Here is a 72,089-nt window from a genome sequence, read left to right on the forward strand (position 1 = left end):
AATTTTCTCTAGGTAATAAAGCTCGTCAAGAAAAAACTCCATTCATATCTAGCTTCTTACAAAAAAAAAAAAAAAAAAAAAAAAAAAAAAAAAAAAAAAAAAAAAAAGCACAGCCATACTAAATCACTCTACGAACGAGCAACCAAAATGAATGTTCGATGTGGTCACGGTAGATTTTGAATAGAAGAAGGATGTTGCTGCAATTCAAGGTATTAAATTGTCGGCAAGAAGCAAACCAAGAAGAACCGAAATTTCGGCTGCTGACAATAAAAGTAGTTTGCTGGAACTTCTGCAGTAGGTGTCTTGTTACGATATAGTACTTGATGCACCATGGGACATTGTTGAGGAAAAACAAATATTTACTTTCGTACGAGTTTTGGATATTGAAAATAAAGTATTTAGAAAAAAATGCTAACATCCAAAGTGAGAAAACACCTGATAAAATTTAAGAAAATATTATCTGGCAGCTCCTAATGGAACCTATGAGAATTACGTCTTATTTTATAGAATGCTAGTGAAATTTGATATTTATGATCGACAGTTTTGTCGGTGCGTGTGCAGAGCCTCCTAAGAGCTGTTACGCCAGGAGTTTAAATTTCTTTTACAGATTCTTACATAGCCTACAAGAATCAGAACATTATTTAACTGTTAACATTCATTCCTTAGTTTTTAGCGATAAAAGTTGAGATGGCCCAAATTATCCGGATTCTGGAAAATTTATTTCCGGAATAGGAAATTTCACTTTCCGACTTTCGGAAAAAATCCGAAAAATTTCCGAAATCGGAATTTTTAAAACTCCGGCTTTTTCAGACTTGGGATTTTTTCGAAATCTGGAATTTTTCCGAAATTCGGATTTTTTTAGAAATTGAATTTTTCCGAAATCCGGATTTTTTCCGAAATCTGAATTTTTCCCAATTTCTGAAAGTTTACGATTTTACTTTCCGGGTTCCAGAAAGTAAAAGTTCCGGACTTGGCAATCCCTAGATAAAAGTTTAACTTTTACTGACGTGCCTTTCCTAAGGAGCCGCCACTACATGCTTTCTATTTGACTTATACTCTATTTTCACCGTCAGTATAGGCCTATTAACTCATAGCTGTTCTAGTAGATGTCAGGGATCTTTATGACTTTATTGGGCAGCGCTTCTTATAATGTACGCATAAGCTTCTTGGAACATATTTAACATAATAGCTCATCGTTTCGGAATGGGTATATCAAATTGATGCTTCATCTTGAGGTGGGAGGTCAAAGGGACAAGGTCAGATGTGCAAAGTCAGGTTGACAGGGTTTGATTCTTCCCATCATTACCAAAAGCAGCCTGACATTTAAATCTTGACAACTCATTCGAAGTTGTTATTTGAAGACAAAACACGTATGCAAACTAAAGAAAGAGATATATATGTGCAGTTTGCTTGCAGAGACATTAATCTCAGGATGCCCTTGCACTCCCTCCCAAAATACAAGGTTAACCGCAATTTTTTTTGCAACTCATTTGCATTTCTTCTATTTATTTTACTTTCTTTGTATCACTTTTTAATTTGTTAGACGTCAAACTATGGAACGCAAAAGTGTTGGAAGTCTTGTAAAAACCAGGGTATATGTGAATAACATGATAGTTTTTACTTCACATACAATTGACCGACTCGGAGTTCAAATTCTATAACATTAGTTAATTTTGAAGCTTTCATTAAACTTCCTTATTTCAGTTTTGGTTGAGTCGGCACAGTAATATATCGTATTTAAAATAGAAGAGTAAATACAATTGACAATATACAGTAACTATACCATGCACAAAATATATTTACCTGCCTCTCTGGGGCTGGTAATATCTCATAATACCTACGTATTTTTACTGTATCTGGATATATTATTTAATTAGAAGATGTAGCTGAGATTGAAGCCGTGCTAGCTACGCTTTTGAAAATGTTCTTCTGTTGACCTTCAGCAATTTTAATAAGTTCAGTAAATGTCCTGCCTTTAACTTTCTAGCAAATTCCGAGCATGACAGGTCGATATCAAAACAAATTTAAGCATTGCTTTAATCATATTCATCGACAAACGATAGCTTTCGTTTGTAAAATAAAAGCGTTCCTCCATCAGTCCATCTGTTCATTCGGGTGTCTGTTAACAGACAGAATTTAGCATCCGAAGAGTAAATTCAATTTCCTCCACCCTCTATCCCAATCGCAAGTGTCTCTGGGATCCTATTCAATGAAAGCTTATGTGAAAATTATATTGAGGGTAGTGATGAGCGCAAGAGTTGGTTTTGCAGATTTTGCAAGAGTCTTGCATGCAAGACCAAGACCAAAACCAAGACCAGGAATCCCGATGCAAGACCAAGACCAAGACAAAGACTCTTGCGCAAGAGTCTTGCACACTACCGGTACTATTTAATTTCTTTTATAGAATGTAAAATAGCAGAGAAAAAAACATATATTTCCCTTAAATTTCTTGGCTTCAGTAAAAATGCCGCTGGAAAGAATGTGTTCTCAGTAGTTTATACAATCTGTGTGAGTCGAACTTTCCCTGTATTATATAGCTACAGTATGTCGTTTTCTGAATCGGTTGTTCGCGAGACGACCGAGAGTATAATTCTAAGAATTATTACAAGATATAAGAACTCCAATGTTTGGTTTACTTTGGTCATCATTTGATTCATTTACAACGGCCCATGGTTAGATTTTGGGAAATCATACGAAGAATATTGCCCATATGAAGCGGATAAGCGAAAAGAAAACTAAAACATACTATGATCGCAGTGGCTCAGTGGTAGAGGTTTCACCTCTGCTGCACGGGGACCCTGGTTCGATCACACCTTGCGCTATGCGAGTTTTTTTTTGTTTACAAACACCGTGTGCGTGGGTTTTCTCGGGATTTCCTCGTTTCCTCCTACTTTTTTTTCATTCTACCATTTCATTCATTTCTCATCGTCAAAGTCTACCTCAGCCCTGGTACATAACCGTGGGACGTTAAACTAGATGTTTCATTTCAAAATATATTAGTGGTGTTCTTCCAAAACTGAAGAGAAATGTAGTATTGAATATCGGTAATTCCATACAGCATAGGCCGACTACATGGGTTTGGCCTTGGCTTCGAGGCTCAAGCATCCGTTGGAAATTTTTAATGTGTGCTCATAAAATTAATATCGAAATAACGTTTTTATGGGATTGACAAAAACTTTGTGCATGTGACCGCAAGTTTGATTTCATGGCCGGATGCTTACACGTTCAATAATTGTTTATGAATATAACTTTTAGCCTCCTTAGGTATACGGCACATCGAGGATTGAGGGATATAATATTATACAACAATAAATAATACATATTCACAAGTGAGTTATTTTGTACAGTTATTTCTAATAACTTTGATTCTGTTTTTTGTATTTCTAATACAGATCAAAAGTATTTATATAAATTGAGTTTACACAAAAGATATAGACAATTGAGTCGTTTTCAGTTTGCACTCAAATTATTCCAAAATATTAAGAAATTTGCTTATAATCATTATAATTTTAATTTCTCTCTCTCTTTTTTGGCCAATATTGATAAACGTATTATCATTATAGCTATTCGTTTTCCGTTCAACTCAGCTAATTCTCTCCCCTTTTTTCTCCATGCCCACGTTTCGAAAGCCTCCAATTTTTTCACCACTTTTGCGTAATGTTTATGTTTCTGCACCATAGAGTACATATTAGAATCAGTAAAACAAAATCTCAATATTTAATTGGAATTTTGTTCAATACAAAGATTAGCTAATCGTGGTTGAAAGGAAAAATTCTGACGCTTTTAGGATATAAAAATAATTTTGCAATTCACGATATTTCAGTAATCTTTGCCGTCTTAATTTTCTTTCATGTGTCTTGGGTGTAGCCTCCTCAGTTTGTGAACCAGTGGAGTGTTGGATCTGTTTAAAAAAAAATGCGAAAAGATTACGAAACGTTGTGATTTATCTTATAAGTAGTAAAGCGTGAGCACTCGTTGAAAAAAAAATCGCTTATGTTGTATATGCATTATCATCATACTTACACGAAAGTAAACTATATCACATTTAGAAGGATACATTGTATTTACGTTACTACTGGCAAGTTGTAGAATTTATCCCTTCCAGAATAAAATTTACCTATGCAAAACATACGATTTCTTAACAGGAAGACCTGCAAGACTCTTGCAAGCAAGACCAAGACCTAGGGTTCCAGTGCAAGATCAAGACCAAGACAAAGACCAAATGTTCCAGTGCAAGACCAAGATCAAGATTGGATGTGCAAGACCAATACCAAGACTAAGACCACCAAGCATACTTTGTGTATGTATTGATTACATTTCTGATTATATTTGTTTTTCTGTTTTAAATACGATGTATTATTGACAGTAGACTACAAAATTACATGTGCCGACTCAGAAGAAACTGGAATAAGTAAGTTCAATAAATGCTTCAAAAGTAACTAAAGTTATTAAAATGCTTCAAAAGTAACTAAAGTTATTAAAATGCTTCAAAAGTAACTAAAGTTATTAAAATGCTTCAAAAGTAACTAAAGTTTTAAAAATGTTTCAAAAGTAACTAAGGTTATTAAAATGCTTTAAAAGTAACTAAAGTTATTAAAATGCTTCAAAAGTAACTAAAATTATTAAAATGCTTCAAAAGTAACTAAAGTTATTAAAATTCTTCAAAAGTAACTAAAGTTATTAAAATGCTTTAAAAGTAACTAAAGTTATTAAAATGCTTTAAAAGTAACTAAAGTTATTAAAATGCTTTAAAAGTAACTAAAGTTATTAAAATGCTTCAAAAGTAACTAAAGTTATTAAAATGCTTCAAAAGTAACTCAGAATCGCTCAATGTTTATGTGAAGTAACCACTTTCAGGTTGTTCACATTTTTGACGAGAGGTGATGTCACAATCTTAAGAGTATATGTACTCTAGACTGGTGTCTGCAGGGCCGAATTAAGGGGAGGACTTAGGGGATTATAGCCCCGGGCCTCGAGATGGACAGGGGCCTCCACTCTGAACAAAATCTTTACTAACTATCTGAAAAGAATCATGAAGATACAATGATTACAATAAAATAAAATATGACAAAATATTATAATATATTCCCTTAACTTTCCTACTGTACTTTCACAGAAATGCATTAGGTGAAGTCAGCAGGGGCCACATATCTTTTTGTGGCCTCGGGCCTACAGATGGGTTAATCCAGCCCTGAACGTCTGGTATTTCTATTTTCAAAAGTCGGCAACCCTACGAGGAACCCAAGAACATTAAACCTTTTTTTTTTTTTTTTAATTTCAAAGGAAAAATTGGTATTGAAAGTTGAACAATTTGGAACTCCCACAGTGAGCTGGAACGGATTAAGTTCGTGTTCCAAAGTACTACTATTTTTCACTATTATTTAATTAAGGTTATTATAACTCTAGTTAAACAAACCAGACATAACGAAGAGAGGTGTTACAGTAAAAAAAAAGTCAATGTATATCGCTAAAAATAATTATAGGAATGATACCAAAAAATGGATCAAAAGCTAAGAAATTGCCAAGAGAGCTTGCAATTTTAGCCAAGAAATTTAGGAATGATAAAAAAAGAACGCATCAAAAATTGCGATCTTGGCCAATAATTAGTTTTTGGATCAGGGGTCTAAAATTTTTGAACGGTCTCTAAATCGAGTTTTATCGTATTTTCTACGGAATAAGCACATTGTACTGAGTTAAGGGATAGTTTGAGTTTGGCTATACTATATGTAGTTCTCCAGATATAAGGCGTACAAGAAAATGTTTTGATTGAAATAAATTGTATCTTGGATCAGGGGCCATAAAATTTTTGAAGGGCCCCTAAATCGAGTTTCTACGGAATAAGCACATCGTACTGAGTTAAGTGATAGTTTGAGTTTGGCTATACTATATGTAATTCTCCAGATATAAGGCGTACAAGAAAAGTTTTGATTGAAATAAATTGTATCTTGGATCAGGGGCCATAAAATTTTTGAAGGGCCCCTAAATCGAGTTTCTACGGAATAAGCACATCATACTGAGCTAAGTGATAGTTTGAGTTTGGCTATACTATATGTAATTCTCCAGATATAAGGCGTACAAGAAAATGTTTTGATTGAAATAAATTGTATCTTGGATCAGGGGCCATAAAATTTTTGAAGGGCCCCTAAATCGAGTTTCTACGGAATAAGCACATCATACTGAGCTAAGTGATAGTTTGAGTTTGGCTATACTATATGTAATTCTCCAGATATAAGGCGTACAAGAAAATGTTTTGATTGAAATAAATTGTATCTTGGATCAGGGGCCATAAAATTTTTGAAGGGCCCCTAAATCGAGTTTCTACGGAATAAGCACATCGTACTGATTTAAGTGATAGTTTGAGTTTGGCTATACTATATATAATTCTCCAGATATAAGGCCTACAAGAAAGTTTTTGATTGAAGTATAGTGGATCTTTTGATTAAAAAATGGTTGACAGCTATTGCTAAAATATACACAGTATAAGGAAGAGTTAAATCCATACAAGGCAATCATGAAGCATTAACTGAATTATATTTTAACTAATCCGGAACCGAAATTGAAATCGGTATTTGACTCAAGCAAGCTTGTTTACTCAAATGTTAGAATATTGTATGAAACCATGCCCGCATGCATTGAAAGCGAACGTTGCTTCTTGTTCAATTTTTTACACACGCGCTCCCAGGTTGATAGATGAGTGGGAGGAGAGAGAATCGCTAACTGGACTTCATTCTCTCTCTCTCTCTCTATCCTTTCCTGTCTTTTTCTCATCTCATTTCTTGCGGTAATTTCTTTGCAATATTTCGTGAAACTCAGCTGGAGATTTACCCGCCACCGCACCCACTGTTACAGTTCTACTGCACGATGCACGCACGAGCTTTTTCTGTGTCAAGGATGTTTTGGCTATACATTTCTTTCTTCATTCTGGTATATCACATAAGAACGCACATTCAGGAAAGAAAAAAAGAAACGGCTCATCCTCATTACTCGAGGCAGAAAAATATGAACTTTCTCACATAACACTACACTAATGTGCGATGGGTTTGGTGAGAGGCGGTCACTCCGAAGAGGAGAACACCAATATGCGAACATGAATCGACGACTTTTTTTTATCTCAGTCTGAGAAGAAATAAAAAATGTCTACCCTCCCAGCTATAGGTAATAGTGTATATAACTGAAGTTTCCGAAGCTGAGGAAATCATAAAACATCAAATCCTCCATCAATATTCGACATTGGAGGTGCTTCGTTTACAATTGCATTTCATATAAAGTGTTGTAGACAGATTTTTTGACGTGTTTGGTGCGTTTAGAGGACATTGTGTGGTATATTGAATGTATTTGCAGGTAAGATTACCTAAAAAAGAAAGTGATATAGTACAATCGGCTCAAAAAGTGAATATCCTATATATATATATATATATTGATCCAGTGAAAGCATTACACTGGATTTAAAATTAACTGAATCTATAACTTATTGAAGCTTTAGGTATATGTACTCTTGGATCCAGTTGCTCAACAAGTTTCTTATCTGCATTATTCAAAAGTTACTTTTTCCCATATATGTTTTACGTGTCTTGTACTATAATCTCTGTTCATTTACCGCTTTGTTATATATTATTCTTACACTGTAATTTATCATTATCATTGTAACTTTTAACGTCTTATATCATTACTTTTCTAAAAATAAGCCTTTGAGTTACTATCACACTTATAGATGTTTGATCTTGATATCCATTTCTCCAGTAAGTTTCTTATCTGCATTAATCAAAAGCTACCTTTTCCAATATCTTCGTTTCTTGTATTGTACTAAAATTTCTGTTCATGAACCGCTTTATTGCTTATATTACACTTACGCTGTAATTTATCATTATCATTGTAACTTTTAACGTCTTATATCCTTACTTTTTTAAATAAGCCTTTGCGTGACTATCACACTTAAAAAGATGTGTGATTTTGATGTCCAGTTCTCCAGCAAGTTTCTTATCTGCATTATTCGAAAGGTATCTGTTTTTAATATCTTTGTTACTTGTACTGTACTAAGATGTCTGTTCATGAACCGTTTTGTTACTTACATTATTGTGTAATTTATTATTATCATTATATCTTTCTACGTCCGAAACTTACTATGCATTCAGTTAGGTGTGTGATTTTGATATCCATTTCTCCAGCATGAATCTTATCTGCATCATTCGAATGCTACCTTTTTCAATACCTCTCTTACTTGTATTGTACTAAACTTTCTGTTCATGAACGGCTGTGTTGCTTACATTATTCATATGCTGTAATTTATCATCATTATAACTTTTAACGTCCAAAAACTGCTATACCTTTACTTATATTACCGTATATTTAATTAGCCTTTGAGTTACTATCAGAAGATGTATAATTTTGGCATCCAGTAAATTTTTTATCTGCATTGTTCGAAAGCTACCTTTATCATTATCTTTATTTATCTGTTGTACCAAAATCTGGAAACAGCTCTGTTATTTGTATTGTTCATTAGCCTGTTAGTTATCGTTATCATTATTACTTCTAACGTCAGAAAACTGTTATTATCTTCACCATTCTTAACCCATAGTTAATAACTATTGGTTAACATCCAATTCTTTACTTATATGTTACAGAAGATAATATTAACATTGTCATTCTTACCAGTGTTATTAATAAATGCTTTTCCATGATCAGCTTTTCTACTTTAACTGTTGATGATAACTTTCTGTTTTATCATTATCAATTGTATTGTTCGGAAAGAGTTACACTTTTGTCTTACTCATATTTTCATAAACTATTATTAGTCACATAGTTTCTTATATATTGCTAGCATAATTGTTTCTATCACTCTGTCTTACTAGAAAAATACATAGGTATAATTCCTTTGGATAAAACTTCTCGTCGTATGAGTAGTACAGAGCACAAGAGAACCAAATCCAATAACCAATGCTGTTAGAAAAATTAAAAATGAAATCTTTAAGTTTTACGTCCCACGGTTATGCCTGCTAAGCTAAAGGAGACGGTGATGATGAGGAATGACTGAAATGCTGTTTTCCTTATGCATTGTCACCGTAAACTGTCTTTAATGCTATTAAAGTACGTATCTGAAGTAGATTTACCCAATTTGTATAAGAACTTGATTTTTGTGTGTTGCTCGAACTGCGATAATGCACCAGCTGATCAACACATACTTTTCCGTTTAGGTATCCTACTCGTAAGCTGACTGTTCTTACCTATACACACTGGTCATATTCATAATTAGGAAATGTAAGGACTGTATTGCACAAGATTCATTGTGATAGTATCACAAATGCCAAAACTAGAACCACACTCCAGGATCATTTTGACTGTTTCTCGTATATTGTTCATACGGGATTAGTTTTGGACACTGCTGTCTTATTTGTGAATACAGTAAAGCGTCGATTATCCGAAGTAATTGGGGGACATGGGTGTTCGGAAAACTGGTTTGTTCGGATAATCGAACTGTACATGTTTATTTGCCATGCGGCACACCTCAACTCTAAGCTGGCGCAGCTGTTGCTGTGAACAGCTTTGATACTGCCGCTACTTCTACAGCCAGTGCCAAACCGACAGAAGTGTGCTGATTGTTGAAACACAGCGACTGGCGACTTTGCCGGTCAGCAGCGCCTTATGAAGGCACCATTAGAAGCAATGTTCCGCCAGCGGTGGCTCAGTGCGGCGACTACTGTGGGAAACTTGGTTTGGGAGTGAGGGGGATGATGGACGGTAGGGTGGGAGAGTAACAGGTGCGAGCGAGTACACAGTTCGGTTAAGCGGTCGTTCGGTTGACCGACGTTCGGATAATCGACGCTCTACTGTATATTGTTGGTTACAAGTACCTTGCTTACCTGCATATCCTATATTATCCTTTGCTTATCAGTAGTTTCAATATTAGCCTTTATTGTCTAAACGGATAAAAAAAATGTCTTTCCCGTTTGCTTAGTGACTAGTTCCCGCGCTTTTGGTATAAGTAGTTACAGGTTCAATTCGTAGTGGGAACACACTCTTTGAATAGGTTATAGTCTTTTGGACTGCGCATTAAGTAGTAAGTCCACTTCTCATGTAACCTCGGCTCTGAATAGCGAAAATAAACTAATCTAACTAAACGGAAGACAAACATGAAATGGAAACTTCAGTAATTTGTTAAATATGTAAATATGATTATCTACTTTGCTGTCATTCTAGGAGGGGGGGGGGTGCTCTGTGACTCAGTGGTAGAGCGCTTACCTCTGGTGCATGGGGTCTCTGGTTCGATCCCCGGATTCTGGTAGACAACATCGTGGTCGTGGGTTTTTCTCTGGGTACTCCCGCTTCCTCCCAGTTTCTCATTCCACTAATTCCTTCATCATCATCAACTTGCTTTAGTCATTGTCTCCCTTAGCCTAACTGGCATAATCATAGGACGTTCTCAAAGATGGCATTTACATTTTGTTTTGCATGGGATTTTTTTTTAGGAAGAAAGGCAAATCTTTCCCTTATAGATTATCGATCTATGTGTTCTTCATGAGCGGGATGCTAAAGCGCGTAATTTCTATGTAAGTGGCTCGATTCCTGGTGAGACCAGTTTCTTCTGATGCAATATCGAGCAGTGGTTCAGATATTACTGTAAACGACAGACCCGGTATCGTATAGCCTCGGCAGTCGGGACGTTAAGCACGAATCAATCATATATTTTTAATACTATTTATTATAAAGATTATTGGTAGTTATTGCATGATTGATGAAGGCTTTGGAAAAGAACTTGAAGGAAAGGAGATAATCACAATAAAACTTGACGACCTAATGTTTTACATCTTTATCTGATTTAGCCTGGAGTCAAATCAGGTATGTGTTCTACTTATAACAAAATATGTATCAAACACAAAGAAATTGACATCTGCAATATGAACTATATGTTTAAGAAAACTATTGTAAATGTATCATGTAATACACCAACACTATAATTGGGCTTATGCCTGTTGTGTTGATGGCAAATAAATAAATATTTTGAATCAGAGGTGAGTATCCTTACGAGAGAGTCATACGTTCTATCTCATTCTCTTTGAAGCTCAAAATAATGAATCATGTACCTTACTATTAAAATAGTCATGGAAAGTACTATTAGTACATTATTATTCTCGATGAAAATGAAATGAAATCTTTAAGTTTTACGTCCCACAGTTATTCCGGCTATGCTAAGGGAGACGGTGATGATGAGAAATGAATGAAATGGTGGAATAAAGAAAGTGGAAGGAAACGGGTAAACCCCGAGATAAACCACGCACACACTGTTTGTCCAACACAAAGCTCACTTGGACCGAGCAGGGATCGAACCAAGAACCCCATGCACCAGAGGTGAACGCTCTACAACTAACCCTCCGTGGTATCAATTTTTTAACCATGAAGAAGCGCATGTCTCTAAATGTGTTCCAGAAATATTCACAGTTTGCAATATTTCTTTAAAGATTCTAACGAATTCCACTTTTCTGAACTTCTGTCGGTAATAGCAGCGAAGTTCTACCTCAGAGAAATTTAAGCAGCTCCCCAAGCCTCCAACACCGAAGGGGGTTGCGAGTAAGGGCATTTGTTTTCAACACTCGTGGAAGTAAAGAATTACTTACGATCTATCACAGGACAGCCTTAATTTACTGTCTGTGCTGTCGGAAATAATAAAGTATGTGGACAATAGTAAGGTCACCCGTTTTTTTGTAAGGAAGAAAGTGCGTCGCATAGCAGTATAATGTTGTAATTGTAAATGTAAAAGTTAACCTGTGCAAACAGGACCGGATTAACCCATCTGGAGGCACTGGCCCCTTCGTGGCAGTGTGTGAACCAACGAAATTCTACTGTTGAACGAGGGTCATAACTAAGTTCGGTGAAAATGTTTGTTTCACCAACGACGTTCAAGATTAAGCATCGGTCAAATGGTGGATAAACTTGGTTTTAGTTTGAACGGCCGAATTTGGGGGTTTAAACTTCGTTGATCCACGCACGTGTCAGTCTGTTTACATTTAATAATGTCTTTGTATTTTTCCACTAATAAATTTACAATATATTTCTCGTGTTCGAAAAAAAATTTTTTGCTCGTGGTTTCATTATTTTTCCCCATCACAATTACGATCACTGAAATTAGACTACTCACAACTCTATGCACACAATCTCGAAAGTCCAAAAAACCGATACGCGGTATGCTTTCTTCATTTGTTACTTTGTTGAACGAAGATTAGAGACAAAAGACGACAACCAATCAGAGTCGATTTTACAAATTGACCGAAGTTTACTTAAACGAGAGGTAACGAGCGTTCGAGTTTCATTGGTGCAACAAAAGTCCGGGAACCACGTTTAAGCTTGGAAGTTTAATGTTGAACGCGTTTGAGTGAACGCTCGTTTAAACTTCGTTGGTGTACACGGCTCTTAGCGTTCTAAGAATAAGTATTATCTTCTAATCCCTGTATTAAAACCGAAAGTGGTAACAAAATGAGCCACTTCCGGTTTAATGTTAATCGCTATAGATCAAAAACGGCACTAGATAGTGAAAAGCAATTTTCTTCGATCAACTCGGTTCCACAAGAATAATTTTCAGCTCTAATCTCTGTGTTAAAACTGAAAACAATAGAAATCTACTATAACTTCCAGTTTGAACGTCAATTGAGAAAATATCACACCATATAAACCAAACTCTTTTCCGTGGTGTACACATGACACTGATATTTGTTTTATTCTTTAGGTGCTTCCGGAGTATCAGGACTGGCTTCGACTTCTGTCCTTTTCTATTGTTGGCAGCTGAAGTGCAGTGATACACTATACTTACAATTTAAATAATGAATGCCGATAATTTGAAAAAAAAAATCTATCGTAGCTTCAGAATGTCATAGAAAACTCAATAGTTTTGATAAATTTTAATGCAGTAGCATTCAATAATATCTTGAAGGAAGCAATTGTTTATTTTCGTATACACAGAGAAAAAAGAGTATTTGGCATACGTAAAAACGTAGGTTACATGCTTAAATATTGTAGCTTTTGGACTTAACGTTCGACTATATGTAAGATGCAACAGAAAACGTATAATTAAAAACGTATGTTTTATAGCTTTCCGTATAAGTGTTCCATCTATTGTATTTTCCGTACAAATTCTTATAATTCTTATTAATTTTTATTAATTCTCATAATTCTTATTTAATACAGCTCGAATGAAAGAACTGTATATAGGCGGTAAGAATCTCACATCCAAATGGACGTATATAACATACATCTGACGTAGGTAACATATGTATATGCATGTAATATAAGGATGAATGTTAGATGTTAGACATCCTGGAACGGCATGATGTGTCATCTAAGTGGGAAAAAGGACAGTACGTATGTAGCATATGGATAACCTATGTTCCGTACAGATTTCCGTAATAAAAATAAGATTTCCGTATATGTACAATATACTGCTGTCCGGATAACGGTTTTTTCTCAGTGTATCTTGACCTTTTTTTTTTTTTCGAAGTTGCAAAGTTGTCCATACATATTGTTCACTTGCAGTACAGAATGTTTTTATTGTTTACGGTGCGAAAGCAAGACTTTATTTAGTATCTTTTCCAGATGCATTGATGGCTCTTACAAGTAATTACATCGCTTAAAATTTACATGCTCGAGAGTAAATTATTTTGTCAAGCTTTCGGGAAAAGATAGAGAAATACGATTTTTTAAAATGCCGGTAAAACGTATGTGGCCAGGATTAATAATTTGCAGTCTTGTATGCTGTTGGAACAGAAAGTTTATTTACTGTACATTTATAAGTTAAAAAAATACACAATTAGCCTTGATTGTGTCAAGGGCGGATCCAGGATGGACTTGTGTGTGGGGGAGGGGCGGTGGGTTGTAATACTGCTACTTAGATCCACTTTTAAGAGCTCCAAACTCTGGGATGGTTTTTATTTATATATAAAATAAGCAAGATCCCTCTTCTGGAGGGGGCGATCGGGGGATCGCCCCCCCTGGGTCCGTCCCTGAATTGTATCTATCGTTATTAGGCTTGTATTGATGCAACACATTTGGCGTGAAAGGACTACGCACAACAGAAATCGTACAAACATTTATTTCTTTGTTTTTACTCTGATTTTAATCAGAAAAACAAATTAAAAAATGTTGATACACATGGTAGTCAGGATTGCCATGAAAACTATTCAACGCTCCTCCCATCGAAGATACGATTTATATATCTCCACCAGACATCTTTCTTCATTGCTGGATTTTTATAATGCTCTAAGGATACATTCCATAAATACGGACGATTTTTACTTCCTTTTTATGTCTAATTCCTCCACGTCTTCTCCTATCTCGCACCAAGTCTAACATTAACAGTCCGGACACTGTACACTGCACTAAAGAGTTGTCTTGTGTTACAGTAGCGCTCCAGTCAGAAACCTACTACTGAGACTGACTATAGAGGAAGGAATCATACCGTTAAATTATGAGTGATAAGACCGCAAAACTCAGTTAACTTACTCTTATTTAATACAAAGATAACAATATTACAGTGACTATACTGGCACACTAGCGCGACAAACCGCACATGCGTAAATAGCTCTGTATACTCTTATTGTGGTCACATGGATTATCTCTTCCTCTGAGTTAGGTTTACGCGATTTGTTGTTAAATCAGAAAACAGTGTTACGGTGCATAAATGGCACCATTTAACTCAATGTTTCTTAACTCGCGTGACAAGATTTCATGGGACGATCGCGTTGCACAAATGCAACGTACAAGTGATACATACATTTCTTATAATCCACTCACTTCGTTGCACAAAGACACAACTCACTTGACACATGATGTGTTGGATTCATACTGTGTATGCCAGGGATAAACATTCTCGCAATGCAGAATACAGGAGCGATCTGATTGGTCGCCTGTTAGGTTGCTGAATATTTGTCAGCGTGTTATCACAAGAAATACCTTGATATCGATCACCTGACTTTTGTGGACATCTGTCAAGAGTGTAATCGCAAGAATGACTATCTTGCCGTTTTCACAGTCAATCTTGAAGTCTGTATATATAATGTACAGTATTTATTATACTTAATGTTAACAGTAGACAATCGTATAGTCTTATCCTTATATTAGTTCTAATTGCTTATAAGTTACTAAATTATGAATTATATTAACTATTGTATTGTAGTAGTTTTACTATTGGCCAATCTTTTCCTTTCTTTCAGCCAAAATGATTCGACTTGCAATCGTCTTGTGCTGTATTGCCTCTATTGGGAAGGTAAGTATCTCCCTCTCTCCATTTCTCATTTATTCTTTTGACATACATAATCACATCTGTTATTCTAAATATGGCGCCCGTGAACCGTTGAAAATAATTCTATAGATGAAAATATATCACACAATGCTACATAATGTTATAACCATTTTCAGACCAAAAATTTGACAATGTGACAAGGTATTAAAGAAATTGGGCCAAAACATTGACCTACGAGTCCAGTAAATAGCTGGAATTATTTTATCCAATGGCAGTTAAAGGAGGAAGATACTGATACTTCTTAGTCAATTAGTATGAGTACAAGTTCTGTAAATAAATGAATAGAAATGCACACAGTAATTTGCAGAGAACCAAACAGATACATATTACAAAAGTTGTTTAAAACGTGACTTCTCTTGGAGCATGGTTTAACTTGTACTATATTAATTGATGGGATTCGTGTCAATGACTGTTGGGTTTAACTTCCATGTGGTAAGGATCGATGTAACTGCTCCATGGATTGTTAGAGCAATATAGCTAGTTGTTCAAAGTTTATCTATGATGTCCCCACATTATCAAATTTTTGTTAGCCATAGCAATAGAAGGAGGCCTAGGAGGGATATAGTTGGCTTGTTTGAAAAATAAGGCAAATACTGTTCGTATGAAGAAAAAAATAATATGTTCGAACAAAATACATGTTTTCGTATAGAGGATGATTAATAATCTACACGATCACATCGCTTTGTGCCCGGATTGGTGTCACGTTGGCTTCAAAAGAGGAGTCTAAAATCCACGTGTCACAGGGCCTTATGCAGTCGTTTTGAGGAATGATTAGCGTCATACTAAAAGTCAGACTACTGCAGGAAACATATGTTAGTCGATCTCTTAAGGATGTCACTAGTCCCACGTCAGAATGTCTCTGCATAAGGCCCACAATGTTTTAACCAAAACCTACGGAAGTTCTGTAGTGACGGCATTATGGTGTTGGCGGAAAAATGGCAGAAGGTAATCGGATAAAATGGTATATATATGTTGTTTCATTTTGTTATTTTCAAATTATAATAAATGTATTCACAATTTTCACCTCCAAAGGCTCAATACATTTTAGACAACTTGATATCTTTGATCTGTAATACTAAATTCATCACAACCTTCAGTGGCGTATTTAGGATTTTGTTGTGCACAACACGGGAAAGCAGGGAGGAGGCAATTGCCCACCATAGTTTTAATCGATTGTCTACTTATATACTTTAAAAAAAAACGTGAAACTCGTATGTAGGTGGATGACCTTACCACCCTCACCCCAGGCAAATCTGAAATAATGCTCCTGCAAACATATTTGTAATCCCATTTCAACTTAACTAATTTCATAGAAATAATGGAAATATTCAGTTTTATCTGTGTACGTTTCTACCTGGAAGAAAATGTTGAGACAAGTTTCAGCGATTGCAGTTTTAATGCCAAGAATTTCAGACTGGTGAATCTTATGTGATATGATACACACAAAAGTTTTGCATTGAATCTAACCTTTTATTCTATTTACAGAAGCAAAAGGAAACATCCTCCTAGACCACCTAATTTCCCGGGCTACCTATTCTCACTGTTGATTTTCTTTAATCCAAACATTTACCTTTCTTTATAACTAAACGATGTGAATATTCCATTGCTATAATAACTAAACTTCCGTTATGTTGATAACGGTGCAAGTTGGTGTCCAACACCAGTTTCACTTATCAGCTCCTCTTTGGTTTGGTGTTACTGACGACAGCTGACTTGAATCAAAACTAACAACGGTTGAAAGTATGATAGGAGAAACGTAAGAAAGTAACAACTAAGAAAAAGAAACAGAAGAGTAGAATGGACGAAAGAAAGAAAGAGAAAAGAATGCAGTTCTTTCATGAAATGAAATTTAACAAATACAGTATGGAATGCGAAAAACTAATAAATTATTTCGGGGCGAGTGGAGGGAGGACTTGAGCGCGACAACCCCTAAATACGCCATTGAGAGTCTGGTACTCTCCAGTCCTCAAGAAAATACTCATCACGGCAATCTTGTAGAAATCAATTTTATAAAAGAAATTATAAACATTTTGACTAATGATTTTAAAGTTTGTTTTGAAAGATAGATTTAACTATCTAAAAGTCCCCAAAATCATTAACTGAATTTTATACTCACGTATCGTGCTTAGTGTGTAGTTATATGACATACAAACCTGTGAGCGGAATAGACTGCAGGAAGAAAACGTTTCTGCAGGGCATGGAAAAGAAAAATGCCTTGGTGACGAAATCTAAGCTTTCATGATGCTTTTCCATGTTCCATCCATGCAAATTTTCAATACACGTTTAACCTTATGATAAGATACTAAAACTAATGTGTACTTTTTAAATATACTTTACAGGCGCAAAATGGATATCCCAGTGGTGCACCATCTAACCAATTAGACTACACACCGTTTGGGTCAGCAAGTGGATTCGGACTGGAAGGCGATGAATTAAATGGTGACGAAATTCCTGGAGAGCCTGGCAGGGACTACCCTATTCTAGCGGAAGTACCACTAACCAGGTTTAGATGTGACCTTCAATCTTATCCTGGTTACTATGCTGACCAAGAAGCTGAATGTCAGGTAAGGAATTTTCTACTTAATGTAGAAGCAAATTATTTCACTCTTTCATTTTCCACATGCCCACAGTAGAATCAATAGAGTCACTATATCATATTTGTACCGTAAGAACGAATATAATAATATTTCGAGAAATTGGGTTAGGATTTCAAAAGACAGTTCTCATGGGAAAAGGGAAGAAAAAAGATGAAAATAATGGGAAAAATGTAAAAAAGGAGCAGCTCCAGGCAACTATTTTGACAGTTACTCTCTTATCAAATTTGAAACATTTTTTAATACACTACAAACATCTATATAAATTGCACTTTACAATATGAATCATCTCTACGTGAAGTTGCCCAATTCCAAAACGTATCTTACCCACTTTACAGAACTTAAGGAAACAATTTTCTCATTATTATTTTCATTTTATTTAAATAAACTAACTAACTAACTCTATGGCCTATGGAACCCGGAGGTTCAATGTCGCGCTCACAAAAGCTCTCCACTGACTTCTATCCTTAGCCAATTGGATCGAATTTCTACTCTGTATTCCTATCTCTGCGAGATCCATCTTAATATTGTCCTCCCATCTGCGCCTAGGTCTTCCTAATGGTCGTTTTCCTATGGGTCTTCCAGTCAAGACTTTGAAAGCGTTTCTACTTTCTTCCATTCTAGCTACATGACCAGCCCACCTAAGCCTCCTAGACTTGACGGCCAGTTCCTCGTTATGAAGTTTACGCCATTCCCCATTCTCGTTCCTCTTGGGTCCGAATATTCGTCTCAGGATCTTGTTCTCAAATACTTGCAGTATATTTTCTCTCAGAGTAAGCGACCATGTTTCGCAACCATACAGAACAACAGGCATGATTATCGTTTTGTATATTTTAAGCTTCAAATTCTTCGACATAATTCGCGACGACAAGAGATTTTGAACCGAATAGTAACACGAGTTCCCTGCTTTTAGTCGACATTTAATTTCTTCGTGAATATTATTTTCGTCTGTTAATATTGATCCTAGATATTTGAAATTATCCACTTTATCAAAAGTATTATTTACTATTTTAACGCATCCACAATTTGCCGTATTACGGTCCCGACGGACTTCCATGTATTTAGTTTTCTCTGCATTTACTTCTAAACCCATGTCCCTGCAAGCGTTTAATAAGATCTCTGCATTTCTTTCTATTGTTCTCCTATCATCCCCTATTAAATTTACACCATCAGCATATGCCATAACCTGGTCAATACCGTTCAACTCTAGGCCCTGGTTGGTATATTTGATTTTCCTTATAGCGTATTCCAGAACAAAGTTAAATAATAATGGCGACACTGCGTCTCCTTGTTTCAGGCCATTTTCCACGTGAAAGCTCGTGGACAAAAATTTTCCAAAAATTTTATTTAAATAAATAAAATATAAATATTGTAAAATAATTAATAAGCGCATGATCATATTAAATGGCATAAATTAGCTTAAATTATTATTTATTAATAATCATAATCAATGAAAGAAAATGGAACAAAGTGGACAAGAGACGTTTCGCAGTTGTTAATTGTACACGTATGTTCGGAGTTAAGACGTCTTTTTTTGGTATTAAGGATCTTTTTCTCAAAGTTCGCATTTACTCGAAAGGGCAACTATATAGATGTCGGAGATTCGAGAACAATCGAATTCTTCTTAAGACTAATATTAAATTTTTCTTAGGGAAAGACATTTGACTCTTGCCAGAAATAGATAGCTCACTGTTCTCTTTTAATAATTGTTGTTACTAGTTTTTAACGGCAGCCGTTACATGTTTGTATTTATAGACAAAAAGAAGTTCTCTCTGTAAATCATTAATCTTTTCTTGCTGAAGAACTTGCTGCATTCGGGAAATTGCACCTACGTCGTTTGGATCTTGCCAAAGCACAAACGCTTGATTTTGTAAAGTGCTTGCACAAGAAACAGCATGCTCATCGTGGCATCAACTGGACAATTTGGTATAGCATTGTAAAAAATAGCAGTAAATTTTTTTAAAAAAGATTGAGGTTCTTCATGGAAGTATTTTGTAATGAATAAAGGAACGTAAAAATGGAAAATTGTGGTGCAAAATTTTGTCTATTATGAACTGGAAACAATATTTAACATCTGAATGTCTTGTTAAAGATGCATCTGAATATCTTCATCCTAATGATGAGATAATTCCCATTAATAACGTCTCTTGGTTATGATTTAACTACATTTCAATATTATTTTCTGCTATGCAGTGACATATTTCAAAGAAAGAGACAATATGTAAAATGTTACTGAGTACTTTTTTCTCCAGTTATATGTACTCATGTGGGACTAACTTCAATAGTAGGATATAAATCAATAATCTATAAAAGTAACAAGGAATGGACATAAACATGTCATCCGGACATCCGAATCAAACCTACCACATTCGATAAACATAACAAAGATATGTTCGTGCACAAAACAATGATGTGCCATGAGCAGCGGCGCAAATCTGTCTTCAATATTGAGCGGGACAACTAAGACCGTCTTTTTATTTTTGTTAAGCGATGCTCAAAATATTTGTGAAGTTCAAAAACAATTCTGTGGAGGATCAGGGAACAGAGTTGTCTTCAACATTGGGGAGCGAGCAGATTTGAGATTATTCTGGGGAGACATCAATTTCCTCTTACTTTCCTTTGTGGCAATGGGGCACAAATCATCACATTTTCCCCCAAAAATCACATTACAAATCGAATTATTGGGTAGGCAGCCCCTGTTTCAAGATTGGAGGGGACATGTCCCCTCATTTCCCTGGGATTTGCGCCAGTGGCCGTGGGCAACGGAGTAAGTCCCTGGGACCCATTAACTCTGTTAGTATAAAGAAAATTGTAGACTCGGAGTGAAAAAGCTATTGCACCAACAGTGTTCGTTGGAAGGTCATGGTTCATAGTTCATTCTCTTCAGCATGAAATAATCTTCCCAGAGATGCTATGTATTGAGACCCATAACTTACTTGAACGGGGAAAATTGGAAGAATGTTGGGAAAACTCCCTCCAAAAATCCCTCCTATCAAATTTGGCCCCCTCTGGAATGGCCCCTGGTACAAGCGCACAATCCAAATGTATCTCGAAAAATACTATAAGTTATAAGAAATGTGTGTACCAAGTTTTCTATTGATAGACGAATAGATATGAGGGAAAAGGTTCCATACCAATACACGCTTTCCTCTCATACCAATTCTGTCTATGAATACAAAACTTGGTACACACAATTCTTATTCCCTAAAGTATTTTTCGAGATACATATGGATTGTGTGCTTTTACCCGGGGCTAGTCATAATTTCTTAATGTTCACCGATTACTCATCTATTCTCTTTCACCTTCTTTTCACTCATAACGTACAATATGAGTCTGAAAATGTTTTCAAAAGAGAAGTCCTTGTTGTTCTAGTGTGTAGTGCGCGCACGCAATTGCTGTACAAGATATCGTGCAGTTTTCTGAATATACGGAATAACTTTTAAGACTTCCAGCATCGGATTGTCACTTCTCATTACATATAGATCTCCTTCGAAAATCGTGAATAGTCATAATAGTCGTGAATAGTCAAATCGTGAATAGAGTGCATCGTGATCTACTTCCAGAGTAATGTCCCAAACTTCTCTCTACCCGCAAAAGATGTTGATTTTATTTTATATGTGTTGCATCATGTTTTTCTCCATCGGAGTAAATACATTTCACTTCTCAACTTCATTAAATAGAGTTCAAATTCGTCCGCAAGGAGAAATCAACAGATGATCAACGTATAATGTGTGGCACTGTTGCGTGAATATTCATGCTCACAAGTCTCACAAAGGATGGTGCAAGTTATCCATGAGTTTCAGTGTGAAACCTTCACCCAATATATTCTGATGATGTATTTCTCTCCAACTACCGCCTCTTCCAGCATCTTGATCACTTCCTGGGAACAAAAACCTTCTCTGATTATTGGACGTTGCAACGTGCAGTTCACAATTTCTTTACTTTGCAGACCTCTTACTTTGTTCGCTACGGAATCAATTCCTTGGCTTACAGACGACGGCTATCTTGATTAATCAGGTTTTGAAGTTTTAACTTAGTTTGGTCATTGGCAATGACATACCTGGGGAAACATTTAATTCTCACCAATAGTAACACTCAGATTGTGAGTAAAACGGAAAACGGAAATACACTTACAACGTAGTTGTGTACATGCATATAACAGTTAAATGACACCCCCCCCATGAAACATATGGTGATGAAAGAATTTTAAAAAAGTTAACAGAAACTAGATAATCAAAACATGAATTTAATAAATAAATGTATCAAGAATAGGGATCAATTATTGCTTCTATAGATATTATTTTGCCAATTGTACAGCTATTATAAATATTACTTAATCAGTTGCAGTCTTATAGATATTATTTTATCCATTTCAAGTCTTATAGATATTATTTTATCAATTGCAGGTCTTCCACATTTGTCAAGAAGACAACCGTCAAGATTCTTTCTTGTGTCCCAATGGAACGGTGTTCAATCAGCAATATCTTGTTTGTGATTGGTGGTTTAATGTTGATTGCGACAGAGCTAGAGACTATTACAGCATCAACGAAGAAATTGCTCTTGAACAAGAAGAACTTGCAAATGCCCAATCTGGTGGTGGATATAGCTTTGGTACTCCCAGTGACTCTTACGCTCCACCAGGCGGTGGGCTTGGTTCTTCCTCAGGTCCTGCACCAGTGTATGGACCTCCAGGATTCAATGGTGGTAGCCCTGTAGGTGCCAGTACAAGAACACGAAGTCGTCCCAGCAGCAGAAGTCGTGCACGTGCACGCAGTAGGGCAAGGAATGGTGCTTCCAGAAACCGAGGTCGTACCTCTGGTCGTAATGGTAATGGTTTCGCTTCCGCTTCTCAGCCAAGACCCGTCTATGGACCTCCGGGCAATAATGGATTTGGTAATGGTAATGGTTTCGGTTCTGCTAGTTCACTTAGTAATTCATATAGTGCACCAGGAAATTACCCAGCAGCAACTCAAGCAATTTTTAGAGGTTTCGGGGACTCATCTAATGGTGGTGGTTATGCTGCATCAAATCCTGACAGATCCTACCTTCCTCCATACTAAAACACCTTTGCTTCCATTAAAACGACATGGACATTTGGAGACTGCATATAATCTTGGTTCATAACATACATATATTTATTACAATCATTTTTTATTTATGGTGAGGCTAAGGTTATGGTCAAACGTAATATTTTACCCATTATTCCAATACATTTGTTCACAATGTTACAATACTTTATTTCCAAGTGAATGATACTATCTCATGAATATTTTGTTTGTAGCGAAAATATGAGCTATTATAATTCTACTACATGTTAAGAACATGCCTTTATAGTTAGAATTTAGGCACTCAATACGATTCGAAAAAGTAGTTCAAAGTAAACTTTATTTCTTTTATAGAGTAATTTAATCTATAAAGAATTCTGAAATTATCACTGTTAAGAGAGTTGAATCTTACTATTTATTAAAAATTAATTGTAAAATCACTAGAAAACATATGTAAATATTCATATATAATCTTAAAAATTAGTCAAATATTACTTTTAAAAAATATTTGAATTCTACTCCGAAATTTTTATACTTATTATCTCATCATATACGTGTGTGAAAGAGAGAATGGTGTGATGATTTCTTATTATAAATATATGTGTAAATCATTAGTAGTAATATGTATGTATCTGGTGTAAGGTGTTCTCATATTTACATTTACTACCATGTGAAAGTGTGAATGTATGTACTTATTCATGGTATCCATGTTTGTCACTGAGTACAGACAATTAATTTATACGCTTTATTGTACAACGTTGTATGTAAAGATAATAAATATATGTACATATAAAATCTTATTTTATTATTATAACACTGTATTACACAATATTTATAAGATCAGCAATTGGTAAAATAACATATTTTATACCTGAGTTGGAAAACTGTTATCTATAAAACCTAAAATTGATAAAAATAAAGTTTATAAAACTACGATGCAAAGACCTGTAACTAATAAAATATTATCTATAAAACTGGCAAAATTATAACTGTGGAAGCAGTAATTGAAAGACGAAGTGAGCTAAATATTACAGAGTATGGTTGTTGCGCATTATTCAATGTCTGTCAGGGAAATGTGATGCGCAGGGAATCCATAGGACAAGATTGTAACTGGAAACAATCCAAAACTTTTTCCTTTCCTTACTTACAACAAACAAAATGTCATTCATGAATTGTTGGAAAATGTTTTAAAAAGAGGTCATGTTATGTTGTAGGGTATTAAATTTAGGCTTAATTTGACTATATGTGTTCGTAGAAGATGGAAATTTATGATAAAAAATTCCGGATATAGTATACATGAAGCTGCATCAGTTCCCGAAGAAGCAGGACGCTCATACGTTTAGGGATTATTCATTAAGTATGTACGAACTTACAAAGGGGGTAACAAAGCGACTTTTATTTACTTATCGAATGATACGAAAATAAAAAAGAATGTACCTGTACTTTATATCTGCATGTGTAGTGCCCTTGTACTTTATCTATGACTGTGTGTGGGTGTGGGGAGGGATTTAACGCATATCGCATGTCTTGTGCACATGGATACTTCTTACTATTGCACTACGTAGAAAATTTATGGTATTTCATGTAGAAGTGGTAATAGAACACAGAAGAAATGCAGATCAGGGGGTTCTCATGTATACTATTACCAAAATTCCTAATGTTACATTACTTTTCACAAAACATCACAGACGACGAAGTGATTCCCCATAAATTTGGCTACATTTGTGAGCTAGTGGTCTACTATGCCACGCTTAATTGCATGCATGGAGAGCATGCCCGCGACCGTTCGGTCTATTTAATGGACGGGTTCCGCAAGAATGTAATGCACCCCGCCCGTAGTTGCACAATATACGCTATTATTGCTCGTGCACGAAGTGCACCGTCAAGATTTGTCCCTTAACCTTGACACCTAAGTGTGTCACCCCCATTCTCTGAGGGAGTGGGATACGCTCACTGCGCGGCCAGACCGAAGTCCTGAGTGCCTACCAGTAGACCTACTGGTTGAGGTAGACTGCTAGCGAGTCAGTCCTACCATGCTCTGCAGGCATGGCGCCCGAGAGTTATAAGGCGAGCTCACCTCCCGCCCGTGTTCACCGTTACCCAGATTCCTGGGATTGGCTCCCACAAGCTACCGAATCCCACGGTATGACCACAGCCCGGAAGAGTCCAACCCAATCCGGGGCCCCAGGCTACGCCCGAGGAGGCTTGTTCAATCCCGGCCCTGCCTACCTCTATCGTTCAACTGGCAACGGCCTTGTCGTGTAGAGGTACCACGCACACGTCGAGATACTCCCGTATCTCATCCCGGACCCAATGGTACGTGTTGAGTCACCATTTGGGTTTGGTGCCGGCCCATATCACCTAGTTTTCTCCCTTTAGCAGGATCAGAACCGTTACCCAGATTCCTGGGATTGGCCCCTCCCCCACCTCCGGTTGGTCCTCCCGCAGGCTGGAATCCGACACTCCCCCCCGGTAGGGTCGTCCAAGCAACACGGGACTTCCTCTAGTTACGGTAGAGGTACACCGTACATTACCAGACCGTTTGCTCAAGGCAGACATTGTCATTTTAGTGCCGTGTCTCCCGAGGGAGCCGTGTCTCCCCTGGTAGGCCCGCCCAAACAATACGGGGCTACCTATCTTTAACGTGTTTAGGTACCACGTACACGTTGTAGCAAGGCTACCTGTCCGAATCCCAATGGTACGTGTAAGAAATTTGGCTACAACATGATGGAACGACTGCCCATATATTAAAGACTTCTTAGACAAAACTAAGTTAAAGCGTGCATTCTACAGTAAAATTATTTACGGCCAATGAGGCAATTTTCCAACATCACAGTGTGCAAATTTACACAGTTGGTGTTGCTTCGGTGTGATTTCGAGAACATAAGGTGAACTATACCATTTCCCCTAGCGCACTCAATCTCTAAACCACAACATTTATGAATCTCCTGTAGCCTTTTCTAAATCTCAGGATTATAATAAGATACCGTATGTATTCTCTGTCATATTCCACTCTCACAGATGGAACTAGAAGATGGCATTTCCAATAAAAAGAAAGTCTAAATTTACCCTTAATTTCCTGTGGCAAACCTAGTGACGTAACTAAGGTGGGGCAAACGTGGCTTGTGCCCCCACACAGCAAGGAATATTTTCTCAACCAAAAGAAAATATTTTCCTTGGTTTCCAAAAGGTTTTCCTTCTCTGGAGATTTCCATGCTGGTTTCCCTAATGTATTCCGAATATTTCCGGAAAATATTTTCCGAACAATGTTTAGAAAACATTTTAGAAATTACCGAAAGTACATTTTGAGAATGTTAGCCGGAAAGTATATCCAGGAAAATATTCACAAAATGTATTAGAAATATTTTATTGGATATAATCTAATATGTTTTCATTGTTGAGAAGGAAAATATTTTCGAAATGATAATAAAAATGTTTTCAATATATGATATGGGAAACAATGAAAGGAAATATATTCCATATATTTGAAAAATGTTTTCTAATAGGTTATTTGAAATATTTTCTATTTTTACAAGAAAACATATTGAACATATATTTTTAAAACGTTTAGAATGTTTTAAAAATAAATTCTTTCGTAATATAAGAAATATTTTTCAGAAATGTTTTAAAAAGGTTTACTTAATTTTAACAAAAGTATTTTGGTAACCTTCTGTTATAACTTAAACGGAACATTTTCGTACAATATTTTAGTCTTATTTCCAGAATATTTTATCGAATTTTGAATATAAAACTTTAAAACAGGAAAAAGAAAACATATTAGAAATGAATAGAAAATGTTTTCCGTTATGTTTTAGAAAATATTTTGTGTTTTTAGTGAACAACATTTTCTGATATATTATAGAAATATTTTTACATTGTTTTCAGAATATACTCTTCCGTTACTGGAGAAAATATATTCCTTGTTATATCTGAGAAATATCCCAAATATTTACCGGAAATATTTTTTAAAAATGTTTGGAAAACATTTTATGAAGTACAATAAGTATATTTTTAGAACGATAGAAGGAAAATAATCTAAGGAAAATTTTCACAAATTCTACTATTGTGTTGAATATAATGTAATATGTTTTCAATGTTGAGAGAGAAAATGTTTTCAAAGTAATACTGAAAATGTTTTACATATATATATATATATATATATATATATATATATATATATATATATATATATATATATATATATATATATATATATATATATATATATATAAAGAGAGAGAGAGAGAGAGAGGAAAGTTACCAATATCAGCCCCCTATCCCTAATCCGGCGCCCCAGTCTCTAGCGTCTCTGTGAAGCGTAAACAGCCAAGTGTTGTGCTGGGCACATTACTTACTCCGATTAAGAAAAGGCGCTGATATTAGAAACTAATCCTACACAGTTTGGGGTCTGAGAATCAGTAGGCATTGTGATTTGAGTGACTTGCAAGTTTTGGTAGTGTCAGAGAAATCTGAAGTTTCACGATAAATGAGTATGAGTAGGCAAAATTTTCATTATAGTAGCTAATTAAGGAACTACAAAGTAAGTAAATACGTGTTTAGTAATGCATTATAAGCTTTAATTGCGAAACTATTACGTTTGTTTCCGCCATGTGCTGAAACCCTAATCCGGCACCCCTTTTGGAGTCCTAAACCGGCACCCTCTTTAATGGCATATGTGTCATTAGTAGACCCTATAGCTTCTAATCTTTATAGGCTATAGTCCTATATAAAATGAAATAGAGTTGCTCGAGTTCTGAGAAAGTTTTTCATTGTTGCAGCGCGGAAAAGAAGCCGCCTTAATTAGGGAAACGGAAAGAAAACCACGCACTATAATCACAATTGGCCAAAAGAAAATATGACTGAGGCCATAACTGCTGTGAGATCGAAGGAAATGTGATGAAAGAACGCTAAGTATCTCAGAATTCAGCTCTCTTTTCAACACTTGAAATTCTCATTGAATACACTGCTTCACCAGAAAATGATGTTTCATGTATGTTCTGTTCAGACAATGATGAAGTGTGAGTTATGGGTCTTATGTGTTCAGACTGGGCACATGCTGAATGTATTGGAGCTGAAAAATACGATTACATATGTGACGTTTGCCGATGATTGTGATTGGTGCTTTTTGTTTATTTGTTTATTGAACAGTTTTCATAATTATATTAAACGTTTACGCAAGAAGCGCATACATACAATGAAAATACAAATGTTTATATTTCTTCAAAATTTTTATGTTTCATCAGTCAAATTATTTATATTTTCTGAAATAAAGTCATGGTACGCAATTATTTGGTCATATTTAATTTTCTTCAGTTTATTTGGTAATTTTTAGGTAACTCACTGCTAGTAATATACGAGGATGCTGATTTAGGCTACCTTTTTCAGACTCATGAATTTGATAGGTTTCAGAAAAACCTTTATAGCTTCAACCACGTTAGGCTTATCAACTTTGTACTGCAGCTGAACATAAGAAACTTGTTTAACTTTTTATATTGAATACTTAAAAATGACAAATTCTAATTCTATCAATTATAGGACTGAAAAACAAACTGGGGTGCCGGATTTGGCTACTTTCCTCTATATATATTAGTGCACTGCATGGTTCGGGCTCAGGCGGTCCAGCTCTGCTGTTTCCTTAGCCCAGGCTGGGCTAGGGCAGGCCGGCGCTTCAAGTAGGGCTGGGTTCGGGCGATTATTTGTAGTTCTTTAATATTTATTGACTCTAGTTAAATGATAATTGCAATAAAACTAACGAGGAGTGAAAGGTATTACAGACAATGCACGTTTACAGTTTGTGTTGCTTAGCGGCTCAACTTTTTCTACATAGAGAATTAATTGTTCATTAATTGTTCACCGGGCTTGGGCGAGTTGGCTCCACTATTAATTTGGGCCGGGCCGGGCTTGGGACAAAAATTTCCAAAATTTTCCGAGCCTGCATGGGGCTGGGTTGGGCCTAGCTACATTCGAGCCGGATTAGGCTCGGGCCGAAAAATTCGGCTCTTGCAGATCTCTAATGTATATATATATATATATATATATATATATATATATATATATATATATATATATATATATATATATATATACAGGGTGCACTGTTCACAGCGTTTGGAAGGTGAATCTACTCATAGAAACATGAAAAACTGTTTATGAACATGTGGTCAAAAGCAGGGATGCCACATTTTGTAATTTCGTACTAGATTTAGTGATTTGCTATTGAACTAGTGATCTAGTACGTAGTTCGGGTAAATTTGCACATTCTAGTGATTTTTGGCGTTTCCTTTCTGATGCAGACAAATGGCAAGGAAATGGTTCTTAAAATAATAGGAGGAAGTATATCGCAGTTCAAACGAATATAGAAACTTCCAATTATTCTTTTTTTTCCCCCTCTGACTGAATGAAACCCCTGTTGTTAACGACGTTTAATAAACAGCAGCTATCTTTGGTCCGCTACCTCCTTTTGTTAGCCGATATGGGATGGACTAAAATTGTAGTTTTTATTTTAAGAAAGTAAAAAAATCCCTTAATTATACGGTACATTTACACACACACACAGGCACAGTCTTTACTTGCTTCCCAATGAATATGAGGAACATAAATAAATAAAACGTAAGTACCAGAAAATAGAGTCAATACAGACATTTTCATCTGTAACACATTTGTTGAGAACTATAATTGGATGTCACGTGCAAGTCCTCTAAACATGTTCCATCCTTTAATTTTATCCGTATAACAATTCCTGATTTCAGGAAAAATTCCGTTAACGATGTCATATGAAGTTCTACACTCTTGTACTTTATGTATGTGATACAACATGAGAAACCAAGAGACAATACTAACAGGTTTTCTTCCAGGATCAAAGTCTAATGTGAATGTGCTGAACTGGGACTTTAATTGCGTCCCTTGTACAAAAATAACAGGTAATCCCAATGTTTAACGATGTCATATGAAGTTCTACACTCTTGTACTTTATGTATGTGAGACCACATGAGAAACCAAGAGACAATACTAACAGGTTTTCTTCCAGGATCAAAGTCTAAATGTGAATGTGCTGAACTGGGACTTTAATTGCGTCCCTTGTACAAAAATAACAAGTAATCCCAATGTTTATTTATTTTAGTCCTTGGGGGGAGGGGGAGATGGAATCTAACCCTCGGAAGGATTTCTAAAAAAAAAAAAAAAAACACCGGATTCTAACTGCCACTGTTTGTTATATTTCACAAAATATGGTTGTGGTGATATGTAAATGATATTGCGTTTTCGTCAGGGCTTTCATTCTGCAGGAGAGGAGGATAATGATACTGGAGAATATTTTCTATTATCAGAGTATTGAAGGTGATTACATTTCCTCCATTCTAACTAGGCCAAGCTAGGTAACTTACATTATATATAAGGATTAACATAACCTAAAAAGCTTTTTCCATGGCAGTTTTATACTGTACCCATGCTTCTTACTTTTCGGTCTACGGGACTCTGTATTCCGAAATTTTCGACGGCTCCCAAGTAAGAACATAAGTGTACCAAACGCATAGCCTGAAAAACCTTTATATGTGTGCGCATTTGAGACATGGGTCTACAGTTTAAAGTGGTATAACAACTACATGAGCTCCCAGCGGAAATCAAACCATGGGGTCCCGTGCTCAAGGCGTATATGCTAACCATACAAACGTGAACAAATTCACAAACACACACACACACACACACACACACACACACACATATATATATATATATATATATATATATATATATATATATATATATATATATTGTTGAGTTGATATTGAGTTTATCGTCCCTTTTAGCAGCGAGGCATGGACCTACTGATTAACGTGGAATCCGAACTAAATGAGCTCCCGCTGGGAATCGAACCCGGCCCAAGTAGCACACTTATGTCATAACAACGTCAAATGTTGGTCCTTAAATTCCAAAAGACGTCAAGCGAAGAAATATGGCGTCATTTGTTACGTTAAATAATGGTAATAAATATAACGGAGATACGACATGTGGACGTGTTTTAGGCCGCTTCTCTATTACTTCCGAATGCGATTGCGAATGCGAATTTCCCAGCACGTGTAAATAAATTAGAGAGGCCTCGACTAGTTCCGAACAGCAAATTGCGAAAACCGACGAAAAGATTCGAATGATCCCAACCTTGGGATTGTTCGTCCGAATACGTGCGAAGGAGAGTTGTCTGTAGAGGACAGCGTTGCCAGATCTAGCATAATGATGCTAGACCTAGCATAATTTGTATGTCTTTAGCATCTAGCATCTTGCTTTTAGCATCCTGCCCAAATCTAGCATAATTTCAGCAAGTTTATCAAAAAACCGTAAAACCTGGAGATGAAAAAGAAGTTGGTCGTGGGTATTCTAATCCTTTAACTGCGAGGCATGGGCGGAGCTATGGGGGCCATTCTCCTCTCAATTTTTTGACAACTTCACCATCTTTATTTCTGACTTCATTACCATCTTTATTCCTGAAATTAAAGGTCCGACCAAAAATCTGCCCCCCAGGCAGACAATTCCAAACTCCGCTTATGCTGCGAGGTAATTTTCTTTCAAAATATGTAAAAAAAAAAAAAAAAAACACTTTGCATTCATTTATACGATATATACGCCATTGAGTCTGGCAACGACTGCACTAGTTTAGTTGAGTTAAAGTTTTGGTGCGTGAAGTATTGAGTTCTATCCACACATTCTTGCGCACTGCATGTTTTAAGTTACGTTATCGTATCTCAGCTTCGTTTTTTTTTAAACTCCTGAATTAGTAATTATGAGGATCTAGCATAATTTGACCGAATCTAGCATAATTTCGATCAGGTTTTGGAATAATTCCGAGCTGTGAGTCTGGCAACGCTGGTAGAGGAATTGAGCGCTACGAGAGAAATCAATTTTGTTTTGCGTGAAAGCAGACGACGTTGCAAGGTGCGGAGATAAAATAAAAATGAAGATAGAAGTAGATGCTTGTTCATGCTTTAATGAATTGTGCTTTTGATAAAGTTGTGGAATCAAGCTTATCCAGACAAACGACAGGTCGCGAACAAATTATGGGCAGATGTAAGCAAGGAACTTGGCGTGGAAGGTATGTATATTTTCTTTGTTTTGTCTTTAAATATGAAGATTTAATTAATACATGAACCCCAACTTTTTTTTTTTCAATTTATATTTCCTTTTTGTACCTCAAGTGATGATTTTAGGAATATACGTAATTATTGACAAATATGATTGAAATAGCAAAAACGGGTTTCTTTTACTCATGCAGAAAAGATTCTTAGAAAGTTGATTGTTTCTGTAATCTCTAATTAGGTTATAGTTAATGAGCCGTACTTCCCATTTAGGGGAGGACGAGAAACGCCATACTTTCAGGAATTATTCATTGAGTATCTAGTATGTTAAAAAGTAGGTAACAGACTGAGTTCTTGCCCTTGTACTTAGGGTGTTTAGGTAGTGCAACAGTAAGATGTATCCTCGTGCATGGGAGATGAGAAGTAGCTGTTCTTAACTATTACCGTAATTTCTCCTTTCTGAGTGAGTATACCTGCTGGAGCGGGCGTTGTAAATTAACCCGTGCATAAAACACAAACCAGGTTGTGCTAGGTGGCCACTGAAAAGCACAAGTGCTATCTAACTGAGACAGGGCAGGAGTGCAGCACGAAAACCCGAGTGACAAGAGTGCGTCCGTAGGGAGCAGGCGCGTCAGCGACGGGGGTTATGCGCATAAACGATGATAGTGGAATAACACACTAACAGGCAGTTATTCCGAAGTTGGTCGTCCGCCTAGGTTTTGGCTAAAAGTGTAATAATTGGTTCCTTTCTTTACCAAAATTATACATTTAATTCACATAATAATGCCGAGTGACCGTTAGCGAGTGGAGACGGATTAGTGCCCCGCAGGGCACGTTCTTTTCTGTTTTTATTACAGTTAAATGGGAAGAGGGGCCTGTGTTCTAGAAAATTGCTGCCTTGTTCATTATGTCACTTACCGTTACAGTAACCAATATATCTTTCTCCACGTTTCTTTATAGTTATTTGCTTACCACATTCTCTACAATTTATTTTTAGGTTTATTGAGCCATGACTTACTTACTTTTAATGACTTTTCCTGATTATCACCAGCAATGTTTTCAAAAACAAATGCTCATTACATTCCCATAATCCTACCATGAAGTAACCTTGTGCCAAGTAGTTCCCTCCGCTTGACAAATAGTTCCATGCTTAAAACCGTTTATATAAGAAAATAAACACAACTTTCGCTTTCCTTATACATTATGAAGCACACGAACAAGCAAATTTATTTCTTGCCGGTACATTTTCAAAATTTTACTAGATACGGACGACCAACTTTGGAACTTAACCCCACTAACACATACAATGCTTTCACTGTTACTCAAGATTCATTTCAATATGCTGTGCAGTGTGCACTGACAGTAATTACTTATATTCACACTGTCATTCCGTATGGAGCGGGCATGTAAGCGACGGTGGATATGCACGTAACCGAGGGTAGTGCAAAGATTTTATATCCCATACAACTATGCCTTACATCTAATATAGCTTTACTTCACTCCTGTGGTTATGAGAAATGAGTTATTATGAGAAATGAGTGAAATAGTGGAATGAAGAAAGTGGGAGGAAACGGGAGAAACAATAGAAAACCCATGAGCACGGTGTTTGTCCACCACAAAGTCCACACGGCGCGAGCTGGGATCGAACCAAGGACTCCAAGCATTGGAGGTGAACGCTCTACCACTGAGCCACCGCGCCTCCTGGAAACATAAAGAACACTTCAATTTCATGTAATTTATGATTTATTGATAATATTTCTGCTATCCATCACTGGTTATCATATATGCATGTAACAAAAGTTCATTTTTGCAGATTTCTTAAATCTACACTTTGAATTGCAGAAGCTCGATTTTGGGAAAAGCTTGAAGTTACTCCATGATGACCCGTTACTGCAATAAAAGCCAAAGATGACTTCGGTAAATACCAGTTACCGGTCGCACACTTTCCCACTTTTTTTTGGGGGGGGGGGTTAATTGTCGAATTCGGTTCTTGACAACAAGACGAGAGTAATACCCGGAGTTGGTACTTGCAGTATACTCACGAATTCTTCTGCAGGTTTAGAGGCCGCGGTGGCTCAGTGGTAGAGCGTTCACCTCTGGTGCTTGGGGTCCTGGGTTCGATCCCAGCCCCCGCCAAGTGAACTTTGTGGTGGACAAACACCGTGTGCGTATGTTTTCTCGTGGTTCTCTCGTTTCGTCCCACTTTCTTCATTCCACCATTTCATTCATTAGTCATCATCACCGTCTCCTTTAGCCTAACCGGCATAAACGTGGGACGTAAAACTCCAATATTTCATTTCATTTTTTTTCCTTTGTTTTCACATGGTTCTTCAACAGGGTACAGGTTTCCAGAAGTGAATATAAATGTTTTTTGACTATCGACGAGATTTCATTTCATTTCTCTTCTGCAGGTTTAATACTGTGAATGTGTTTTTCGTTTTGCCATGTTGCCATATCCTTATCCCCCCTCTCCCCAATACGTCGCAGAGACCCTTACCACGGCCGGTTTCACTGAAAAGCCACTGCTTTATCGGACCTGTCTGCGTTTTGGACATCTGAAAGCAATTTTTAAATTGGAATCCAGCACCATCAGAAATCACTGAAACGGTTTGGTAAAATGTAGACACTTATTTTCACGTATTCGAACCTTTTTCTATAACTTATATTTTCGCTTTTCTTCGACTATTTTTAGAATCTTATTCATGGCTATGAGTACGGGCCGAATCGTGTGTTTTGTCGTCGCTTATTACAGCAAATTCTCAGTTGTTTCATAATAATATATCACTCCCGTAAAGAAGGAGATTTGCTCGTTTCTCCAGCGATCACTCTGAACTTCCCTTTGCAGAATAACAGTCCAGTTTAAGCGAAGTCCACATGCAGTAAAATAGAATTTGTATCTTGAACTTTTACACGATGTACAGTTGAATCATCTGACAAAATTTAAGAATTTTAAATTATGGTGTTTTTGAGAAAATGGCGATTTTTGAAAATTTGTCGATTTCTCAAATTTTTTGCGATAAAACGGTTGCACACAGAAGCGATACTTTTTTTTGGGGGGGGAAAGCGGGTTACTACGTCTTACCAACCGTGAAAACGGAATTTAAAATTCGAACCGGAAGTGCTTAAAAAAAAGCACAAACTTCGACTTTTCACATAAACTTACGTTCATTTGTTAATTTATGTACAAAAAGATACGCATGCGCAAAACAAACTGAAATAAACTATAGTTTATTCATATCCCTATGTACATACCACAACAAGAATTATAACTCTACATGTCTCCATAGCTGAATTGTGGGGCTCCGAATTTGACCATTTTCCATGTTTTCTACAATTCATGAATTGTACTCCCCGTCTTTGATGGCCCATTACTTGGCGGGAATTTTTTTCCGACAAAAAAAGTCCCAAAATCAAAACATGTTTAGTTCCTATAAATAAAAGTTTGAACAATATCTGAGATGGTGATGGTACAATTTTATTTTTTATTTAATTATTTATTTTTTTGCCTGAATTGAAATGGAAGGCACCAGATATCTAATAAGGACATCTAATTTAAGTTAAAAACAACTGAAGTTTCTCATTAATTTTTACTTACTATAAAGATGTGACTTAAAATTTGTAAAATACTGTACATATTTTATTTTTTTCATTTTCTTTTTCTATAATAGATTATTAAAACACATGGTACAAAACATAAGAAATTGACCTGTTCCGAGAGATCAGAAAAAATGAATACGAGCTGGTTTTGGAATGAAAATGGTGTTCTTTATGCTATGTATTGGGTAGTTCAGGAAGTGAGTTTTTATTGAATGTTTTATTATTATTATTATTATTATTCGATATGCCCATTAAATCATATAGTTGAGACTATTGTATTAATAGAAAGTTGAGACTATAATATTAATAAACTTTCATAGAAATAGGCACTAACTATACATTTAAATAATGGGTCAAATAAAATTTACTGTAGGCAGCCAATGACACCCCAAAATAAACAAACTTTTGTTCTTTATAATATATCGAACGTAAAGGAACGACATTGGTTGATTTGGCGCTTTATTGATGCATTTCGAAGGAAAAAAGAGAAGCAGGACACGAGGCAATGCTTCGAGAAGACGATCCGCCCAAGAAAAGGAGAAAATTCCCGACGAGAGCTCACGTCGTGGTTCGGATTCCCCGTTAATCAGTAGGTTCACGTTTTATATAGCCTCGCTGTTTACGGGACGTTAAACTCAAAATCAACTGAACTGAAAGAAGAAAATATATTCAAGCTGATGAAAGAATTCGCCGTGCAGAATTTTGAAACTGTTGACATTGCAGAATAATGCTGGGTTTGGCCCATAATTCCGTCATGGTAATTGTAACATAAGACAAAGTAAATTATTCAATAGGTATATTAGATTTCACTGTTTACTTCTTGTTTCACTGTTGTTTCTTTTCCAATTATCTGTGTTGCAAATACGTAGTAATAAGCAGTAATGCAGTGTTATGAATTGCTATGAAGTTATGAATATCCTTTACGTTAGAGATATTGTAAAGATAACTTCACAGAAGTTTACTTTGGGGTGTTGTAGGATGCCTACAGCAAATTTTATTTTAGCCCAATACAGATTAATGCTGAAAAAAAGTTCTGCAGTCCATTATCTCCGATTTTCCTGAAATTAGGATATATCATTCTAAAAACAAAATAATTAGACCCATTTTTTCTGCACTATACAAAAAATAGAACTAAATTAAGCATTTGTTGCAACTGAGACTTTTAGTGACTGCCATAGGACTATAACGTAAGGAAAATTTAGAGTTTTGAAGATGACATTTTAAAGAAAATTTGCATCAAATTTAACCTTTCCGAACTTCTTAATTTTATAGGTTGTGCAGTTTTTTTTTTGTTTTTTTTTTTAAGTTTTAGTGATATTAGTGCCTATTTTTAAGGCTTTTAGTACGTAATCATCCGGTTTTTATTTTTGAAATGCATTATAACCCATTTAAGTAGATTAACCTATTTAGATATACGGCTTTGCGTCCAAACGTCCTGCTCCGGTATCACAAGGTGGTATAGGAGCAGAGGGCTGGTGTTATTTATCACTAGCCTTTAAGATATATATAAGTGAGCATAGTGAGAAGGACCACATATAGTTCTACCTTATTAATTTATACAGTATGGTGCTAAATTCGGTGTACAAAAGCAGAGGGGTGATTCCTTAGGATTCTAAAACATGTATTTTTAGATAGAGCACATACTAGTTCCTAAGTGAAGTCTTGACCCGACTTTGGTAGGTCCCATAGTTTTGGAGCTGTGGACCTTTAGAATTTATTTTTTTTTTTCATGTTTTCGGCAGCCTATAACACGTGAACGATGGGCTTTTCGCCCTAAGTTTATTGGAACTTTTTTGTTTGTTTTACTCTCAGGAAACACTCCTCTGCTTTTGTACGACGAATTTAGCGCCATACTGTAAGTATCGTTAAAAAAATGTAAATATTAAGCTATCCTTAATCTGCACTTATCTCTATTATTTTATGGCAGGCATGCAAATAGCGGAGTTGGGATTAGGGCGCCAGAGTCCAGCGGGCAAGCTCTGTGTCGGTTTTCTACATTATTTATTTACAAATACTGAACAAAAATTCAGAATAAATTAAATCTTTTAAAAGTTTTTTTTCTTTTTAACTGTTTAAAGTGAGCTTATCTTCTTTATCTCTTAAGTCGAAGCTGGAAATATAAACCACCGAATGATTTCTGTGTATGAACTCTGTCAAACTCGTAACCCAGCTGAGTTACTTTCCTTCCTTCGCTCAGTAATACTCATGCATCTACAGTTTCCATTTCCATCCTAAGTTAAGTTTATTGTGTTCTGTAATATCATTATTTTAAGTTTGGATCATAGTTTCAATTCTATATCTACACTATAACTTTATTCAGCGTACCAAATTTGAGTAACAGTTATTAAGATATTTAGTATATAACTTCCAAAAGTATAGGAAACAATGTTTTAGTATTTTGGATAGCCTGAGGTAAGATATATATATATTAAAAAAACGCATAAAACGCTTCGTTTGACTTAACCTTGATTCTGAGATAACTTTCGTTTTTAAATTTTGCCACACATGCTACAAATAGTAATTTTACAACAATTGCTTTATTTTAGGAGTCCACTTCGTTTGGAGGCTATCAACCGAGATGATTTCAAGATACGCCACACACAGGTACTACATAGACGGTACCAAATTTGATTGTAAGTAAGGATGAATCCCAGAAAAAGGAAGAAAGTGTTGTGACTCACCTAGCATTTCAAAGTGTCTTCCTATGTGATGAACTATCATCAGCCTTCCATTATTAGCGCGCGGCTTGCTCAATTTGCAGATTCGACGAAAAACGTTTTATATATAGAGAGTTTGGCATAGAGACATTTAGTGTAGGAAGCCCAAAATTCATAGCGTCAACATAACACCAATTTAAAAATCTAGACTGAAGGTGTAATTAATTCTTATTGACTGTGATTTTTTTTATTGGCGTAGCTCGCTTCGTGTGATGCGTATGGTACTCATTTAAGTTAATTTGTGTGCATATTATGTTTACTTTTAATTTATGGCAGTTAAGTCACACTTCAGACTCTAAAGTAATGTATAATATACCTACTTCGTATCGTTAAATATATTCTTAGATGAAGGTGACAGTGAACTTTTCAAGAAATAGTTTAACTTATTTTGTATGTGTTGAGGGGAGGGGGGACGTAAGTACACGCATGATTCTGCTGCTTGGTTTTCGGTGATTGGTACAGTCATCTTCTGAACTACAATACTAGGGTGTGGGGAAGAGTTTGTAAGGTGCAACTCTGTTCGAGCTTTTCTTACAAAGTAAGAGTTTTTTTTAAAATGTTATATAACACTTGTTAAAATTGATATACTGATGAGGTGTATATACTTTTCAAACTATTATAATGTACGGTATGCAATTAGTAGACTTAAATTAATATAGACTTTTTGTTTATGTATTCACATTAAATATATTGTGTACTACAAATGTATACTTAATGTAAAATTAAGTAATTAAATTTATTACTGTAATTATTCTCAATAAATCTACAGGATTTTATTTTATGTATTCTCTTTTAAAGGTTCATTCCTTTATTTGGCTTTCGGTTTGTTATGTAATCATAAGTAATGTAGGATGGTGGAATTTAGATCATTTTAAGGATAATTTCTCTATTATATACGATAACTCAAGGAAATAATCGATTGTATATCGCATTAAATATTTACATGATATAAAATAAGTTATTTTCCCCATTTATCATCTATAAATCTTACCACCAGTGGGGTTCTGTAGTATAGACACTGGTTGCCCAAGTACTTCACAAGTTGCGGTATAGTCAATGCGGTCTTGTTGCTTGAGCACTGACTTCAGGAGTGGTAGAATGAATGACTATTCGGAAACAGGGAGTAGCCTAGTGGTTAATGCATCGACACGGTAAGTTGAAGTTACAGGTTCAAATCTTAGTCCAGTCTTGCATTTTCTTTCCTTTTGTAATTATGTACTTTAACTTAGTAGAGCTGATTTCTTTATATTCAAGTTATTTCATCACGACTTTTAACACAAGAACGACATGAACTACTCACATGTTGATACCTGGGATGTCTTTCTTGTGCTCTGTCATTTATTCTACGCACTACAATAGCTGTTTTAGTGTTGTGTAAAACATACAACGAAGAGCACAATTAAGACACCTCGACTGTGAACATCTGAGTGGTCCACGTCGTCCTTGTGTTAAGAGTCATGGTGCAATAAATTGGTTTCATGGTGATATGATCACGTTTTATAGTCATTCTTTATAAGAAAAACTCACTATATACACGTGTTTCTAAGTTTCGTATATTTTTAATACTTTTGTAAGAAACTGTACTATAGCACTTTTGTTTTAGGAGTTCCATTAAGAATACTTTTCACAAAATGCATGTGATTTGTTCCGATTGTTATTGTTCCTCCATATCATTTTTCAATGAATATTGGCATTGATATAATGTAGTGTCTCCGAGATAATTTATTTTTCTCCACTTGTACAGCACAGTGCCCCCTGTGGTGTCGCCTTGTAATATTAAGGGATTCCGGGTACATGACAAAATATTTAGAAAATATTTTCTGTACATGATAGAACATATTCAGAGAATATAAGGTAGACATATCAAAAACATTTTCAAATTACTTTTCTTGGTGTTTTGTAGCAGTAGCAAATGTTAAGAAAATATTAAACTAGTTTCAGACGAATTTGTGCTAACAAAGAAAATATTTACGATTTATTTTTCAAAAATTGATGTTTTTGATTTGTTATTGTATGTAGTTTCAGAACGTACTTAAAATATTTTTTAACATATTCTGGTTTTCGCAGAGAAATATTTTAAATTCTTTCTGAATATTTTTCGTCATTACCACCATAACACCTACAGTTTGAAATACATTTCTTTCTTCAACCTATAAATTAGAATACTAGAATTTATTTCCACAAATTTATGTGATGATAGAAGTTTCCGTGTGTTCTAAACCGGTTCCAACATACACAGACTTCTACCACCCCATTAATTTGTAAAAATGAAATTCAGATATTTTAACTCACAAGAATTGGAAAACTGTTCAGTATGCAGCTCTGAAGAAAGAAATGTATTTCAAACTGTAGGTGTTATCGTGGTAATGACGAAAAAATATTCAGAAAAAAATTAAAATATTCTGTGAAAACCAGAATTCGTTAGAAAGTATTTTAAGTACTTTCTGAAACTACGTACAATAACAAATGAAAAACATATCAATTGCTATTTGAAAAATGAATCGTAAATATTTTCTTTCTTAGCACTAATTCATATTTGAAACTAGTTTAATATTTTCTAAACATTTTCTACTGTTACAAAACACCAAGGAAACTAATTTGAAAATGTTTTTGATATGTCTACCTTATATTGTAACGTACCCTTTTACCGGTACTTTACATTGTTATTGTTTTACCGGTATTTTTCGTTGTTATTGTTGTGCTGTTGTTTTGTTAAGTGGCCCCCATTTAGTATAGTCTTGCCATTAGTTCAAATACATGTTTTATTTGTTTTTACGTGTTAGTGATTAACGTTAGTTATTGAATTGTTTTCTATTAATACAAGTCAGCGCAGGGTTATTCTACAACTGTACACTACATTTACATATAGCTAATATCAAACACAAAGGATTGTTGACATCATATAAAGTCATTTTATATGTTCTAAGTAAAGTCTATTACGTGTTTATATTGTCATAATAACAGAAAGATTCTTTATTCTTTAAATCTTACCCCGTGATGTTAGTAAATTGAGTCAGTCGCTGGTATGTTTACATTTTGTGATGATTACATAATCAACCATCGATAATCGATGTTTATTTATTGCTTGCGCGTTGCATGCTGGGTAGTAAAATAAACATGGCGCCTCACAGCTTTTACGCTCTGAAGAGGTGGGGGGCGTCTATTGGATCATCTACACTTGATGGAACGGAGAAACTAGGTAATATACATAAATACTTTATTTTTAGCCTGTGTAATTATTTGTGTAGTTAAATATATATATAAATACTTCATTGAGTTTTAACATTTACGAAATTAATTATGATAAAATGTTGGTTATTATAATAAGAAAAATATGGTGTAGTTGAGCTATGTAGTCGCCAGGTATTGCATGTTGCTCAGCCATTTTTACCGTGCTACGAAATAGGCGACCCCTTCGGTCATCCATGATAATTTGAAATTTAAATACGTAAAACGTACTTTTAGAACTCAACCTCATCAAAATTTGTGTTTTGATCCAACCTAGAAATAATTGGAATAAAAGAATTGGATGCCGAAGGCTAAATTAATCTTTAACAATTTTGGTAAACAGTCGCCTGATGCAACCGCCTATGAATGCTGAAAATAGTAGGTGTCAGGTGGTTTAAAGTTGGATATATGGTCGTCATTTCTTCGGAGTGCACAATTCCATTACTTAATGAGAAAGGTGGGATCCGGAGGAGTGAGGAGGATACAACCAACGTGTCATAAGGTAAAAACTTTCCTTACTTATTTATCCTGAACCGGGAACCATTCAGATTGATGACAGCAAGGGTACCAGTGGTGATATAAAACCTAAACTATTTGCAACTTAATGACAGTTTGTGAAATTTTTATTCGGTACATCAATAGCACAACAAACATGTGTAAATAAAATCTCGTGTTGTGCCACGCATCTAACGGGATTATCGTAATACTTCCATTAATATAATTATTAAGACTGCTACTATTATAAAATGATAGTATGCATTCGGTAAAAATTAAAAACTTAGCTTCCGGTACAGAGTTCTACGTAAAGGTTATGTTAGCTATGCTTAACTTGTCGTTCTCGTATTTCCATGTACTGAAATATCATGTTCACAATATAGTCAGGAAAGTGATAGATATTGTAGATGTAATTTTTTTTCATACTCATTTGTATATAAATATATATCATGTTCATTTATATTGATAATCGATGCAGTGTTGTTGTGTTAAAGGTGACCCAGTGTCATAGAAATAAACGTGGAATATGCTACAGATATAATTTATGAAACGATTCCTAAGAAGGAATAATAATAATAATGCTAATGTAGTATATAGATGTTAAAATGACACCAGTGGGCACGTATGCAACACGTGACGGAAGTGCACGGAGCATATTTTTTTTCTTCATAATTTTTTTTTTATTTCTTCACACTTTCCTGAGTCTTGAACGAGATCAATGAATAGTGAGAATTAATAGGATTGTTCCATTGGAACGTAATATTTGATGTAAAGCTGCCTAAGAAGCTAATTATAATAGTTATTTATTTTTTTTTCTTTCTTTCTTATATGTACCGGTAAGTTACGAATATGTAAACTACGTACAATTGCAATAATATTTAACCGAATGTAATACCAAACCAATGTAAATAATCAAGTTTATTCTGAAACAAGATTTCAAAATTTATAACCGTTCTTCTTAAGCTGTACTTCGATTTTTTTTTCTTTTTGACAATAAATGATAACTTGAACTTCAATGTATGATTCCGTACCAGTAATTCATATTAAGTACCTAGATTATAGGATAATAGTAACATAAAGTGCGAGTTGATGTCGAACATGTGCTAGATAGCACAGTTGCCAAGATCTCATTGACGGTCTACCACTTGACAAGAATCTGCGATTGCGTTCAAAATTCCGTTGCGTATGTAAATAAGAAATCAGTTCTCGTTCTTTATTTTGACAGGATTAAGTGATTACAAAAATTGACAATATATAATCAGGATTTTCGATTTGTTTTTGAGATTTTCTCATTCCTGGGAAAATTGGCTCCTTTAAGCCAAAGATCTTTTTCTATAGAAACGAGACCCAAGACGGGACGTTACAATATTCTCTAAATATTTTCTGTCTTGTACAGAAAATATTCTCTAAATATTTTGTCATGTACAGAAAATGTTCTCTAAATATTTTCTGTCATGCACAGAAAATTTTCTCTAAATATTTTCTGTGATGTACAGAAAATATTCACTAAACATTTTTTGTCATGTATAGAAAATATTTTTTGGTATGAGTGGAAAATATTTTAAAATTATTATTTTACAGAACATTAATTTTTGTTAAAAATGGATTAGAAATCTTCAGAAAACATTTCAACTAAGTACCCAATACATTGTAAAAATATTTAGAAAACATTTCTTTATTTTAGACAAATGATTTTCAGTGTTATTGGCAAATGATTTTAAAATATTCCATGCGAAACATTTTAAAAACCATCCCGTTAACATTGTATAAAACGTTTCAAATACATTTTCAGTAATGTGTGGAAATGGTACAGAAAACATTTTTTGGAAAACTTTTCTAACGGCGTATAAAATATTTCTACAACGTTTTTAAGTATATTGCGAAAATATTTTCAGTATTATTTGGAAAATGTTTTCAACAACATATGGAATATATTTCCTTAAGGGAAGTAGGATACATTTTCTGAAGGAAAATGATGGTACGTTTTAGAAACGTTTTGAAAATATTTCATTGCTGTGTGGGCCCTGGGCGCTGGATTAGGGAAGAACAAAACTGGGCAAATATTTATTTCCACTATAAAGCAAGGAAATAAGTTTTAGCAAACTAAAGATCATAAAAAAAATACCCCAGAACTTTTAACAGGACAACAAGGACTCACCAACATCAGGATCATATCTATAGAGCATAAGTTAGCTTCAAAGCCATCTTTTGAGAACATTGTAGAAACCTTTGTTGCCAAAAGAGTACGCAATTAAATTTTAGTTCAGTTTTTTGTGTTTTTACCTAAATCGATTTAAGAGATTTGCAAAATGTTCGAGTATAATACTCGAAACGACAGCTTGACTGTTTTTCATAATTAAATATTCTATTGTAAAGCAACAGACTGTTGATTCATTCTACACATATACACATCCCAATATAATTTCAAAAACATTGTGATTTGCAGTTATTATGATAAGATTATAAAAATATGTCAAGCATGTTCCTGTCAGATTATTTGGCAATCAAATAACAATTAGTTTGATGTTTTATCTTGTACCAAAAATTAAATTATATACTGCAATTTTGAAATCAAGCTTTACCATTTGAACTAAAAATGGAATAGGAGAATTACTGTATGATACCAATATGAGGTGTAAATTGGGAACATTTTGATTGGTCATAGGGGGGGGGGGAGAGTACTGAGGCGAGTTCTTACTCCGGGTGACAACTATGGTAGTTGCATCGCTGGGCAGAACTAAGAATAAAACTGTATGGTTTTGCCAAGTATAAATTTTAAGCTATGTTTTATTGGTGTCTTAATTTAAAAGAATCTTAAACCTTACTTTATATTAACGTTACACAATATTGGCTACCTTGAAGGACGTTGGAATTGAGGAAGTAGCATGTTTGTTATAGTTTTGATTAGGTCTGTAAATGTGTAAATAGAATCTTCTGTAAGAATACAAACATAGTTTGAGTAAGACTATTACAAATCTAGAATGCTATTAGGATTGAACTCCTGTTAAAAGATTACCAGTGGCAATTTCTGGCGATGAATCGGGAGAATTATATCCCAAACTCGAAGTTACAAAATTCCCCGTTATATATCTCTGATCGGGTTCACTGTCAGTTACCAGTATTTTCACGTACTACTTTTATCCCCCCGTGAATTAAGAAATCTCTCGAGGGAAAATCTTCGAAAATCATTCATAGTGGTAACAATTGAGAAAATATTTATTGTTATTTAAGAATATCATTATAAAACAGCACATGCGCCATTCTATTTGATAGCCTTGTACCAATCTCCCGGCAATACCACAAACAAATCGCTATAGAACCTCTGTTGTTTTGTTTAATAATTATGACACGTGTTTTTATGCTTCATTTTAAACTAACTTAACAACTATTCAGCGAGTTCCGAGATCGAAACAAATGATAGTATGATGGTACGAGGTAAGGGGGATACATAGGATGGATTGAAACCTGCCTGTCAAATCTCGCAAGTTCTGACGGACAATGTATGTTGTCACTGTGGTATACCACACCTTTCCATTATCGTGCGCTTCGTTTGAATTGGTACGTGCATCCAAACGAGTTTTCTACTATATAGGTACGAGAGTATTGTTTTATCTGGTGGCAGCATCGCATGATGCAAGATAAAATTCCATTCTCACGAAGTGTACAGTACAGTCTTTCTCAACAAACAGAAGAGCTTCTTCTCACTTCAACCCCATTGTTGTTGTATGTTATCCGCTTTTAATCTCTGCTGATCGATAATTTCAGAGAGGGTTCGAGGTCGTAACGTATCAGAAGATATTCATAGATAGGAATTCGATGAAGTTAATGTTTCTGAGACAGATCATATTACACTCAGACGTCAAATATACTTTTTGCAGCTGGCTATTTCCAAATTGTTTATCACTGTTTTGTGATGAATATATATGTAACTAGCAATGTTACGACTTCCCACTGGCGCAAATCCCGGAAGAATGAGGGACGTGTCCCCTCCAATCTTGGAACTGGAGGACTGTCCCCCAACAATCCCATTTCAAATGCGTTTTTTTCTTTTTTCTTTTTTTTCTTTTTTGCAGAGAAATGTGATGGTTTGTGTCCGATTGCCACAAAGGAAAGTGAGATGAAAGTGATGTCCCTCCAGAATAAGCCTCAAATCTGCCATCCTCCAAATTTTGAAGACAACTCTGCTCCTCTGATCCACCACAGCATTGCTTTTCAACTTCATAAATATTTCGAACATCGCTCTTAAGAAAAAAGATTATGGAAACGGTCTTACCCGTCCCCATCAATGTTGAAGACAAATTTGCGCTCGGTGTTTTACTACACAAAGTCTTTCTGAACTTTTTCCAGAATACTTTCTACTTTTTGTGAATTTTCGTCTACCCCATTTTAAGCACTGAAATATTCAGAACAAAAGCTACTGAAGTATGGTAAAGACGGGGCAAACGGACATGCTAAGTAGTTTTCTGTTGCTTGTATGAATACGAATGACCGAAGAGAACTCAAGATATTTCTTACAAACCAGGATGCTTTGTACAAAGTAAAAGTATAACAAAGAAATCAGTTTGTCAATTAGTCAAGGATATATTGAACAATTAGTATATAAGGGTGCAAGATGTTCATATGCCGCATGGGGTGGGGCAGAAGGACAAAAATAGTGGGGCAAACGGACAGTTATAGTTACAGTTTATAAACCATTAACACTGTTTTAATGAATGCGTACAAAGTATGCATCACGACCATTTGGATCGCATTCTACATGGAACCTGAAAAACAACCTGTACACATTACTCAGTCTTCTCTCTCGACATATCGTTTCCGCGAGTTAAACTTCTAGCTGTAGCATAGGACAATGATTGTGCTACACGCACACTAAGTGGTTTGTGACGTTGTACGAAACCATGCTCCCAATCTTTAGCAGACATTCTTGCATCATTATTGAATATGTGTTTGTACTTGTTCTCAACAGCAAAGTTGTGCGACAACTTTCGTAATTCGCGTAGGGTTAACCCAAATCCCATTTCGTCCAAGGCAAGTAGATGCTTTTCCAATTCATTTTCTGCTGTGCTGAGAATGTTGTATGATTTCGAAACTTTCGGATTACGTGCGATAACATAACGCGTCGTTGTAGTGTATTACGAGGGACATTGAAAGTTGTCGCTGCAGTTGACAGAGGCATCTTGTCTTCACGTACGGCTCTCACAGCAGCGGCTATAAACTTTTTCCTATTTGCATCTGTTTGTTGTGTGAGATCGATAACGTACCATCTTTGGAAAAAATGGTAGTGCTAATAAGAAACCCGCCTCTTAAGTAATATCACACACAGAAATATTGTTTTCCTACTTCATATTAACCATTTAGGTCACTGTCCGTTTGTCCCGCTAATTGCGTGTCCGTCTGCTCCGCACACACACATTGGTTTCAAATATTTCTGGCCCTACTCAATAGATGGCACGCAACTTTCATTTACTCTAGTGGTGCGTGTGACTATCTATCTATTACCTGCTGCTCCTCCCGTAATGTTTAGCAACTTTCCTTCGTTGTCAAATATTTAACTTCTGAAGTCGAGTTTTTACAAATCACGTTTTGGGACACTTGCCTCTGTGTAATTGTTGCCAATTTCTTTGCAATAGTGCTGTACACGCACGATATTTAGTGAATTCTACTCCTGCGATGTGAAGCACGAACTATAACCAAACACCACACACAACTAGACTCACTGTTGGCAGGTTAGCATATTTCCTATTACTATATTTCTTAACTCCTGTCGGTCTGCCCCCACCGTCCATCTACGACGTTCTTACCATATATTTTGGCTGTTTTTTTTTTTTTTTTGATAACGTATCTTTAATAACAGAGTTTTATGGGAAGTTCACACATCTTCACGGCACTATAACTTATTTCTGATTAGAAGAATTTCAAGACGTTTTGGACATCTAGCAATTTCAACTGTAAGCTATCGAACTTTGTAAGGCTTAAGCTACTGTATATTCTGAGATTTGATTGATTCATTAACGCCTGAGTCTGAGTCCATACGTAAACTCGCCAAGTGTACGTCTGATGAGGATCTTGGCTAGAAGATCGCAACGTCACGTGTAAATGTGTTTTTATATTAAATAGGTGCAGTCTTGTTTAGAAGTGTTTATTTTTATGACTCCAAAAGTATATTTATTTCTATTGGAATAGCTCTGTTTCGTTTCGAACTTACTAATTACTAATTTCGTTGCAACATGATTGAGTGACTGTCCATACTCTAAGACTTCTTAGACAAAAGATTCCGGACACTTCGTTTCCTTACAATATGATATATATAGGAATATAACATACCTCGCTCACTGGACCTTTTTGCCATGCGATTATTTTTATGAGATTACCTTAAAGGGAAAGTTTTGTTCAACAAACCTCGCATTACAAAAGAGATGAAGACGTAATTCGTAAGTAAATCGCGGTAATTTTACAAGGTAGGTCCAACATTCTATCCGCAATTTCAGTAACAGGTTGCGAGAATGTGTTCAAGAGAATATTTCTCATTTGAATGACGATATTTATTTTATAGCATTGAGTTTCTTCATCTACTTTTTATAATTAATAAATTTTACTTTATGTTACTATAAGTAATTTAATTTTGTTTTTCTTGAAATTATGTCTTTCCATTAAGTTTAAAAAAAAACATTTCACTTTTGGACCTAGTATTGCTGTTTAATCAATACCCACATTAAACCTAAACACTTTATAAAGTTTATTCAATATGTTCGCAATATGTGTAGGGTCTAATTTCAATTGAGTTAAAATATTTAGTTCAACGTGCCGCGTTCATTTCACATTAGGCTAAAAAGGATAGGTAATGAATGGAATGGTAAAACTAGTATTATGCAGAAAGTGGTAGAAATGAATAGACAAAAAACATCGTTAAGATTTTACCGCATAGAGCTAGGAACAAAACTATGAGCATTTCTATTATAAATCAGGGGAACTTTTTCTATAACTGAGCATCCATGACGCAAGATAGTAGTGACTGACCAAAAATAAACTTGGTGCTCATAAAAGCCAATAGTGGCAGACAAACAAGAAAACTGGCTTCTACAAATCCAGCGGTGTCAGTTAAATAAAAGTGCTTACAATCATGAAAGCCAGTGGTGAAAAAGAAACAAGAAAGATGGAGTTGGTAAAAGTAAGTTATGGCAAACAAACAAGAAAACTGGCAATTGAAGATAAACAGTAAAGATGGCGTTAATAAAAGAGGTACTGACAGACAAATAAAAATTGTCCTTGATGAAAGTCAGTTATAATATACAAACAGTAAAGATAACGTTGACAAAATGGAAGAAATGTCAGAGAAATAGATAAGACAGCATTTATAAAATCCAGTGGTGACAGATAAACAATAAAGATGGCGTTGATAAAATTCAGTAGTGACATAAAAAACAGTAAAGATGTTATTGGTGACAGACAAATAAAAAGCCGCGTTCACTAAAGCCAGTGGTGCCAGCCAAACAAACAATGGCGTTGATAAAAGCCAGTAGTGACTGACAAACAAGGAAGATGGCGTTGGTAAATTGTAGCAGTTACAGACAAAGAAGAATATCGATGACGTAGTCAATAGTTTTGCATACGGTATATGCTTCTCGTAGAATTATACTTATTATACACTACCGACACTTGATTTACTTTATTTTCCTACTTTGTCCTCTGTCCTAATTTTATATACTTGTTTCTTTGCACTGCCATTAGGCAGATTGCAGAATCGTGAGTCAACCTTATACATCGACCATTTAAAATTACTACAATAAACTACATCGAATTAAAAAATACTGTAAGCGAAAAACATAGAATATAGCATTGAACTTTTTCCCTATTACTTTTTGTAAATTTAATATGAATTAAGTCACATATTGAGCCATTACTAAAATATTCAATTCAAGAAACAAACAAACAAATAATTTTTTAGAAATAATTTTGAAAAACTTAGGCGGAGGAAAACTTTCCATTGTGTAATCAACACTTTCGAAGTTTACCAAGAGAAATGGATTGCGTTACGTTGTAGGTTTAGAAACGAAATAGTTACTTGATGAAATTGAACAAAGAGTTCATAGATGTTTTCAAAATTCGAGGAGAAAATTGTCCGGCAATAGCACGTTACCCATTGTAGGAATTTTCTTAGAAAAACAGAGCTTACTTTATATTACAGTCAGTGGCGTATTTACGGTTTTGTTTCGGGAGGGGCTTTGCTAACTTTCGGGGGGGCTTTGCCTGGAAATGTGAAAATTCTGCAAGATATTTCATTTACTTTACTATACTAAGTAAGATTTCGGGGGGAGGGGGCTTAAGCCCGAAAGCCATCCCTCTAAATACGCCACTATGAAAGTTCCAATACCCGGAAGGAATTACATAAGTAAGATGCCGAAAACCACAGGTATTTCATTGCATTGTATGATAAGAATTATTGAATTTTCCGCTGGACAGTTCACACGTAAATCTATCAACGACCTCAGTTCAGTGCTTGGATTAGTACTGGGAAAGTATACTTTAGGGTAATGGACTGTGAACGAACGAATAATATACGTGTAGGTAAGAACATTTTGCCTTGACAAGGTAAAACGTTGGAACATAAATGGACGACTATGTTTCAATGGGGCCATATGGTCGGCCTACGAAAAGACACTTTCCTGTAGCATTAAATTGATGTCTGCACTGAGGATGTCACAACGTCAGTTATTCGTGTCTGAAAGCAATGACTGAAGGAGGTCATACAGAGTTCATTAGTCAATGAACAGCGTAATAAGACAAAGAAATTATAGAAATTTTATCAAAGTGATAGACGCCTTGTCTGTGGACCATACAACGTCATCGAGAGTGTTAGCTTGACGCTCAATACAGTAACAAATGTGAATGTGGTAAATTATATAAACTAATATTAACTGCACAAGCCTTTGCACTGCGCTCGTGTCACAGTGTGGGCTGAAGTTCCTTCCTTTGAAATTACCAGATCACATTTTCTTCGAGAGCCGTGAGAGTCTGCATGTAAGTGAAACCAGTTAACATCAGCTGCTGTACTGTTGCATTATTTCCTCATTTTTGAAAGATGCTGAAGATCAAATTGGACCATTTAAGTCCAAACAAGACAAAACGACAATGTATATTTTTCAAAAATATCTATATTTGTCTATATTATATACACGGATATTATGTCTATATTTGTCTATATTATATGCTTTTCACGGATATTAACTCGTCATAATGGAGACATAACTTTGTCCTACTACTCCCCCGCTGCAACTTTTGTTTGAGAGTATCTGAAACAAGAAGTCTTGCGAACACTTTGATCCACCGTACTGAAATCGAAAGGCAATTCGAAGTTACCATCATTTGATAATGGTTATTTAAAATGAGTTGATTTTAACTCACGCTAGTTTAAATCTGGTGCTTAGTGAATTATATGTAACTCACGCCTATCTTTACCTTGGGAGCCACACGGTGGATAGTCGACTCAGGGCACCATGCTGTAACGGCGAGTGAATTTTGGGAAAATCCTATAGTCGGTTTGTAAAGTTCTTAATTATTTAATTGTTGTTTCCTTTTGCAGTATATTCTTAAGCATTTTTCGTACTCAGACACTGTGGAAAATATTTTGATTCTAGCGTTTCGGTTGAATGCTTTAAACATTAAACAATCAATAGTATTATTGATTAGAGAGGCATGTTCAAGGCTTTTTGGGGGATATTAAATTAGCTTGAGCAAGGAAGGATGCAAAAAAAAAAAAAAAAAAAAATCACACTAAAATATGTATATAAATCTTTGAAACGATATACAATTTGAGACCTTGAGGCCACTTGGATAGGCTGGTGGATAGCAACTTAATCTATATTTCCTGGCATGGACGCTATATGGGAACCGAATACTACTGTTTCAACCACTATTTGGGCTTGTATACGAGGCATGCTTGTCCACCGAGAATAATATCCTTGACTATGTGCGTCGCATGACACATCACAATTATATTCTCCAAAAGAACAGCGACAGTTGTGTTCCCCTTGTAACATATGCCAACGCACACATACATTCTGAAATCATATAAGAGACAGACGTTTAACGATAAACCACGAATTCAAACCAAAGAACCCTGATTGCCTTCGAGCTTCGAAGAAAACCCAGACACTCGAGTATCAAACAGTAAATATAATATAATTAACACTTAATGTATGCACATAAATTATTTAATATTAATCAGGTGTTCGATTATCACATGGTTTTATTAATACGTTGTGGCATTCTGTACATACCTTATAGTAAATGAAAATCGTGGGAGTGAAATGTTATTTCCTGAAAGAAGGAACTACAAAGAGATAGACAGTTGTTTACCTTGAACTTAAAGTATGAGGGCCAAACTGAAAATCAAACAAATACTTTGTAGTCTTTAACGTGCATCCTAGCAGTTAGTTGTTTTTTATATTCAGTGAGTGTAGTTTGTAAATAATCAGAAAAGAAATTTCTGCCATGATAAGGTAATTTTTAACTTTAATTCGTATAGAATCAATTTGCTGCTTGTAATAGCTTTCTGATCTATGGTCATGTATGTTAGTCTAAAGAAGTCGATGAGAAATGAATGCTGCTAATGAAATTAGCTGTGAAAGAACAATCAGATAATACTTAAAAACAATTCCATTAGCTGCATTCGAACCTGCGATACACAAATTTTCCCTAAGAACTTAACTAATCATTGTTATTCTTAACATTTTTTTTAATGTTTAATGCACCGAGAGTAAGGAAGACTATCAGTGGCGTATTTATGATTTTGTTTCGGGGAGCGGGAGTCTTTGCTAACTTTGTTCTTGGAAATGTGAAAATTTTCCAAGATACTTCATTTACTTTAAAATAGTAAATAATATTTCAGGGTGCTTAAGCCCAGAAGCCGCCCTTGAATACGGCACCGAATACGATGATAATGAGATGCAAAATAATGGTGAAATGACGAAAATGGGAGTACTCCAAGCAAACCCACTTACACGGTATTTGTCCAGCGCAAAGTCCCCTTGGTGGAGCTAGCATAGAATCACTGACCTCACACGCCTGAGGTAAGCGGTCTGACAGTGAACAACTGCAGCCCCTTAAGAACTCGAGTCAGCTGTTACAAGTAGTACATGTGTCACTGTTAAAAGTATGTGTTACGGTTAGGAGAATGTATGTCACTCTTAGATTATATGTGTCACTATTAGGAGCATGGATGTCGCTGTTATGACTATATCTGTCACTATCAGGATAATGTTTGTTACTATTAAGGGTATGAATGTCACTGTTACGAGCATATGTGTCTTTCTTTGGAGACGTGTGTCACCGTTAGAAGTGTGGATGTCACTCTTAGCACTATATCTGTCATTATCAGAATAATGTTCGTCACTGTTAGGAATATGTGTGTCCCTATTAAGAGTATGTGTATCACTGTTAGCAGCATATGTGTCACTTTCAGGAGTATGTGTGTCACTCTTAAGATATGTGTGTCACTGTTATTAGTGTAGATGTCACTGTTACAAACTATATATGTCACTATCAGGGTAATGTTCGTTACTGTTAGGAGTATTGGTGTGACTGTTAGGAGTATGAATGTCACTGTTAGAATTATATCTGACACTATGAGTATAACGTTCGTCACTGTTAAGAGCATGTCTGTCACTGTTAGGACTATATCTATCACTATTTGGATAATGTTTGTCACTGTTAGGAGTATGTTAGTCACTGTTAACGGAGTGAATCTCACTGTTTGGACTATATCTGTCATTATCATTATAATGTTCGTTACTGTTAGGAGTATATGTGTCACTCTCAGGATATGTCTGTCACTGTAAGGAGTGTGGATGTCACTGTTAGAACTATATCTGTCACTATCAGGATAATGTTCGTCACTATTAGGATTATATCTGTCACTAATAACATAATGTTCATACTGTTAGGAGTATGTGTGTCATTGTTAGGACTATATTTGTCACTATTGTAGAAGGCCGATGTCCTTCTCCATCATCTGCATATCGAAATGCAGATGAGGGGCACATTAGCATATTGATATGTAAATATGATAATTTTGTGGTTTAATTATTTGCTTAACATTAGCATATTCAGTGCATACTTATTGGATATTATTAGTAATGAAGTGTGAAACACTTAGCTTAGTACGAAAATATTAATACAATATTGTATTATATTGTATTTATTTCAGTGTGTTTATTCCATTTATTGGCATTATATAGAGTATTAATGGGTTGCATATAATTACTTCATTGTTGCATAATGCATAACTTACAGGGGATAATGGAAGATAATGAATAAAAAAAGCAGAGATGAAGAATTATATTAAATAAGGAAATGAGCAGATTCTATAAGAATCATACTTGATTTTTCTGAACGCTTGGAAGAGAGCTAGTGCTGAGAAAATTTTTTTTTTCTTTCCCGACTGACTGTCGCCTATACTACAGGATGGGAGGTCTATCTCAACTCACCACGGAAAGAAATACCCAGAATAGAAACTAAATAAGTATTGTATACCCAGGAAGTAGCCTATAGACTTCCTTTGGTGAATTTACACTGGGTTTGATACAGTGGGGTGAAACACGGAGTTCGTATTGTTTAAAATGCCATAAACTTTTTCGCTTCTACATGCGAAAATTTTGGTTTCTATAGGTGTGATTTCCAATGTACCTAGAGTCAGCGTCTCTTCCTCCCCCCCTGTTCACCAAAAACCAGTAACCTGGCTAGCGAGCCTCTTGCTTGGTTCCCAACATGCAACACCAATTTGAAAATGTATACTCTAATTTGACTTATTTTCTGTGTTTAATATTAATATTTACGTACTAAGCTATACTCGTTCTTGGAAAGACCGCATAAAATTCTGTTTATTTTTAACAACGTGTTTCCCTTATCGAACAAGACACTTAGATCTTGTATTTGTGAAAATAAATAATTAACAAAGATGTTTCCTTCAATCTCTCTCCAAGAAAGCATGGCTGCATTGGAAGCAGACACTTTGAACTACAGCCACAGAAATTGAGTGTACTGCTGCTTCTGCGAGAGATGACAGTTAATAAATTGTATAAATATGTATTCTTTGTAGGTTTAACTTTATTTTAATGTATAATATCATATGTTTATATGTTTTATTTTGTATGTAACAAGTGAAGAAAACAAAAGTAGGCGGAAATCTTTCATAGTTTCTGCTGCAAGCAATAACTTCCGTGTTGGCCGTTGCCTGGAGGAGAGGGCAGCACGTGTCAGCCAAGAAAGGTGAAGTTGGCTACGAATGGTGGCTGAAGAAGGGCATTGACACAGGAGACCACCCGCAATATTCGCCTCAACGCAAGAACCTTTGTCAAAGGGTGCTGGGAGAAGCGAGTTTCTTCGTTTCCTGTGTTTTGCCAGAAACATATACTCGTTTTCCTTGGAGAACGGGGTAGTTGAAGCTAGACTCGTGAAGTAACAAGAAATAGTTTTGCTGTGTAGACGGAAGTCACCTGACTTCCCGTACAGAGTTCGATACCCAGGACACGGTGAGAACAATTGTTTCGGTTCCCCGGGATTTGTCCTGTGAACAACTGTATCGCGAGTGAGTTGTACAAAATTCTTCAAGATCACGATATAGTCCAGTGACAAACAGTGTATGACTTACACACATTTGTAGTTATACGTCAGTGGTACTCATTCTATTCAGTGACAATGGAAGATTAACATTTAAAGTCAGTATTAAATATTTCGTCCATTCTCTGAGTGCTTAGAACACTCAGTAGAGATCAAATAATTTGAAGCTTATTCATAACTCCCATTGCTAATATGGGACAATCGCATTTTTCCAACTATGGGAGAAATATATATCCTAACATATCTCAAATAGAGATACAACACCAAGGCCAGTAACGCTATTGAACTGTGCCTGTCCTTGGACATTTTTAGCACAAGGCTACAAGTAATTAATTTGCTTGCTTTTTAAATTGGAGCTAATAAACATTCTTTCATAGAATGCTTGAAATTCAGCATACCATATCTTCTACCAGAACATTTTTCGTGTAGTGGAATGAGCATCTAGGAGGACACTGTGTTCAATCAATTTCAGAACTTGTGTACGTCAAGTGAAGTTTGAACAGTGCATCACTATATAAAAATCTTATTTATGTTTATCTTCAATCTGTGTTGTTATCCCACAAATATAGTGAAATATGTTTCTTCGACAGTGAAATACATCTCTCCTCTAGAACTGTTAGAGACGAGAAACTAAAAATGATGAGGAGATAAATAATCTTGTAAATATCTCTATATAAGTTTTTTTTTTTTATTAAAGGTATCAATATACAAGTAAAGTGTTTATGTGATAGTGCACTACAAAGGTGATAAGTATTTAGTGTATAAAGTGTGATTTCATCTCATCAACCATGTGTGAGATGCCTGTTTCCTACTTGGAAAATAAATCTGTCAGCTCATACCAGAACAACTGTTTATTCAATTGCTGTAGGGTGAGTACCTGCACTAATGATATCTTTGTTTCAGGAGTGTGATTCAAGGAGACATTTTTCCCTTGATTGTGTATGTTGACCATCTCTCTGTATGGGGCTCAGAGAGAAAATTCTGCCCAACAGAACAAGATAACAGCCATGAAATAGTGAGATCAAATACAGGCTGCTACCTGTAAAATTTTAAAGTAGATTTTTTTTTCTTTTAACCTATTTGAAACTTATAACTGACTCACTATTATAGCATCCTTGAGCATGGTTGTTATGCAGATGGCCCTGAGATCTGCTGTTCTACAGAAATAAATAACTTTTGCTCTACCGACTTCATAAGAGAGTGGCGGCCCTTACAGGAGAGAACCTGATCTCCAAGAGGGAATACATAACTTCTTTTATTATTTTTGATATTTGCATTTTATGTAAATACTTTAGTTAATTAAATATTCCCAGCCACTCTCCATCAACATTCTTTTTTTTTATATATTGTGTTGGTGTCCTTAGGTAAACAGTAGTTTCGGCTCTGGCTACCTAGCACCTCACAATAATTTGTGGCGCCATCAGCGTTAAGGGCAAGCGAGTATAATTCTATATACTCAAATGGTCAATATACAGTTGGTTTAAAATCTCGGTATATGTTTTGTTTTCTCTTCCCGAAAATTTCCAAGAACGTAGGTGTCTTGTGTTTGAAATTTATTTATGGTTGAATATTTTTGTCTTAACATTACTAGAGAATTCAGTTTATTTAGAACTTTGGGGGGAAGAAACCTTGTAATTCCGTTTTACTCGTAAATGGTGGTAACGCGAGCACAGGCTCGAAGAGAAAGAAATATGGATAACGAGTTTGCTTTTGAAGAGTTCGCTCAGAGAGCTGGGGAGCTCTCAGAAGAGAATAGTGTAAATGACGCGCAGAGCGCTAGCGAGCGTCCCGTCAGCGTTGTGGGAGACGCTGATGCGGTGGATACGGTTCCGCCAGTCCCCAGTAGGGAACCGGAAGTACCATTGCGGGAGGAAAGGGAGGTAACCACAGAAACTACAGAACAATGCGAAGTTAGCCCAGCCGTTATTGTAGGTAGCTCTTTGGAGAACATGAGTACCATAAATGTAGCTGCTATTTTAGGTGAACTTGTCAAAAAACTTGAAGAAAGTACGAGGAAACAACTTCAGGAAAATGCAAGTCAGTTAGAAGCAAAATTAGAAGAAAATAATCGTAGTTTAAAGGAGGATTTGAATTTGAAATTAGTTGAAAATGCACAAAGTTTAGAAAGAAAGTTAGAAAAGAAATTAGAAGAAAACTCAAAGGGTGTGGAAAAAGCTATAGAGTCAGTCAATGCTCGTCTTGAAGTTCGGTTAGATACCATGACGTCGAGACTCGAGCAGAGTGAGCGGGAATTGACAGAGCGACTTGAAATCACTACTGTAGAGCTGAGGGGGGAGATTGAAGGCGCTCGGGAAGATCTCAATTCTCGTGTCACCGAAACCACTAGGAAGCTAGAAGAGAATTACACCGAACTTGCTGAGAGTGTTAGACAGGTCTCGTCTCGTGTAGAACAGACCACTCTTACTCTGAATAACCAGGTCAGGCGAGTGGAAGTGAATTTCGCTTCCCAACTAGCAAGGATCCGGGGGGAACTAGAGCAGGAAACGCCACTCGATGAGATCAGGTCGGAATGTAACGGCAGCATCCAACAGATGCAAGAGACCGTTCATGACGTGTGTGCACAGCTCGAGAAGAAAATGGAGGAGTGGAAGAGCTCCATTCAGAAGGAGACCAGTGAGGTGATAGAGGGGAGACTCGCTAACATCTCTGTCTCCAGTGCACCAGAACGCCCTACGTCACCAAACGACATCTCGAGTCGCGATCTGCCTGGTTCTCAACCTGGGAACCTCGCTACTTCCCGCGAGACAGAACCTGTCCCGTCGACGTCTCGCTCATGCAATCATGAGACGAGACAACATCTCGCAACAGCCTTTGGACTAATACACAGGGATGTTACCTTACCTGTGTATTCAGGGAATGAATCTGAGACCGAAACATATAACTTTCTCCAAGATCTCGACCGGTACTTTGAGGTCACTGGAGTACCGGATGAGATGAGGCTCAGCTTCATACCGCGAGCGATTCGGAATACTTGCTACCAATGGTTTCAAGTTAACCGAAACAAAATTAACACCTACGAAGATTTTGTGCATAACTTCAGACAGTGTTACCTTAGTGAAGAGCGGCTGGCGAACCTAAGGGCAACGATTCTCACCTCCCACTTCGACAACCGTATACACAAATTCCCCACAGAATATCTGCTGGATTTGTTACATAAGAACAGTATACTAGAGCCACGAATGTCTGACGCGACATTATTGAAGGTACTTCCGCGTCATTTCCCGAACTGGCTGTTTAGGGCGATAGTCTCTTCTCGCCCAAAGACAATAGCTGAGCTTTTAAATCTTGTACAGGAACTGCAGTCGTCGATGACGAATCGCGACCAGTTCTTCCAGGGTAACCAGAGGAAAGGGGTCAACATGCTCCAAGTGAGCGTGGAAAACGAGGACAATAACCCCTCTGGCCACAGTGGGAAGCACGCTGCTCGTAAGAAAAATAGAACGAGAGAAACACAGCGTCCTTACCAGAGACAGAGACATCAAAACACGAATAATAACAACCACCAGCGATCCCCGCCTCGCCATCCGAGCAGCGGAAGTGGGTCGTCTGGCTGGTCACGTGGGGGGAACTCCCACTCCTCTCACAACAACAACAACATTCGTGGAGCCCGCGGTAGGAGGGGAGGAACGCGCAACACGGATAGACCACAGGGAAATTCCTTCCGTCACGCGGACGAGGAAATCCAACTGCTGGAACACTATGACCGGGCGCCTCCTCCTACCAGCCAGAACCAAAACATGACCAGGAGTAACCAATCCTCTTCTTCTGCTCCCAGAGAATGAGGATTGTCCGCATGTGCTTGGGACAACGTTAAGATGGCTATGGAGAACACGAGTACATCTGAGTTGACAAATGAAAATTCCAAGTATGTGCGTAATTTAGAAGAAAATGTAGAAAATATTCATTTATATGATAATACGTGTGAAACCGCAGTTAAAGAGATTTTTAAAAAAATAGTAGAAAAAGAAGAAGAAAACTGTAAAATTTGTTCAGAAATAAAAGCTAAGAAGCATTTCAGTGAAGGCATGTTCAAAAATAAGTTAACCTTGTTAAGTAGGACAGGAGAACACATCGTTTTAGATAGGGCTGTATATGAAGAGGCCAATGGCATTTTTAAGAATTTATTTGATTCAAGTAATGAAGAACTACCCAGTAATAACGTCATCTCACTACCAGAGATTAATGTACTTTTGTTTGGAAAGGAAGTTAATTCTTTATTAGATACAGGAGCTACTTGCTCCGCTATTTCTAAAGAAATTTGGGACTCCGTCTCAAATAGCCACCCCACACCCGCATTTTTGAGTGCTAAGAATATACGGGTTACGTCTGCTTTCGGAAGTAAATCAGTGACGATCATAGGCCAGACGCTGTTAGTCATTCAGATACATGGGAAGGAATTTCATACATTAGGCATCATTATTTCAGGTCTTAACAGATCTTTGATTTTAGGTTCCAACTTCTTTACAGAATCTCGTGCCGTGTTAGATTATGATACTGGCCTTCTACATCTCAAACATCCTCATGATGTAGAAGTCAAATTTAGATCTGTAGATTGCGAGACTGAGGATCTAGTAGTTCGTTGTTTAGAATTGAATGGTGAGTGCGAGAAACCATATAGTTTCATTGAGGAGTTAGATAATTTTGAGTGTAATTTTTCCCCGTCAGATGAGGGACGGAAGGCCATACGGGTTAGCGCACAGAATGAGCATAAGACCTGCAGAGAAAAGGCTGCTCGTGCCCCGAACTTGGATGATGGTAGATTCCCAAGTGCCCAAGAAATGGCAGTTCATGTATTCCCACCAGAAGAGTGGCTTAAAGTGAAAACACGTGCCTCCCATTCAGATATAGAAGATTTTGTAGCGAACTACTCAGATCTCTCAGCCTCCCAAAGAGAGAGTTTGAAAGCTGTTCTTTTAAAGCACCAGGCGCTTTTTGATATCAAGCCAGGTTGCATAACTAACTACGAGCACGAGGTTGGAGTAACGGACGAACGTCCCATAAAAACTAAATTGTATCCTTACCCAAAGAAATTCAGGAATTTAGTATCGAATGAAATTTCGCGTTGGGAGGCCTGGGGTGTGATCAAGAAGATGCCTACCGCTTTTATAAACCCTCTGGTAGTGACGCCGAAGAGCGACGGACGCATTCGAGTTTGTATAGATGGAAGAGCTCTGGCTAAAATTTCAGGGGATCTCTCCGACAGACCTATGCCACCCCTATCTGTTCTCCAAGATATTTGCGACAACTCTTGGTTCAGTTGCGTAGATGCAACTGAGATGTTTTTACAGATTAAGGTGAAAGAAAGTGACCAGAAATATCTTGGGTTCCTACATGAAGGCATTTCATATGTTTTTCAAAAAACTTCCGTTTGGGACAAAACAGAGCCTTGCTTCTTGCGTAAGAGCATTAGATATGCTAATTGGATCAGAGGCTAGAGAGTACTGCGGCGCTTATGTTGATGATTTAATTCTAGCCGACAGGAGCTTCGAAGACCATTTGGTACACCTCGACAGAGTGTTGGGTTTACTCACTGCGGGCGGCCTAACTCTCAGGCTGAAAAAGTGCAATTTTGCGAGAAAATCACTGAAAATACTTGGTTTCCATCTTTCGCAATCCGGTATCGGCAAAGATCCGGCGAAAGTGAAGGCGGTGTTAGATTTTAGGACACCACGGAACGTGAAGGAACTGCGTTCCTTCATTGGCTACTGCCAGTACTATCGTTGCTTTAGTAGGAAGTACTCGGAAGTTCTCCATCCGTTGTTCCAACTGCTAAAGAAGAATGTTAGATTCAAATGGGAACCAGTACACCAGGCAGCGATGGACAGGATTAAGCAGATCTTCCAGGAGGAAGTAGTTCTGAAAACCGTCCTGCCTGACAAGCAATTGATTCTCGAATGTGATGCGTGTGATATTGCGTGTTCTTCTCTGTTGTACCAGCGTGATGACAATGATGACATCCGTGTCATTGCTTTTACATCACGTGTGTTCAATGCCGCACAACGCAACTATTCAATAACGGAGAAGGAATTTTATGGACTCATAGATGGCGTTGTTAAGTTTAAACAGTACTTAGTTGGTACTAAATTCATAGTACGCAGTGACCACCTTGCTCTTAAGTTTATTCTCTATTGTAGACTTACAAACCAGCGCATCACCCGGTGGGCGATGTTGCTCTCCAATTTCAATTTCGAATTCCAGTTTGTCAAGTCCAATGAGAATCTGAGTGATTATCACTCCAGGTACCCTCCTCACACAGAAGAAGACCTCAGTGTTGCACGGAAGCCTATCCTCCAGGAGTCGCTGATGTCCATCCTGACGGAAATCCCATGTGAGTTGAGGAAGATGATAGCCATACTACCGGAGATGCAGTCTTCAGATCCTGTCTACGGCAAGATCAAGAGAGATGTCGAAGAGAAGACGGACTCACCAAAGGTAAATGGTGCTTGTCACCGGTTTGAAGTCTTGAACGGGCGCTTATGCAAGCGTGACCGGGAAGGAGTCCGAATTTGCATCCCAGAAGTGTTAGTAGTTCCACTGCTCGATTATTACCATTCAGATCGAGGGCACATGTCGGCCAGTAAACTACTTCCACTTCTATCAGAGTTTTTCGTATGGCCAAAGATGAGGGCAAGTGTGAGGCGTTTTTGTGCTTCCTGCGAACTATGCCAGAAAAGCAACCCCCCCCCAATGTTATCGTCCGGGACCACTGAATCCCGTCGTTGTTGAGAAGCCAGGCTATTTGGTCTGTGCTGACTGGTTAGGGCCTCTAACCAAGGGAATTGGGGGAGTCAATTACGTATTAGTATTTTATGATGCTTTCTCCAAACTAATAGGCTTGTACGCATGCAGAAAGGCAAACACTACCACTGCCATAAGGAAACTTAAGGAGTATCTGAAAGTTAACCCTAGTGTGGAACTAGTCTTAACAGACAGAGGGTCACCTTTCCAGTCTAACCGCTGGAAAACAGAATTAGCAGATCTTGGTATCAGGCACATCACTTCGACGCCATATTATCCGCAAGGTGAAATGGCAGAAGTAGCTGTCAAGGCTACAGTACGTTTGCTACGTAAATTGTGCCATGATAGCCAAAGATTGTGGCCCAAATACTTGGAAAAGATAGAGAAGTGCTTAAACTCGGCCAAACACCTGACCACTGGCGTGTCAGCCTTTGAGTGTCACTTTGGGCAGTCTATGTCTAGAGACATAGCCAGGCTGTTTGAAATCCCAGAAGTGGATCAGCGCCATGACGTGCAGTACTATGTAGAAATTGCTAGAAAGAACCATAAAAGGAATGCTGCTGCACGGAAACGCAACTTCGACAAGTCACACCGTACTGTAGAGTACAAAGTGGGTGATCTTGTGCTAACTAGAGTTTTCCCCAAGTCGGATGCTCTAGCAGGTGTGTCGAAGAAGCTCTTACTCTTGTACTCGGGACCATGGCAGATTGTCGCCGCCACTGGTCGTAACATGTACACACTAGGGGATCCAGCGACTAAAGAAGTAAAGATGACAAGGAATGCGTTTCTATTGAAACCCTACATTTCTAGAGAAAAGAAGGATCAAAGTGGTACTGGTACATAGAGAAGACACAGATCACACATATAAGCATCAAATACCGGAAGTGACAACTAGTGTATATAGTGTTAGTGTTAGTGTATATTTCAGTGTATCAGTGTAAGTGTATGTATTGGGAACTTATGTCATTTATATTCATGTAACTCAGGAACACTGAATTCTCTTATTTAGCTTTGATTATTGATTTGCATTTATTATGTTTATTGTGTGTTAACATTGATTTTTTTTTTAACCTTGGGTGTATTGTGTAACTCTAATATTTCAGGAACGAGAATGTGCCCTCCATATGATCTACGTTCTGTACTAGAAAGTACAGCACCTAGAATCATAGGGGGGAAATTTATGTAGAAGGCCGATGTCCTTCTCCATCATCTGCATATCGAAATGCAGATGAGGGGCACATTAGCATATTGATATGTAAATATGATAATTTTGTGGTTTAATTATTTGCTTAACATTAGCATATTCAGTGCATACTTATTGGATATTATTAGTAATGAAGTGTGAAACACTTAGCTTAGTACGAAAATATTAATACAATATTGTATTATATTGTATTTATTTCAGTGTGTTTATTCCATTTATTGGCATTATATAGAGTATTAATGGGTTGCATATAATTACTTCATTGTTGCATAATGCATAACTTACAGGGGATAATGGAAGATAATGAATAAAAAAAGCAGAGATGAAGAATTATATTAAATAAGGAAATGAGCAGATTCTATAAGAATCATACTTGATTTTTCTGAACGCTTGGAAGAGAGCTAGTGCTGAGAAAAGTTTTTTTTTTTCTTTCCCGACTGACTGTCGCCTATACTACAGGATGGGAGGTCTATCTCAACTCACCACGGAAAGAAATACCCAGAATAGAAACTAAATAAGTATTGTATACCCAGGAAGTAGCCTATAGACTTCCTTTGGTGAATTTACACTGGGTTTGATACAGTGGGGTGAAACACGGAGTTCGTATTGTTTAAAATGCCATAAACTTTTTCGCTTCTACATGCGAAAATTTTGGTTTCTATAGGTGTGATTTCCAATGTACCTAGAGTCAGCGTCTCTTCCTCCCCCCCTGTTCACCAAAAACCAGTAACCTGGCTAGCGAGCCTCTTGCTTGGTTCCCAACATGCAACACCAATTTGAAAATGTATACTCTAATTTGACTTATTTTCTGTGTTTAATATTAATATTTACGTACTAAGCTATACTCGTTCTTGGAAAGACCGCATAAAATTCTGTTTATTTTTAACAACGTGTTTCCCTTATCGAACAAGACACTTAGATCTTGTATTTGTGAAAATAAATAATTAACAAAGACGTTTCCTTCAATCTCTCTCCAAGAAAGCATGGCTGCATTGGAAGCAGACACTTTGAACTACAGCCACAGAAATTGAGTGTACTGCTGCTTCTGCGAGAGATGACAGTTAATAAATTGTATAAATATGTATTCTTTGTAGGTTTAACTTTATTTTAATGTATAATATCATATGTTTATATGTTTTATTTTGTATGTAACAAGTGAAGAAAACAAAAGTAGGCGGAAATCTTTCATAGTTTCTGCTGCAAGCAATAACTTCCGTGTTGGCCGTTGCCTGGAGGAGAGGGCAGCACGTGTCAGCCAAGAAAGGTGAAGTTGGCTACGAATGGTGGCTGAAGAAGGGCATTGACACAGGAGACCACCCGCAATATTCGCCTCAACGCAAGAACCTTTGTCAAAGGGTGCTGGGAGAAGCGAGTTTCTTCGTTTCCTGTGTTTTGCCAGAAACATATACTCGTTTTCCTTGGAGAACGGGGTAGTTGAAGCTAGACTCGTGAAGTAACAAGAAATAGTTTTGCTGTGTAGACGGAAGTCACCTGACTTCCCGTACAGAGTTCGATACCCAGGACACGGTGAGAACAATTGTTTCGGTTCCCCGGGATTTGTCCTGTGAACAACTGTATCGCGAGTGAGTTGTACAAAATTCTTCAAGATCACGATATAGTCCAGTGACAAACAGTGTATGACTTACACACATTTGTAGTTATACGTCAGTGGTACTCATTCTATTCAGTGACAATGGAAGATTAACATTTAAAGTCAGTATTAAATATTTCGTCCATTCTCTGAGTGCTTAGAACACTCAGTAGAGATCAAATAATTTGAAGCTTATTCATAACTCCCATTGCTAATATGGGACAATCGCATTTTTCCAACTATGGGAGAAATATATATCCTAACATATCTCAAATAGAGATACAACACCAAGGCCAGTAACGCTATTGAACTGTGCCTGTCCTTGGACATTTTTAGCACAAGGCTACAAGTAATTAATTTGCTTGCTTTTTAAATTGGAGCTAATAAACATTCTTTCATAGAATGCTTGAAATTCAGCATACCATATCTTCTACCAGAACATTTTTCGTGTAGTGGAATGAGCATCTAGGAGGACACTGTGTTCAATCAATTTCAGAACTTGTGTACGTCAAGTGAAGTTTGAACAGTGCATCACTATATAATAATCTTATTTATGTTTATCTTCAATCTGTGTTGTTATCCCACAAATATAGTGAAATATGTTTCTTCGACAGTGAAATACATCTCTCCTCTAGAACTGTTAGAGACGAGAAACTAAAAATGATGAGGAGATAAATAATCTTGTAAATATCTCTATATAAGTTTTTTTTTTATTAAAGGTATCAATATACAAGTAAAGTGTTTATGTGATAGTGCACTACAAAGGTGATAAGTATTTAGTGTATAAAGTGTGATTTCATCTCATCAACCATGTGTGAGATGCCTGTTTCCTACTTGGAAAATAAATCTGTCAGCTCATACCAGAACAACTGTTTATTCAATTGCTGTAGGGTGAGTACCTGCACTAATGATATCTTTGTTTCAGGAGTGTGATTCAAGGAGACATTTTTCCCTTGATTGTGTATGTTGACCATCTCTCTGTATGGGGCTCAGAGAGAAAATTCTGCCCAACAGAACAAGATAACAGCCATGAAATAGTGAGATCAAATACAGGCTGCTACCTGTAAAATTTTAAAGTAGATTTTTTTTTTCTTTTAACCTATTTGAAACTTATAACTGACTCACTATTATAGCATCCTTGAGCATGGTTGTTATGCAGATGGCCCTGAGATCTGCTGTTCTACAGAAATAAATAACTTTTGCTCTACCGACTTCATAAGAGAGTGGCGGCCCTTACAGGAGAGAACCTGATCTCCAAGAGGGAATACATAACTTCTTTTATTATTTTTGATATTTGCATTTTATGTAAATACTTTAGTTAATTAAATATTCCCAGCCACTCTCCATCAACATTCTTTTTTTTTATATATTGTGTTGGTGTCCTTAGGTAAACAGTAGTTTCGGCTCTGGCTACCTAGCACCTCACACTATCAGGATAACGTTGATTACTGTTAGGAGTATTAACAATTGTCAATTGTTTAACATAATGTAAACAATGGTAATAACATAAACAATGGGAAATTGAAATAAGAGAAAAATTACAAAAATTATCTGAAACCTAAATAGGTACTTGTTAATTTTAACCAACTCCGGTTTTAGTAGTGTTATGGGTGGTTATAATATATTTTTTAAGATACTGAATATTTTTCTTAAAAATCAGTTACCGCTTTCATTCTGTAGCGATCGCCGTTGAAATTGGAAACACTTGATTTCTACCACTAACGTGTTTAGTAGATGATTAACGGAGAAGGTAAAATTCATTAAGAAAATGCTTCTTGATGTTTCACACTTTTCTTCCTCTGATACATATCGACTGACTGGCATACTTACAAGGGAGGGACATGAACCTGTCATCCGGTCATCCAAATCAAACCTAGTCCATTCGATAAACATAACAAAGATAAGTTCATGCACAAAAAGTTAGGTGCCATGGACAACGAAGTAAGTCCCTGAGGCCAATTAACCCTGTTAGTATAAAGAAAATCGTAGACTCGCAGTGAAATAGCTACTGCATGAACACTGTTAATTGGAAAGTCATGGTTTATATTTCATTCTCTTCAGCATGAAAGAAGCTTTCTAGAGGTGCTATGTATTGGAGACCATAAGGTACTTGAACAAGGAAAAATTGGGCGAATGTCGCGAAAATTCCCTCCTGAAATTCCTCCCATCAACTTTGGACCCATCTCGAGTAGCTCCAGGTAAAAGCACACAATTCAAACGTATCTCGAAAAATACTATAAGGGATAAGAAATGTGTATCCCAAGTTTTGTATTGATAGACGGAATAGATGTGTGCAATTGTATGCTTAAGTATTTTGTATACCAATACACGCTTTTCCCTCATACCTATTCTGTTTATCGAATGGTTTGATTCGGACGTCCGCTTACAGGTTCACGTCCCTTCCTTGTTAGAAATCTCGAGAGCTAGATCTGATGTGCAAATGGTGAAAATAAGATGTGGTGAAGTTTTACTACAAACAAACAATTTAAAAACTATCACTAATAACCAATCAAATCACAATTGAATGTAAATTTTAACTTCTAACTAGAAATTTGAAGGAAATCATATTTTTAGGAACAAGTGCATATGTCTTCTCGATAAATTTTATTAAATTTATTTCTAAAATCTAATTTTTAAAGGAATTTGTTTTACAAAAACTGACTTTATATATTTGCTCTGTCCGTGTGTTAATCAGCCCAGGAAACAAAATAAATCTGAATAAATATTTGCACCGACTTACGAAATAAAACTTTTTTCTGAGGCAAAAGCTTGAAGAGGTGATCTAACATAATTTAGTGCTCTGATTTCGAATATCGAAAGTATTTTTGCCTCACGTAAAGTTTTTTTTTTTTTTTTTTTTTGCTATTTGCAATCGAAATTTTTATATTGTTCTAATTTCGATAGAAAACACTATGATAGAGAATATGCGTAATTTGAATGGGACATGGTCAAATTGCAAAAAGACTACTTTATGTAACATTTTCATTTGTAAAAGGTATAAATCTCACCACAACAATCTATTTTTGCCTATCACATACAGTTTGCTACTATATGAAATCCATTTTTTTCATACTGCTTTAACTTCAACACAAAGTTCACCATAATAGACAATATCTACAATGTGAATAGAACATGATCAAAATGTAACGAATATACAGAAAAGCACTACTTAATGTAACATGGTCATTCCTACAATGTATGAATCTCACTACAAGAACAAGATTTCTTGCTGCGCTTTGATGTGAATGAACTCTGTGTTGATTTGCGTTTATGTTCCTGAGTAGAGTTATCTCGCACTAGGCACCAACTGTAATCTAACATCATGGAGACGTACTATCGCCCCTGATATCTTCGTTCCATTTCTTTTATGTCTTAATGGAATCGCTCGCCATGTTCCTCGCTGAATGCTCCTAAATTTGCAGAAAATAGTCCAGATGACTGTGCAGGAAATGAAATTTTAAGCTCATGTAGCAACCTAATTGTTAAAAGTTGTACAGCGTGGTTTCGACAGTCTGTTGGTAGTTTTCATCTTTAACATTATCCAGGAATTTGATGGAAACATTCTTGAATGACTCCCATGCTTGAAGCTGTGTCTCGTTCATCGTCGCAGTGAATGTAGTATCCTTCATAAGCTTCCGAATTTTGGGGTCTTCAAAAACTCTTTCCTTAATTTTGGCATCCGACAGTTCTAGAAATTTCTGACAGAGGTACCGAAAGCAGGGACTATTTCTATTCAAACTCTTAAGTACTGATTCATAATTGCCAATTTAATATGTAAAGGAGGCCAATAACACATTTTGAGGGGCAATTTATGGACGATTTACAATGTTTTTCTTTCTTGGCACGAACTGTTTCCTCTTGGGCCACTCAGAAACTAAGCAGTGTAGTCCTTGTACCGAGAGTCCCACTCACTCAGAAAACACGAGAACTCTGTATAACCTGCTTGCTGTTCCAATATTATACCAAACACTTCTGAATCACACACCAATCACAGCACAGCACCATCAACCATTTGTGTTCATTGTATTTCAGTTTGTGCGAAAGCATAGATAAATTGTGATAGTTTTCACTAAGAGATGATGAATGGCGACTGGCATTGAAACAAGTTTATTCCCATTGTGCAGAAAACAGCTTTGATACTTATTTTACTCGAATCAATAAATAGACGCTAGTCCTTTGCTTGCTAAACTATTCCAAGACGACGAATCAAGCCAGCGATATCACAGCAAAACACAAGTTCTTCTTCTTGAACAAAGAACTGCCCGAATTCTTCCTCCCGATTTCTGTAACAATATGAATTTATCCCAGGAAGTAAAAGATTTATCTCTTCTAATCTTGATCCTAAAAGTTCACTCTGTTTTAGTGAGGTCTAGTTCACGCAACAAATCGTTTAAATCACACTGATTATAAAGACATAGAGTTTTATCTTCAACATCCGGTATAAAAGTATCATCACCACCATCCTCCGCACTTGAAGATGACGAAGACACACTCTCTGGTAACAGTATTGGTGGTTTGGGACAGGAATGTCGGGTCCATGTGGTACAGGAGTTATGGCTAATGAAAGGCTAGGACACACAGTGTGGTTTTTGTTTTTCGTATTGAAACGGACACTTTACATACACAAAAATAACAGTCGTCAACTTCATTATTTGTTCCCGAAAATCATTGGGATTCCGAATGGTATTGATGGCAACAACCCTTTGTACCAAGCCGCAGTTTTCTACACACGTTTTACACACAATATGAGGTGGGAAATTTTTTGTCCTGGTCACCCAACTTCATGTTAAAATATGCCAAGTACAAGCTTTTTATAAATAGCGTAATATTTCGCTTGTGGCATTAATTGTATAACGGTCACATATATAACAGAAAGAGTTTCGGTTGTTCACACATTTTCGCCTCCGAACATCACTGTCACTTGCCATTTTTAACACAAACTTACTCACGGATCGACTTCAAGTGCACGTTGTAACTTGTAGACAAAAGCGTGATACACGTTAACAAAACTCCCTGTCAGACAAAAGAACTTGGCGTATTGACCTTGTCTGGCACTGCGCATACGCGAACTACAACTGTTATATTTGTTGTTCACGTCCTACTTGATAATTACCTAATCCCCTCCAAAACAGAGTACAGTGTTGGTAAGTTACTTGTAAAAATGTAACGCGTTCCGAAACTTCGAATATGTGAAAGAATTATTACTTCAGTTTCCCGTACTAATATTACTACCGCTATTATTATTATTATTATTATTATTATTATTATTATTATTATTATTATTATTATTATTATTATTATTATTATTATACATTCTCAATTGCTTTATGTAAACAGACAGCTATAGGAACATTTTCATATAATGTAACATTAACTAAAATGTCATACTGTGTTACTCATAGGGATGGGCACGAGCGAGTTCGAGCGAGGTTTCTTTGAAACTCGACTCTACTAGAAACAGACATCTTTGAGCTTGGCCCAAGAACTCGGCTCGAAAAATGTTATCCAACTCGACTCGAATTCGGGTCGAGTTTCGAGTCGAGTTGATCCAAATCCGGTGTGTAGTTTCCAGTACTCTCTTCAAGTAACTTACGTAGACAATATAATTATTATCAATGATACTACTACAACTACTTATATTATTATTATTATTATTATTATTATTATTATTATTATTATTATTATTATTATTATTAATTATGACAACACTGTGTATAAACATGAAAGATAGGCGGTTTGTATTTGAATAATAAAAAACTAGTTGATTGCCAATCTCCGTAGTCGTAAACCCTAGGAGTCAAGGACATTGTTCACGAGCTTCTGAATAAAAAATATCTTGTGGTCTCGCTACCGAGGCGAGACGAGATGCGAGCACTGTCCTCTCTCGTGAGCAACATTAAAAGTATTCCATATTACTGCTTAGCTTACATTTCGCATGCATTTCGCTTTCCATTGTAATTAGGCCATGATTTCAAAACGAGTTAAAACGAGCGAGTCATTTATGAAACTTGACTCGACTCGAAACAACCCCTAAAACAGTAAATCGCCTCGGAACTCGACTCGAGAGCATTACGTTTGACTCGACTCGAAACTCGACTTGAATTCGAGTCGAGTTTTAGCTTGACTCGTGCCCATTCCTATGCGTTAGAAGAAATGGTAGTTTATTATTATTATGCTAAACTAATTATATAATAATAACAATGTTGTTATGTAAAATTAAATATACAGAATATAGAGAAAAATTACACTACAACTAACAAAATGAGAACACATGAACTAGGAGTGAATCAAAACTTGACAGTAACTCTAAAACCGATACATGCTTTTTAAAGCTAGTTGTTCCAAACTCTATAATCAACGGAACTTTAGGAAACGCAAACTGATCTAAAAGAACTCTAATATTACATCAACATTACATCAATAAAGTAGACCTGCTCATCAGAACACAGTTTATTCATATTAACCCCTTACTGCATATCGTTAATTATGGCACCTTAGTTGTTGATAAATATTTCCCGCAGGTGCACCATTTCACTTTTAAATTCTGTCCCCCATCACCATCAGCTTTTAAGAAAAAGTATTCTTTGAAACTTTCGAACGATAAAATATTTTCGTTCTCCATCTTTATAAAAACAACACAAATGTAAGTAAAATAGACTACCGGTACCATTGCACTCGTAGTTAATTCATTGAAGTATTGATTTGGAACTGTCAAAATCTGAAAAAAAATCTTCCAGGTGCTTGCAATCAGTAAATGTGATTTCCCTGAGGCTGTCCTCATCTTCCAAAAACAGCAAGTGACACTATAATCTTATCTGTTTTTTCGCGTGTCGGTGACTGACTGTCGGTCACTGACATACGCAGTTCATGTTCCATTTCTCCATTCTGAGAAAT

General features: G+C 36.2%; 1 long non-coding RNA gene across 1 annotated transcript; it reads left to right on the plus strand.

The window, feature by feature from the left end:
• Positions 1-31,641: 31,641 nt before the first annotated feature.
• Positions 31,642-38,937, plus strand: LOC145668166 (uncharacterized). Its single transcript, XR_014127981.1, has 3 exons — positions 31,642-32,004; positions 35,656-35,781; positions 38,131-38,937. It is a non-coding gene; the product is annotated as an uncharacterized LOC145668166 (long non-coding RNA).
• The last annotated feature ends 33,152 nt before the right edge of the window (positions 38,938-72,089 follow it).

Source organism: Thermobia domestica, chromosome 1 (assembly GCF_964235325.1).
Source record: "Thermobia domestica chromosome 1, izTheDome1.hap1.1, whole genome shotgun sequence".
Lineage (NCBI taxonomy): Eukaryota > Metazoa > Arthropoda > Insecta > Zygentoma > Lepismatidae > Thermobia > Thermobia domestica.